The sequence below is a fragment of the Podarcis muralis genome, chromosome 10, assembly GCF_964188315.1.
Source record: "Podarcis muralis chromosome 10, rPodMur119.hap1.1, whole genome shotgun sequence".
Classification (NCBI taxonomy): Eukaryota; Metazoa; Chordata; class Lepidosauria; order Squamata; family Lacertidae; genus Podarcis; species Podarcis muralis.
In genome coordinates, this window is record NC_135664.1 from 21,913,351 (window position 1) to 21,985,439 (window position 72,089).

Below are 72,089 nucleotides of genomic sequence, written 5' to 3' on the forward strand. Positions count from 1 at the left end.
CCACTGTTTGCTTTTAAACAAAACGATAATATAAACAAATAGCAGCTTTATATATTCGGTACATAAAGGCCAGCAGTTCACAGTTGGAAGCAACAAAATACCAAGGATGTATTTGCAAATCACCTTCAAAAAAGTCTACCATTCACCTCTATGTGGAAATATAATCAGACACTGAAATAGCTAATAATACTAATAATACTTCTATGTATTATTGCCTAGATAATTACTTTTGCCTGGTTACTAACTGCAAAAAATGTAGTGATGATTCATAAACTGCAATACTAATTAAACAAAAAAGTTTTGATTTTGCTTTTTTACTTTATCCATACTTTACTAAAATCTCCATTATTGATTTATTTACCAGATCTCTGGCATTACAAATTAGCATAGATTCGACCCACACTGAATTATCAATAAAAAGTGGCAAACAGTAGCTGCAGCTATCTCAAGCTGGACTACAGCTAAACAAGATTGTTTCTGATCTACTTTAAAGTTGGTCCAAGCTTTTATTCTAACATCTCACTTAACTCCTTGAAAAAGGCTGAAGTATTGTGCAATATGTTCCAATGAACATATTGTGACTTACTTCTGAGTAAACATGCATAGAATTGTATTATTAGACTGTTTTTGGAGACTAAAATATGACAATATTTAACATGTGGAGTGCTCTATAAAAAATAAAATGTAATATGTTGCATTTTTAGAAGATTGGTAAATTGTCTAGCAATCACAAAGAAATATGGCTTTGCTCCCAGCATTATGACTTTTCCTTGACTAAGTTGCCATTCCATATCCTTGCTATTTCAGAAAAGCCCATATTCATTTTCTACAATGTACAAATTTTAGCTGTTTACTTACCATAAACCTTCATGTGGTTTTATAGCATTCAAGAGAAGTTACTAAGCAAAGTGTAGTTCATTTCACTTTGTCCATAATTAAAACATTCTTTTATACAAACAGATCTTAATGTCCTTAAATAGGCTTTAAGCCAGCCATGTAAACTGAAGATAATTTTGTCTAATGGAGAACTGCAGAATTTAACACTGAGTTTTAGAAGTGAGTAATATATAACAACCTTGAGTTTGCTTTCTCCTGCTTCTACTTTTCCTTCTTTCGGCCTTGTCCCAAATGAAAATATCATTTGTGGGGTGCAGGGATTACTCTTGAGATTACTGTTTCACTATAATTTCACTATAATTGCAAAGAACTGATATGAAAAGATAAACTGAATCAGTCAATCTGTTGATGTGTATAGTAATGAACCACAAAAAAGTTACACAGTGCCTTTTTGTCAACACCCCTTCAAGCCAAGTTTAACATTAATACATATTATTGGTACTAGTAATACTCCTTCTCTCTAAGAGCATTAAGAATATCCATAGAGGTGGTCCTAAAAGGGAAAGGGGGTATCATACAAAAGTAGGAAAGCTGCTTTATAAAGTATCACACAGTGGGACAATGGATATTTTGTCATAAGACACAACGTGGTCTAACTAGTGTTTAAGGAGCTAAGAAGCAGAACAATTCTATTTATCTGCATATCAGACTACCTACTTTCCAAAGTGTCTGGTGCCATCATCCCACTAAATAATAACAACAACATGGGGAAAATTCAAAGGCAAGGCGATGCAACAAAAGACAAGTGCCTCTTCAGCACCATGGACAGGAACAAGCAGATACTACCATCAATGCAGTCATAAACATGTCCTGCACGTAATGTGAGTCACAGCAACTACTGACCAGACTTTCTCTTCTTCTTCTTCTTCTTCTTCAGATATTGTGGCAGATATTGCATCAACATTGTTTCTTCAAGTGTTATGGCAAATATTAGATCAACACTGTGTACCACTTATTAACTAGACATTTCGTTAGACACTTTAATATATAGGCATGACCCAGATATGCCTCAATCCCATCAAAAACAGAGGATGAGAGTCTATGTTTATGAGCAAAAAGAGTGAGCAGGTGGGAGGTACTGAGGCTTCCCTTGTCTCTCTGTTTTCCTCCCACAGTCAGTCAGTCCCACCTCCCAAACACTTTTCTCTCCAATGCTCCAGAACTAGGTTTGCCTGTCTGGGAGAAAAGTGACGGAATGGAAGAGTTGAGGAGAAATAAACTGTTGAGTGGAAGAGGATTCAGTACTCCCAACAAATACAACCCTTTTGCTTTAAAATCAGCTCCCTGCCCCCGTTTGTTCATGACTGGTTCCTTTTTAAAGACATTATCATTACTAATTTCAACCTAATTTGTATGCACAATCAAGCCAGAGTTAAGCACTTTTACACAGCACTGATTTCAATGGGAGAGTTAAGTACATGCTTAAATCTCTTCTATTGAAAGTAATGGAGCTTAATTGACTGTATTTTGCCCTATGCATGAAACAACATTAAAATGGATAATAATAATAATAATAATAATAATAATAATAATAATAATAATAATGAAGTAACATATAGAGAGGGACTACCAATTTCCTGTATAACTAGATCACTATCCATTACTGAAATGCCAAGTCCTCTGCAAGAACAATATTTTCGGTGTTCAGGATTTACCTCCATAATAATTTTCCTTATCAGCCAATACCATTGTTGAATAGAAAATGATAGCAGTATACTTATGCACATTTTTAATGCTTTGCAAATTGTTTTCTATATAAAACATAATCTGTGAGTTCATTAATTCTGATACAGAGAGAGTTTATCTTCAGCAAATAAGTTTATATGGATGTTAGAACACAGTTGCAGCAATGAAAATTTTGAAATGAGATAAATACTGTTACATTTTTTAAGCCATACATTTCACTAATGTTTTGCAAAGATTTGGGAATACAATGACTATGGTGTCCCTAGAATTGACTTACCTCCTCAGGTCAAATCCAGCACTTGTACTACTGATTTTAATGTTGTATCATATTCCATCTTAAGCAAATATATTTACACAACATGTTTTTAGAAATACAATACTACAGCAGTTATTAATGTCCTTGGTAAATTTGCTGCAGTTTCAGAAGAGTTTGACTTCCCACAAAAAGTTCACTATATTATTATGGGTTTGAAATTTTCATTGTTATATTTTCAAAGTTAGCAGGACTTCGATTTTACACATATTAAGTACAGTACTGTAGTTAAAAACATCATAATATATCATTCTGATATACCAGCATTGGCATAAATGCATGTAAATTGGTAGGTATCATCCCATTTCTGATTCCGTTGGAGAATAATATTGACTTTCCTGAGGTTAGACTAAAGTTTGTAAAAATATACTTACTCTTTCTTGGACAGATACATTCACCTTTAAAATATTTTAAAAGAATTTACAATTTTGGTCCAACACTAACATGAGAGCAAGATCACCAAATTTTAAATTGGATTTCAAGCATGTAACTCATCACCTGTTGTTCCCTAACATTCAAACGGAGGTAGGTGAATGGAAATTTAAACACTGGGATCTCAATATGCAAGAGGAAAAATATTAAAATTAAAGCGATCTTACAATTGCAAGGACCTCTCATTATTGTGCTCAATTAGAGATGGAGAACTCCCATACTTCTGCACATCACCACAGACAGTTAGATCAGAGGCACTTCCTTGATCAAAAGACAGGTGTACATTGTCACTTTCCTCACGCAATTTTGAAACACAAAATCGGAAAAGCAATCATGGCAACATGGCTTTTTTTATATTCTGCTCAGGTAGCTACCAAAACCAATATGCACTTACCCAAGGGTGGTCATAGTGACAATGGTATACCAGAAAGCTGCAGGGATGCTGGTGAATTTGGTGGACGTTGAGCCTTTCTCAGCATAGAACATGACCGTAGCAAAGATTATGATGGCCATAGTGAGAGAAAAGAGGAGAAAGCCAAGCTCTGATGCACAGCTTTTCAGAGTGTAGCCCAGGATGCGCAAACCCTGCGAGTGGCGGGAAAACTTAAAGATCCGGAAGACACGGAAGACACGCAGTGTTACAAAGGCCCCACTGACATCCTCATTGTTGGTCATCACAAGACCAATGTAATAGGGCATAATGGCCACTACATCAATGATGCTCATGACACTACGCACAAACTTGTAACGGCTCGGGGCGGCCACTAGACGCAACAGATACTCAACTGTGAAGATCATGACACAGGCCGTATCCAGGCAGAAGAAAGCCACATCATAGCGCTCTCCACAGGACAGCTCCTTGATGGTACCAGGACTTAGCCCACAGGGTACTGTCTCCACTACATTGGCAAGGACGGAGACGGCAATGAAGAAGCCCGTAACATAGTAAAATACCAGGGCCAGCGTGCTGGTGTGTGGATTCTCAAAGGCCCGCCACATCCTCTCCCGCGCTGTCATGGAGGGCAGATTGCATTCATCGGCATTATCCTGATCAGCATCATCCTGAAGACGTTCGGCATTTTCCCGCCGCCGGTCCTTATATTCCTCATAGCAACAGTCACCAATGATCTCGGGGATTATACCAAAGAAGGCCAACTCCTCATCATAGGCTGAGATGCACTCTTGACGCGGGTAGTGTAGCTTCCCTGTTCGGTAGAAATTGAGGATGTGTCGGAAGATGTCAGGGTCCCGGTCGAAAAAGTATTGCTGCGTCTCAGGATGGTAGAAGAAATCCCTTTCTGAGCTGCCCAGCAGCGTGTCAGGGTAGCGTTCCAGGGTATCCAGCCAGGTCTGGAACTGGGTGCCACTGACATTCAGCACAATCAGAGAGTCCTGGCTACGCTTCCTCTCTTGGCGAGGGGCAGTCGGCATGGGGTTTGTGGCCACCGGCATCCATCCTATAGCAGCTGCCCGAGCAAAAGGCAGCCATGCTGCTACTCCTGCTGCCATGGTGTAAGTTGCTACTGGTTTGCCCAGGGGTTCTTTTTAGAAATAATCCAGTCTACATAAAATAAAACAAAATGTACCAAGAAATTAGGATGCCTGCTATTTCCAAAGAATATAAATTTCTATGTTTATGTCTGTTGCTTTGAGGTTTATTTTATCATTCTATTATTTTATATGTTTAGTCTACCAATGTGTTACTTGGTGTTCTACTGTTGGGATCATCTCATAGAGTGAAGAGCAGTATCAACATACTCTGAGTACATAATGAAAACCTTAGCCATTTCTCCCCTCTTACTCTATGTCACCTTCTCTCATTTGCCACCATTCCATCATTATTCAAGTCAGACTAAGAAATCGGATTTTGTATATTAACTATTGATGGTAGCTGGATAGATGTCATGTAGTACTATAATCCCCAAACTGGCACCTCCTGTCTCTGCCACTTGGTTCCTGATAAGGAAATCTCCACATGCAGAAAAATACAGCAATAGGGCAGCAGCTGCAAGAGGTAATCAGTCAGCCAGCCTGCCAGGTCCAATAAGCAGCAGTTAGATAATATTCCAGGCCAAAGGCGCAATCTACTAGCTAGGAACAATTCCTGTACTGTCCTGATTCCTGGAGATGCACTCCAAGCCCAAATCCCTTCCCACCTACTCCTACATTAGCCATCAGCTGCAAATATCTGGCTTGGAAATGAAGAGAGAGAGCAGATGATTATGCTATGTTCCCTTTGGTAAATCCTTAAGCTATGCTGCTGAAGGAACACTTGCTAATTTTTCCACATCCATTTATTAGGAAACAGCAGGTTTAGGAAGAAAATGTCCACTCTGAATTCACAGCTGATTCCACAACATGTCAACCCATCACTCACCTTCTCCAGACTCCTCCTGTTCTGGGGAAACAGGGCAGAGGGATAAAGGCAAACCAGTAACTTAAAAGTTAGGGAAAGACAAGCATTCTTTTAAGAAAACTTGTGGAGGGACGGTTTGACTTCTGAGGAACAGGTGATTGAAGGAACAGGTGTTTAGAAGAAAATGGGACCTGGATTCTGCAAGCTGTCTTAGGGAAGGTGAAGAGGAAAAAAGAAATAGAGTACCTTAGTAAGCAAGGTGGGCATATTGAACAATTGGGGAAAGTCAAAATGTGAGTTTCTCACATTTTGAAGAAGGACCAGTTGTGGGTGCAGGAATAAAAGTAGGAAACTCTGAGGGAGAGGTTCTTATGAAGGGGGGGGGCATATTTTATTAAATGGAGAGAGAAAAGGCAGGAGCTTCAGGTCAGGGAGGGGGGAAATGAAGGAGAAGTTGGAGGGGAAGAGAGGGAGGGAGGGAGAGGTGTTGGGAGTTTGTTCCTGAGAGGATAAGGATGGAACTTGGAGGGTGCTGGTGTGGGTAGAGGGGAACCCAACTGATTTGAGTTTGCAGATGCAGTCAAGTTAGGCTAGACTAGAGTATTCATAGTTCAGGAAGAGGAAGGGAGGGTCAGTGGGTGTCTGGGGAGCAGGAGGGAAATCTCCTGCCTGACCATCTTCAGGAAAGGTTGAAGACACCTTGGGGTCCTATGAGCAAGTGTGGGTGTTTATGGGTGCCTTGGGGCATGGGCATAGGCAGGACTTTGTTAGAGGGCGGGACTTTGGTTAGGGGGGGCAGAACTGACGTGAGAGGTCAATTAGTTCTTTCTATTGTTTTACTTGATCTAGGGGGGACATCTGCCCCCTGCCCCCGCCGTGCCTTAGGGAGTACAGGGATGTCAGAAAATAAGTAAGCTTGGGGAGTCCGAAGATACTAGGAGGGAGAGGGGGAAATACAGCTCACGCAAAAGAAAACAGTTCCAGCAACAGTTCCACAAAAAAGAGATTTATGGGCAATATGAAACCGAGGACACGCGGGGGGGGCGCAGGAGGACATAGGCAGGAAGTTCATTTTGTAGTCTCTGGGAGGAAATGGGGCTGGTGGGGTGGGTGTGATTTTTCCCCCCCTGGGGACCCCCCCCCCAACAATCTAATGAAAGAGATTAGAAAGCAAATAAACTGCCTCCGTTGTCTGGGGAGCCCAGAGTGCTCTCGGTTCCCCACCCCACCCGCTTCCTGCAACACCCCCCCCCCTTCGCCCGAATTCGCCTCGCCCGCCCAAAAAAAAAAAAAAAAAGAGCGAAAAAGGCGCGCGCCTTCCCTCAGCGCCGCCTCGCCTGGCCGCCTCTCGAGCCCTCGCAAACTCGCCCCGCCACTTGATGCTGCCGAGCAGGTGGCGCGGCGCCCAAAACCTCTGGCGGCGGCAGCGGAGAGAGAGGGAATTAAACATTAAAAAAACCCAACAACCCCGTTGCTGACCCGTGTGTGTGTGCGCGGCTTCCTAATAATATGGAGTAGGGGCGTGTGACCGGTGTGTGGAGGCGAGGAGGTGAGGGGGGGTGTCTCTTTCCTGAGGTGGGCTCCGTCTCTCCCTCCCTCCCTCCCTCGCAGTATCTCCTCACCTGGCGAAGTCGCCTCGTGGCCGGGGCGCCCCGTTTGGCATGGAGGTGGCGGGCGCGCGTGCGTCTCTCCCCCCCCCCTCTCTCCGCGAGAGGCTTCTCCTCCTCCGCCCGCCCCTTCTTCCCGCCGCTTCCCCTCAGCAACAAGTTCGACGGCGGGCGGGCGGCGGGGCGGCCGGTGGGCGTGTGGCGAGAGCGACGCAATCCCGCCTGCTGGCGGCTCAATGCAGACCCGCTTCTTCTTCTTCCTCTCCTCCTCCTCCTCCTCCTCTCAGGAACCAGCCCTGCTCGGCGGCGGCGGCGGCGGTTCCAGTCAGGCAGTCGGAGGGCTGCTGCTGCTGCCGCCGTCCATGCCGCGGGCTGCTGCTGCTGGCGGAGGGCAGGGCTGGGGGCGAAGACCGGCTTCCTCCTCGCTGCTGCTGCTGCTGCCTTTCCAGTGGGTGGCCCATGCCTGGCAGAGCCGGGCGAGGGGGGGGCGCTTCTTGCTTGCCGCCGCCGCCGCCGAGGATGCTGCTGCCGCTCCTGTCGCCGCTCGGGGCTGGCGGGGCTGCGGAGAAGGAAGCGGGGAAGACGGCAGCAGCAGGAGGCGGAGGAGGGGAGAGAAGCCCACCCTGCTGCTGCTGCCGCCGCCGCTGCTGCAGGTTATGATTTCACACAGGCGCCTCTTTCGCCTCCTCCCACCCGGCAAATGTCACTGGGGCGGCGCGGGGGGGGGGGGGGCGGGAAGGCGGAGGGAGTCCCGGTGCGGAGGAGGAGGAGGAGGAGGGCATCGATCCGGAGAGGAACAAAGAGAATTGCAAATCGGTGCACACTCCGGCTTGGCAACACAGGCGAAGGGGCAGCGGGTGTGTGTGTGTGTGTGTGTGTCGCTCTGCCCCCATCGGAATCACGCAGGCGACACCTTGGTTGTCCGTCTGCCCCACCACACACGTTTTCTGAATGAGTCTTTGCAGAAGGTGGTTTCTCTCTCTCCCTCTCTCCCCCCCCCCCCCCCCCGTTTTCTAATATTTCTGAAACTTTGTGGGATTCCCAAGAATGGCCATTTGCAAATGACAAGCAAGTAAGCTGAGGTTATGCAATGTTTCGCTGTGTTTTGCAGCCGCTGGCCAAATCGCCTTGAACCAGCTTTCGAAAATGATCGTCATTCCTGGGAGGTTTCTCTCTCTCTCTCTCTCTCTCTCTCTCTCTCTCTCTCTCTCTCTCTCTCTCTCTCTCTCTCTCTCTCGTTTTCCAAATCATCTTCGCTTATCGCCGTCCGCTTTGGAAAACCAGAATCCTTTTCTTTTTGACCGCTAGATGGCGCGTAGAGGACGAGTAAGTCTCCGCTGCACCTTCATGGCTCCAACTTCAGAAATGGTTGATACCTGTTGTCTGAGCTGGACCACTTCAGCCTGGGGTGATGTTACAGGACTGAAATGCTTCTTGGTCCAAAAATTATATCTGCATAAGAACTGGATGTCGGGGAAAGGCATCCTCTCCTCTCTTTTTCTTCCCAAGAATATATGAACCAGGAATTTAATTGTATATAGAGGAACCAGAAGCGACCCACCCCATTATGCCGCCTGAGGCAAATCAGGAATGTGTGGCCTGTGGTGTACAGCTTAGATGCGTGTAATCGAATCATATCATACATGCATCTAAGCTGTACACCACATGCCACACAGTCAAACTTTGAACACATGGTGCTCTTCCTACTGATATTCATTCTGCCGCAATGTGGGGTGGCCCATCCTTTCCTGCCAACCTAGCAGTTTGAAAGCACGTCAAAATGCAAGTAGATAAATAGGTACCGCTCTGGCGGGAAGGTAAATGGCGTTTCCGTGCGCTGCTCTGGTTCGCCACATGACCCGGAAGCTGTACACCGGCTCCCTCGGCCAATAAAGTGAGATGAGCACCGCAACCCCAGAGTCGGTCACTAGTGGACCTGATGGTCAGGGGTCCCTTTACCTTTAAGGCAAAACAGGAAGGTCCTGCCCTGTGTGTGCACTGTGCAGCACCCACCTCACTAAAGCCTTGCTTACTGGGGTCACAGCTGAGAGGTTTGGTGGAATATAGTTCTGGAATCTAGTATATCTTTCAGTTCTTAGAATCATAGAGTTGGAAGGGACCCTGAGGATCATCTAGTCCAACTCCTGCAATGCAGGAATATGCGGCTGTCCCATACGGGGATCGAACCTGCAACCTTGGCATTATCAGTACCACGTGCTAAGCAACTGAGCTATTGCTCAAAATTGGATTATAAATCCTAGGTTAAGATGATGATGTGCTGAATGATGAGAAAGCAGTGGTGGTGGTAAATCACTATTGTATAAATGTAAAGAAGACAATGTGCAGTAGAACCACAAAAAGAATTAATAGGGCAATTTTAGCTACAGATCTTAACTGAAGCCAATAACTAGTGGAAACTTAATGAAGACAATGGAAGCAATGTTTCCTTTCTCATCATCTTATTTGAAGGCACTTTCTCCCCCCCCCCCAAAAAAAGCCTCTCCAGAAGATCAGGGGACCCTCCTAGAGAAAGTGGGAATTGCACAAGAGTGTGCTTAAATCTAAGATAACCTAAGGAAATTACAGTAATTGGAAAGAAATGTTTCTGTCTCCTCCCCTTCTCCATCTAACATTTGTTAACGGGGTTCCCCAACACTCCAAGAAGCTTCTACAGATCCAAATAGCTGTAGGAGGGAGAAGCAGACAAGAGACCATTCTTCCATGAACTTCTTTAAGTTAATCTATCATAGATTCCAAGCTAATAATAACAGTAACATTGACTACAATACTTGTAAAACTATGCTGATCATGAAACGAGGTGAACCCTTGACTTGCGCTGCCCAAAACATCAGACTTGTCTGCTGGGTCCCAAAGGCAATTAAAGAGGAAATGTAAAATAACCAGCTGAAATCACTGCTATAAACAGCTAAAGCATAATAGGCGTCACCCCTGCCTTGCCTGGACCCAGATCCCTGTGGCTTTAATTTTGAGCTAGAGCATCATGGTTCTAGATCATTTTGTGGAAATTCCAGGTTAGCTCTGAATTCTATGAATAAAGAACAGAGGATGCAGCTAAGGCATAAGCACAGACCCCTATTTTCCATGGACATCCCTGAGTCAGAGAAGCTGTTCCGATTTCTAATTTGATCCTGGAATGTCCCACTTTTCCTTAGGATGTCCCTATTTTCATTGGAGAACTGTTGTAGGGTATGAAGTTATCCTACCCCTGAGCCGTCTGAAGGCAATCCTGTATAGGGAAGTATTTTTTTTTACTGTTTAATATTTTATTATGTTTTTATATATGTTGGAAGCTGCCCAGAATAGCTGGGGCAACCCAGTAAGACGTGTGGGGTATAAATAGTAAAATTATAATTATGGACTGGGATGTCCCTATTTTCATCAGAGAAATGTTGGAGGGTATGTAAGCATGTGTGGAGCATGTTTCTTGCACATTGCACAACCACAACCAGTCTTCAGGCAGGAGTTAGGGCAAGAAGCATTTCTGGTCAGGCTTGCATCCCAGTACATGTGAGAAGTTAAAATCCTCACCTACCAGCAGCTTAATGACTGCCGCTGAAACCTAGCCCAGAATTAGAGAAGGGGTTCTGTCTGAGCAATGTTTTAAAATGACGTGCGCTATGAATGCACTACCAGGCACCTTCACGGTAATTATTAAAGGTACGCATATGTACTGTACAGCAGTTAGAGGAGTGATTTATGACGGTAAATGAATGAAGTCATTGTTGATGGTGCAATGTTGCATTACATTTACATAATGTTTCAATAAAATGTGCTTGGTAGACAAAGACGAGCTCTTCATTTTAAACAACATATGGTTTACTCTCGCATTTAAAAAATAAAATTAACTGGATCTTGCAACACAGGGTCTATTTTTTAAAACTATTTCAGTGGTGGGGCCTGCAACATATTGGTTGTGTTTGGGGGAACTGGTTGCAATGTTGCCCCCTCCCCACACTGTACAGAACAGGGGCTGCACAACAGAGAAGGATGTGTACTAAGATCAGAGGCGGTGACTAATCTTTTTTTGGCCAATCCTCTAAGGACCACTTGCCAGTAGTGGGTGATCACCCTTCCTTCCTTCCTTCCTTCCTTCCTTCCTTCCTTCCTTCCTTCCTTCCTTCCTTCCTTCCTTCCTTCCTTCTCTCTCACCCCACCACCTCTCTTTCTCTCACACACACTCCTCATCTGATCCTTGCAGGTCAGCTAAGAAAGGCTCCCTTCTTCACTGATCAAGTGATGGATCTGATGACTAGAGAAGGGACACTTTGAATCCTTATGAGGACCCTGGGCTCTGTCCTACTTTATTTTCTTTCTTTCTTTGCTACTGTCACCAAAATTAGTGGAGTCTTAGGGGGCAGAATAACTTTTTGGGGAGACTAGGTCTTAGCCACCCTGAATTATAAGTGAAAACAGTTGGACAAAACTTTCATTAGGGTGTAGCAGGAGTGATGCTTTAAATAGACTGACCTTGAAAAGCTGTGTTATATTGAGCTTTGTGCAGACAAGAGCTTTAACACCCCAGATATTGCAAAAAAAAAAATAAAAAAAAAATGTCGTAATTGTATTATTAAAAAGCCCTGCTCTTCAATTTCCTGTAAGCTAGTCAGGACATGTAGAATAAATGTCAGTGATGCCATTTTCAAATTCTAAGTGAAAGGGCAGGGCCTCTGATCTAATAATGTTGGAAGATAATGTTTTGACTGCTATCAAAGCAGCTGATTGATGTCTTCACTTCAGTAGGACAGCAATGAGCCATTGTGTACTACCAAAATGTGTTTAAAGTATGTTTTCCTGCTGACCAGTCTCCCACAATATACCCTTATTAAAACCTTTCTTTAAATTCTGCAAACTTTTAAAGAATTGCAGCAATACTTTGCTCAGAAGTTACCTTATGGACCCACTCCATAGGAAGTACATTTAGGATTGCAAGACTCCAGTTGTAAATTGAAACTTGTTGATGTTTAGGATCAAGAGCAGCCTATAGTTAAACATTTCTGATGCCCCTGTGATATTTTCTGTAAGTCTTAAAGGGGGAAAAATCCTTTCTTTAAACTGCATTAAGTTGGATAACTTGTTTGTCAAAAATATTCAGATTTGTACATTTAATGTGACATTTTTGTGTGTGTCTAAATCATAAGAATTGGATTGTCATTGCAAACAAATAGTTGAAAGTTGTTTCAGAAAACTTTGGTCAGAAATGTGCTGGCTAAATTTTTATTGGTAAATTCATTTGTATTGTCTCTCTGCAGAGGTTAGATGTATAATGGATTATTCCCACAGCTTCATTCGTTGGTCAATAAACCTCATATAGACTTACAAGAAAAGTTCAACAATTCAACAAGAACTTCAGCCTGGAAAAAAAATTTCCCTCTGATGTTTGCTCAAATCTAACCAGTTATTTCTAAGTGAATCATCTCTCAGAGACAACTGCTAATCAATTTCCATTTTGAGACTTGAAATTAGTCCAGCAAACGATTCATATTTCTGAATACAAAGTACAAAAGACTGTAAAAATCTAAACCTGCTATATATTTTGGGAAGTAGTTTGTATCTCTGTCTATTCTCTCTGTGTACAGGCACCTATTGAAATATTGTAACCCAATTTGGCCTGACTGTTCCCGAGATTAAATTGTGGGTTTGGGGCAATGTTTGGATAGTGGTGCATACTGATTTGAGTCCAAATTGTGAACTGAACCATTCCAAACCGCACAGATTGGGATGCCTCTGAAGATGTTCCTATCCTATTCCATGAGTGGGATTTGGTCTATGTGGTGAGTGGGGCCAGAGGCAAAAGTGGGTGGAACAACGAATATAAAATTTACCTTTGCTCACTAGGCTTGTTTTTACAGACACACCATCTCAGGAGCAAAATTGTTAGGGGGTGCAAAATGTCAACACTCAGTGCTGCCTCAATACAGAGGTACCTCAGGTTACATGCGCTTCAGGTTACATACGCTTCAGGTTACAGACTCCGCTAACCAAGAAATATTACCTCGGGTTAAGAACTTTGCTTCAGGATGAGAACAGAAATCGTGCTCTGGTGGCGCAGCCGTAGCAGGAGGCCCCATTAGCTAAAATGGTGCTTCAGGTTAAGAACAGTTTCAGGTTAAGAACGGACCTCTGGAACAAATTAAGTATTTAACCCGAGGTACCACTGTACAGATGCATCTCTGGTCTCTGTTGAAAATGGCTTCTCCATGCGAACCAGGAAGTGACCCCTTCAGACAATGGAACAGCTCTTCTTTTTTATCACTGTGGCTGCAATCTCTTGGGTGGCATGGACACTGCTTGGCAGTTAAATGTGCATGTGTACTTCATTTGTTTCTCCCCTCCATGCAGCCCTGGGCACTGGCAACCCACGCTTTGCCACTGAGGCAAGCTGAATCATTATAGCAGTTCAAGAACACAATCCAGCCAAGCCAAAATGTTCAAAGAAGGTGTGTGACCAGGCCATTGAGGGTTGTGAAGAGATTGGATGTGTCTGGGGAGATGGTGAGCTGATGGGAGTCCTCACAGCCGGACAAAAATGCCTGGAGGGCTTCATTTGAGCCCTGGGCTTGGGGTTTCCCACCCCTGTTATGTGCAGCAATGCTTGCCATTCAAGAAAACACTCTGACCACAGTTCTTCACTTTATGTAACATTCTGTATGCTGTTGCCATGCCACTGTTGCACTGGCGTTTCTCACAGCAAATATACAATACAGGTCCCCAACTCACTACCTGTGAGTTGGGGTGACCATACCTCCTTTGTGTTTTTATGAATAAAGTGCAAGGCTGGAGGGGGTGATGGAACTGACTGGTATAATGAGGCTTTAAGTGCCAAGTCAAGGGCGAGGAAGTGTGAATGCAACTATTTCAGGCACAAGTGCCCTGTGCCATTCCCTGCTCCCAAAACTGATGGGATTGTGATTTTGCCTGTTTTGCCTTGTGATTGTGCCTGTTTTGCACTGTCAAAGTCTATTGTTGGTTCACTTTAAATTGACCTGCTCAGGGTTAATTGGGCCCCGAAACTGATGTCACAAGGAGCAGGTTGGATTTGGGTTGGATTGGGAAAGAGTAAGGAGTATGTTGAAGCATCAAACTGGTAAAGGGGGACTTACTGAAAATAAAAGCTTGTAGACCAGCTGTTTAATAATGCCATGGCTTTAGTCTAATCTAACAATGTTGCCTCATGTTTTTATTCTGGGAGTGGGACAATATGAACAAACGATACTTGTCCTTAAAGTTTTCTAAGGAAATGCACCTGCTATTTGCACTTTATACGTTTGCTTTGGGGGGTTGTCTCTGTAACAGTGACAGACACTGTATAAAGTGTGTGTGTGCACACTCAGAGGATGACCTCCAAACCACCCTAAATATATTCGCGGAAGCTTACGAAAAGCTTGGCCTATCGCTCAACATCCAAAAAAAGACAAAGTGCTGCACCAACAAGCACAAAACAACCCCTCTGCTGTGCCACATATCCAACTCAATGGTGTAACGTTGGAAAATGTTGGTCACTTCTGCTACCTGGGCAGTTATCTTTCCACAAGGGCAAACATTGATGCCAAAATCCAGCATCACCTGAGCTCTGTGAGTGCAGCTTTCTCCTGATTGAGGTGTAGAGTGTTTGAGGACCGGGACATTCGCAGGGAAACCAAAATGCTTGTTTACAAAGCTATTGTACTACCAACCTTACTGTATGCTTGTGAAACATGGACCACTTACAAACACCATTTCCAACCCCTCAAAAGATTCCATCAATGGTGTCTCCAAAAATTTTTATACATCACTTGGGAAGATAGGCGAACTAATGCCAGTGTACTGGAAGAAGCGAAGATCACCAGTGTTGAAACAATGATTCTTCAACATCAACTTTGTTGGATTGGTCATGTTGTGCGGATGCCTGATTATCGTCTTCCAAAGCAACTACTCTATTCTGAACTTAAAAATGAAAGCGTAATGTTGGTGGTCAACAAAAGAGGTTCAAAGACTCTCTCAAGGCAAATCTAAAAAAAATGTATAAACACTGACAACTGGGAAACACTGGCCTGCAAGCGCTCCAGTTGGTGAACAGCCTTTACCAAAGGTGTCATGGGCTTTGAAGACGCTCAAACTCAGGACTAAAGGGAGAAATGCGCTAAGAGGAAGGCATGCTTGGAAAACCCTCACCATGATCAACTCCTGCCCAGAAACCTATGTCCCCACTGTGGAAGGACGTGTGGATCCAGGATTGGCCTCCACAGTCACTTACGGACTCACTGTTAAGACCGTGTTCATGGAAGACAATTGAACTCGGCTATGAGTGATCGCCAAAGAAAATGCTGAAAATGTGGAGCAGAGTACTATTCATCAGGAACTAGGCAGCCATGCTATACTCTTTCACTGTGCCACAAAATCCATTTCATACACAGCTGAGATTCACCCCCACAAAAGTTGAATTGGGAGGAGTACTTCCTTGTGTGTGTTTTTATTATCTGGGTATAGGTTCTCTTTGTCTTTGGGGTTGTTGCAGTAGCACTCCATAAAAACGTAAGTTAGAAAGCCTAATTTCATATAAATTAAAACTGCTTCATAATCAATTAATCCCTTAAAGTCATAATCCTCTTTCTGTGACATCACAGTCATTCACCAGGAAATTGCCGTGATGTGATAAAAAGGATTATGACTTCAAGTAAGAATTAAACAGCAGGATCTGTAAAGAAGGGGGTGGAATCCTGTTTTCATGTGAATAATCCCAGACAAATGCAATGATGGAAGCCAAAATATTATCAAATATAATGGCAAAGAAGAAGAAGATTGCTTAAGAGTTTTATGGAGATGCATTACACTAAATTATTAAATAAATAAAGTTGCTTGTTGCTGACCTGGAATTCAGTTTAGATGTCAGAGGCTGGTTTGGAAAATAATGGCCCTTAATGGCTATCATAATGGTGGTAGCCATTTTGTTTGTACTTTCTAAATCATCTTGGAGTTGTTAGGCATTGGACATTGCATTGCTTTCCCAATAATTATTTTCAGACTGAAAAAGCACTGGATAATGGATAACAGAATGACCCACGCCCCTGATCCAATGGATTGGGGAAGATTTGGATGTAGTAGAGGTGTCCCCCAGCATTATGATGGGGGCTCCAGCAGCTTGAAGGTGCAAGCAGTCAAAAGCCACCGCTGACAGTATCCCCACCAGTTGCAGCCAGTGTAAGCACTGAAATGGGCTGTTTGGAGGTCAGGGAGGGAGTTCAGAAGGACTGGGAAGATGGCAGAGCTGAGCCAGCCAAAGATCTCCCATACCCATGCAGTTGTGGGCCAAATCAACCCTTGAGGCTTGCAGAGCAAAAACAAAACAGGGCTGCATATATGTGTGGGTGTCCCCAATTTTCTGCTTTGGCCAGTGGCGAGCAGCACTCCCTTCCTAAAGGGCAGCAGAGCATATTGGTTTGTCTTTATTTTACCACTAATTGACAGCCTGAAACAGGACCTGTCAATGCATCAAGGCTCTATATTGTAAATATGAAACCTAGTACCCGTATTTTTCGCTCTATAAGACGCTCCAGATCACAAGACACACCTAGAGGAGGAAAACAAGAAAAAAAAATATTCTGAATCCCAGAAGCCAGAACTGCAAGAGGGATCGCCGCGCAGTGAAAGCAGGCGTTCTGGCTTCTGGGATAGCTGCACAGCCTGCATTCGTTCCATAAGACGCACACACATTTCCCCTTACTTTTTAGGGGGGGAAAAGTGATTCTTATAGAGCAAAAAATACGGTATTTTGGTTAAGGCATTTTCAGAAGAAGTTACTGAAGCATGTTGCTTCTTCTCAGTGGTGTAGCCTGGGGGGCACAGGGGTGATTGCCCCTGGTGCAAAATGCAATATCATATTGCCATGAGATGTCAGGGAAATGGCAGCTCAGTTGGATTGTGGGTACCATGCTTTCTGAAGGCTGAGTGGTGATGGACACATCTGACTTCACTTCTGGGATGTCCACTCTCATTCACACCACTGCCCATGTGGGAATGTTCAGGGAGGCAGGAGAGGATATATTCTTTATTAATATCCTTCCAAACTTGCACTAGCAAGTTCCTTTACTTAGCAGAGTTTCACATTCCCCCTTTTAAATGCACAGTGGGTAGCTGATTGCAGGCTTGTGTAAGCCTCTCACTATTAGGTTACTGGCAAGTTCTCTTATATACCTCTTAAAAGAATAAATACACCACAGTCTTATGTAAATTATATAAAAGTAGTTTACTCACATTCAGTTCACAGCTGGATCCCTGAAGGCAGACTTAGTTACAAAGTATATACATGTGGAGCCATCCCATATGGGGATAATCCCAGTGTCCTCTGTTGGCTGAGAGCCAACAGAGCATCTCTAGCTAAAAAGCTGCTCCAACGACAGAGGAAGTCAAAAAGAGAGAGTGCTGCATACCTAGTCCTTTTTGTTACCTGGACAGGTAAGGTCACGCCCACCTCTAGTCACATGCAAAAGAAGTATGTCCCAGCTAGGAGGAAACAGGAAGTTTTTGACTGGCTGGACCAAACATTCCATGTGCACGTCCACTCTAGGAAATATGGAATGTTGTACTTGATTGCTATTTATGTATCATCCCACAGCCCAGACTGTCTCCACCCCTCCCACACACCTCAAGACCCTCTTCTTCCTTTGACAACTGCCAATTTTGCACCACTCCAATTGGTGCCACTGGACCCATGACTTCATATGCAAGAGAGTTACATTATGAAGGAACTTAAAGCATGAGAAGAATATCAGCTCTGGAAAATCAGAGGCACATCAAAAGGTGTAAGAACATTGGTAGGTTTTCCTGGACACACTTTCATTTCAAAAGCATACAACTGAGGATCTTTGCTTTCGATTGTGAATTTTATTGACACAGTTTGGGTTTGATCCGAAAAAGCACAAGTGGAAGGAAAATAGTCACTAGTGCTGTTCCACAGATCTTTACACAAGATATTGTGCAATACCTTCAGGCAGTTTTTAAAAATAGGTATGTTCTATAGTAGTTCTCATGTCTCCACTTATGTCCCACATTGCTCAAGTTTTTTCACAAGTGGATGGAGAACTTCCGATTTAGTTTCATTTTTCTTATGCAATTTTCTAGTGTGAAAGGATTTTTTAAAAAGACTTTCTGTAAAGGAAAGATGCCTCCCACAAGTACAAGGGCCCCTTGATCCAACCTATTAAGTTGAACAATAAATTATTGATACATGCCTAAATGGTAAACAGGTAAAGGTTAAGTCCAGTTAAAGGAAACTATGAGGTGCGGCACTCATCTCACTTCAGGCCGAGGGAGCCAGTGTTTGTCCACAGACAGCTTTCCTGGCCATGTGGCCAGCATGACTAAACCGCTTCTGGTGCAACGGAACACAGTGACGGAAACCAGAGCACACGGAAACACTGTTTACCTTCCCACTGCAGCAGTACCTATTTATCTACTTGCACATGTGTGCTTTCGAACTGCTAGGTTGGCAGGAGCTGGGGCAGAGCAATGGGAGCTCATCCTGTCACAGGGATTTGAACCACCGACCTTCTGATCCGCAAGCCCAAGAGGCTCAGTGGTTTAGACCACATAAGAGCAGTCTTTTGTTTTAGAAATTAAAAATGCCGATAAAAGTTAAGCTACTTTAAAAGTTCCCTTGATTTCAATAGAGAAGTTGGAAGCACATGCTGAACTGTCCTTAAAAGTCCTCATTTTTGGTTGAGCCATGCCCTAGGTGTTTCTTTTTGCACTGATTTTAATGGGAACCTATTTAACTTTTTACAGAAGTCTGCTATTTCTGGAAGATGGAGCCTGTTAAATTGCACAAGATATACAATATAGAACAGCCAAAAGCGACTTCACCTACTTTTATGCTTACAGCAACATATATATATTTTAAGCCCCTCCAAAATGTTACTCTTATCAGCTATTTGAACTCTGGGGTAAAATATATATGAGAATGAATTTTTTTTTTAAGGCTCACAGAGGCCAAATGGAATTTATATGTATTAAAGTAGACAAGCAACACCTGTAGAATCCTTAATGTACCATTTTTAGCCCAATCAATGTACATTCCTTTATTCTTTTTTCATCTCCTGGTGCGACTGAAGGCATTAGTGTTCTGAGGGTTTACAACTATCTTCCTGCTCTCCTAACAAGAATGAGATGTGGGAAACCAATTTGTTTTAATTAAGGACTTTTATGCTAGGCGACATAGCACAAGATAATATCAGCAGGGAATTATGAAATCAAAGGATCTGTAAATGAGACAATGAACTGGGCACAAGAATGATGGCAGGTAAAAACAAGTGTTGTCGCGGGGAATGTGGGTGGATGGGTGGGTGGGGGTTGCTTATCAAATTGTTGTGCTATTAAAAACCATCATGGGATGAGGTTCAGAAAAAGGCAAAATGAGTATCTGGCTTGACCAAAGAACAGGAGTGCACCAGCAAGAGGACTTTATTGGTGCATGATAAAATTTAGCAGCATGGTCACTTGTGTCTACCTCAGTGACAAGGAATATATATGCCTTATATTTCTAATCCTTATATTTCTAATTTTTAAGGGATGTGGGTGGTGCTGAGGGTTAAACAACAGAGCCTAGGACCTGCCGATCAGAAGGTTGGCGGTTCAAATCCCTGTGACAGGGTGAGCTCCTGTTGCTCGGTCCCTGCTCCTGCCAACCTAGCAGTTTGAAAGCATGTCAAAGTGCAAGTAGATAAATAGGTACTGCTCTGGCGGGAAGGTAAACGGCGTTTAGGTGTGCTGCTCTGGTTCGCCAGAAGCAGCTTAGTCATGCTGGCCACATGACCCGGAAGCTGTATGCCGGCTCCCTCAGCCAGTAAAGCGAGATGAGCTCCGCAACCCCGGAGTCCGCCACAACTGGACCTAATGGTCAGGGGTCCCTTTACCTTTTATATTTCTAATCAGGGAGGGGAGGGAGGGAGGATGGTCAAATTATCACATTTCAGAGGATTCTACAGATGATTAGCTTACTAAGTGATGGTGTGCACATGTAATAAATAGATGATTGTCTGCATTCATTTATGATCAGACACAGAAGTGTGCTAGCTACTGGTTTACTCTGAGGTTACATATACACCTTGGTAAGTTACCACATCAAAATGGTTATTTGTATCACCCATGGAACTGAGGAACTCCAATCTCATCAAACCGATTCTCCGAGTCAACCTGTGCTAGAAATCTTACTATGTTCCTCAAAGACCTGTCTGTTAAGCAGAACAACAGCTGATTCCCCATTTGCTAGGACAAAGTCCAAGACTCTTCCATTCCTACTGTTGACTTAATGGAACAGATTTAATACACAAGTAATAACTGGTCTAAAATTATGGCTATATTTTACACAAATGGGTAATTTATGTAATATCTCAGGAAGAAGAGGAATTATATAGCAATTTGTACTGACACAGATTCACAGTATATATTATTTTTTCATAGAAGATGGATGGTGTCATGGGGTGGCATTCCTTGAGACCCAGTGTAAAATGGAAGATCTGTATGTGGAGAGCTCTCAGTGTCATGTAAATTGAGGCTTTTTAAGAAGCCATTCATTCTGAGAATTGGACTTACTCAGAGCAAATTGCAGATATTTCCTTTAACTATGCCTACTTGCATACAGGGGGGAAAAACTTTACCGAACAAAGCCACTCATGCAAGGGTAGCAAGGAGAACTTTTAGGTGTCGCTTCTATTTGTGTGGCTGTAGGGGCTACTGAAGTCTGAGATAAAAAGAAAAAAATGAATCGAATGACTTACCAGTCTGGATATTCCCTTCCAGAGGGGTAGCTGTGTAGTCTAAACATAAAAACCAATAAAAACCCATACTTTTAAAAAACTATTATTATGGCATATGCTCCATCAGTTGCATCCTTAGTTGTTAGTATGTATATACGCCATTTTCTCTATAGTCTCTATTGATTCCCAAATGCATAGAATTGAACTTTTGTATATTGGTGTGTTCTACACCTGAAAGAGAACATGAGAAGAGCACAGTTGGATCAGATTATGCTAATATCACAGAAGAAAGAATCAGGATTCAGTATGGCCTTAACAGATTGGAGAGCTGGCCAAAACTAACAAAGACTCTCCTCCCTGAAAGAGAGGGGAGTGGTTGTGGACGGGAGCCCGAACACCGCTACTAGCAGGGGGCGTTGCCCCCTGCCTCCAGCTCACCTGGCTGGCACTCACGCTCCCCCCCCCGGCGGCCGTCCAACCAGGTGCCATGGGGGGGGCGTGTCCAGCAGCCTTTATGCTGCAGTGCCAGCCTCTCCTCCGGCCTCATTTCTCTTCGTCGTCCTGTGCGAGTCAACAGGTCTAACCTCCTTGCTGTCTGCAGAAACCAGGGAAGTATTTCGCAAGGCTTAGACTGGGGGGGGGGGGGCTGTTTATTGCTAGTGGAGCTAATTCCTTGTGATTGGAGTACTGGGAGAGTTTGGATCTTTACTTGGATGCAAATTACTTCAGCTTACTTTCGTTGAGCTAACTTCCCTATTTCCCTCACTTCTGGTGTTTGGTTTAATTTCAGGGTTGTTAAGCAGGGGGTTCCTAATTTTCTAAATCCAAATCTGCTAGTCTGCTGTCTTTCCCCACTCCTAGTGCATGGTTACACACACACGCACAAAAGTATCCTTTTGCTGTAACCCTCCGTTTACCTTAGCCCACGTGGCCCCTACAGCTACGTTTAAGCCTCCTGCCAAACAGCTGATGGGAACAATTTATACAGCTGTTTTGGCAGTAATTCTCCAGAGTTGCTGTAGACAGCGGGACTTCTGTTGGGGCTCCCCAGGGGGTCCCCCCCCAGCTGCGGCCTGCAGCGTGCGCGGCTCACGCCGTTGCTTTCTTACAACGAAAAACCTCTGTTAAATTACAGTTCTTCAAACCCCCCCATTCTGTCTGTCTTAGTGGTTTTATACTCTCAGTACTGAAGCTGTATTCAGCTCTTGCCTCATCTGTGGATGAGGATAAGTGCGATTCAGAGCGCAGCGACTTTCCACCAGCCTCTCCTTTTTGCTTTTAAATGGTATTCTGTTGAAGGGCTTCGCCTTGCCAGGCTGCTTCTGCTCCTTGGAGCTTCTTTAACTAAAAATAATTAAATGAATAAATACATAAGAATATCCCCCCCATGTGCTCTGAGTTTCAATCCCCCCCCCTTGCTTTGAGTAAAAGGTCAGCATTTAATTCCTGTTTTCCAGAGAAGCGCTGTTGTTGCTGCCCACCAGCAGGAAACTTAGTAGCTAACAAGCGATAGTTAAGGGCATTGTTCTTCAGTCTTCCCATTTGTAAAGAGGCAGCCTTCCCTGCAGATGCATTCTCAGGGTTACCCTTTGTCTCTGATGGCGTAAGTGATAGCTAGATAACTGAAAGGCAGACTGAAACGCTCTGCCTAAGGGGTATTGGAAAAGAGAGATGGAGCTTTGTCCTGTGTGTGTGATGAAGACTTCACCGGCTCCTTATCTCTAGTTCGTTACTGAGAGCCACTGGGCTACTGCCTAGAACATATATCTAAGGCTGGTGGCACGTTTGAACAGACAGGGCTAGCGTGCGTGATTCCCCAAGTGTGTAGAGTGAGCATGTTTCCTCTTCAATCCGCTCCCTCCTCTTACATTTTGAGTGCCAACTGGGGCTCTAGTGTGCGTGATTCCCTATGCATGTGTGGCTACTGTGTGGTACAATTTGTGCCCTTACGCACAGCTGAAGACTGCGCTCTTTATAAGTCCCTGCTTGCCATTCTTTGTGCCTGTAGCTGCCTCTTTTAAAAGTCCCTGCCTTTCGTTTCTTCTGTTCTGCTGTTTCTTGGCGTGTAGCTGCTGCTTTTTTGTTTCTGCTCCTCCCCCAATCGACTAATCAGCGTTAGTGTTCGGGAGAAAGCTTCAAGTCCCAACAAGTTTTTTTGTTGTTGTTGTTATTGTTTCCAACTTGTTTCAATAATCCAGGGGCTTGCTTTGGGGGATAGAAGCATACGAGCAGATCTTTGTGAATCTCGCTAAAGCAGGTAGCCCTAGGAGTTACGCCTGAGCCTTCTGCGGCCAGCAGACTACATCCCATATTGTTTTACATAAGAATGCCACCCCCTTTTGAGTCGCGCTAAAGCATGAGCCTTTCCATGCCGGTTTTGACTCAACATGTGGGCTACGTTTAGTGAGTTATAACGGGCAGCCGGTCTAGTAGCTATCTCCTTGTTAGCCTGCCTTTTACCTTATATTAAGCTCTGCTCTGCGCAATTCATACGGATTCTCTTTTAGGTTTCCCCTTCGTGTAGTCCCTTACTTTTACATTTCGCTTGATCTAACCCGTCCCCCTCCCCTCAGCCTGCAGAAGAGTTTTATTTCCTTCTTTCAGTCTGACTCATTCTGCTGCCTAGCTTAAGAAATCCCTTCACAATTGTCCCGGCTTCCAGGCAAGGATACGTTGTCGCTTAAATACAGGCAGTTCGTGCTACATTGTTAATTCAGGTACCTGGCGGATGGCCAATCAAGGATACATTGTCTTTGGCAGCATTTTCCTTCTGCTGGGGCCTCCAGCATAATCTTTTGTTTTTCAAACTGTTAGTTAAAGGGACATTTCCCAGAGAGCGATTTTCTTTGATTCCATTTGATTGCAGTGTGGGGGCCGCCTATTGTTCCATCCCTATATGCTTGTGAGTTATTTAGCTGTGTCTATCTGCCTGACCCTTTGCTTGGTGGTAAATAAATAAATTTATAGGCAAATACAAACCAAACAGTCAAGTGAAGAATAATTATTTCATATCATCATTAGTTATGGTAGACAATTGATAGCATCATCAATTAATTCTACTTACAGTGGTAATTAATTGAACAAATAATACTGGAATAGATTGTAATAAATAACAATAACAATAAATAATAGAATAATAACAACATCAAATAAATAAATAAATAAATAAATAAAAATAGATAAATAATAGAATAAAATACTACTAATAATAAATACAATAAGTGGATGTAATTTTTTTTTTAAAATAAATATTATAATAAATGAATAAATAATGATAAATATACATTAATAATAATAAAAGAGAATAAGTGGAATGATGTCACATACCAAGATTAAATTGATTAATTAATTAAACAAATCCATAGATAAATATATAAATAAACATATAACATAAAAAATAAAATAAAATTCATTAATAATAAATAATTTACATATATTGCGGAACCCTCAGTTGGTTAGAGCGTGGTGACAATAACCCCAAGGTTGCAGGTTTGATCCCTGTATGAAACAATTATATATTCCTGCTTTGCAAGGGGTTGGACTAAATGACCCTCGGGGTCCCACACAATTCTAGAGAGCCTGGATAGCTCAACTGGTTAGAGCATGGGGCCGATTATGCTAAGGTTGCTGGTTTGATCCCTGTATGGGTCCCCGGTATATTCTGCATCGCAGGGGATTGAATGAGATATTATAATATGAAGTAGGAAGCATCTTATTTTTAAGATAAATAAATAAATAAATAATATTTTTTATTAAAAAAAAAGAATAAATAATAATAATAAATATTAATATATAGAGAGAGAGTAATAAATAACACACGCAAGCACATACTAATGGGATAAACAATTAAACATTTAACTGAATGCTTGAGAATCATTGTTTATTATAAGTAAAGCAATCGTTAATTAGTATATTTGTTTCAGAATCAATAACACGTCCCTGTACAACCGCTTGTAAGCGGTGGCACGTGTTTGTGGCAGTAGCTTTAGCATGTTATCCATGGCGCCTAAGAGGAAGCGCTCTGCAACGGAATCAGCTCGCACCTCAGGCTGCATGGGTGCCAATAGCCGTAATTCATCGGGGGTGCCACATGGACGGGATAATAACCCCAAACCTATTTCACACTGCCTAAATCCATTTAGATCGTTCATTGATGATTATGAGCAGCGTTTTTTCCGATCAATCCCCTATAATGAATAATTATTTCATATCATCGTCAGTTACGGTAGACAATTGATAGTATCAGTAATTAATTCTACTTACAGTGGTAAGTGATTGAACAAATAATACTGGATTAGATTTTAATAAATAACAATAATAATAAATAATAATAACAATAAATAGATAAATAAATAATAGATAAATAATAATAGAATGATAACAACAACAATAAGAGGGTATAGCTCAGTGGTAGAGCATTTGGCTGCACATCAAGAGGTCCCTGGTTCATATCCGGGTGCCCCCTCCACCAGCTCCCTCCTCTCCGCATTCTTCGAGGAATTCTTCGATCGGGCACTAAGACCTATCCGGAATTTTGGTTACGAGGCACTCTTGGCAAAATGTGACATAGAGTCAGCCTTCTGTCTATTGCCAGTTCATCTCAATGACTCTCATTTGCTGGGATTCAAATTTCAAGGGAAATATTACATTGTCAAGGCTATGCCGATGGGTTGCTCTGCAGCCGGCTTGGCCTTTGAGACATTTAGCACTTGTTGGGACTGGGCACTTGCGCTACAGAACCAACTCACCTGGGGCGACTCATTACCTCAGTGACTTTCTACTCATTGGGAAGCCCAATACTGGCGTATGTGCCTCCCTTCTGGAGGCCTTTTCAGCTTTGGCCCAGGAGCTGGGAGTTCCCCTCACAGCAGATAAGGCCAACCCTCAATGCATCTTACTTGCCTGGGTATAGAGCTTGACACAGCAGCTCAATCCGCCCGCCTGCCAGTGGGAAAAATAGTTGCCCTTAAGGAAACAATTCGTCAAACCCTTCCCGAATAATAATAATAATAATAATAATAATAATAATATTAAAGTCGCTCTTAGACAGGTCCAGTCCTTGCTGGATCATTTCTACTTCGCATGTAGAATAGTTTCACCAGGCCGCTCATTTCGCTCCCGCTTAGCCAGGTTGTCAGCGGGCCTCAAGCATCCGCACCATAGAGTAAGACTTATCAAGTCGGTCAAGGCGGATTTTGAGATGGGGATCAGATTTCTGGAACACTACAACGGAGTCTCCCTATGGCTGTAAATCCTTAATTTGGCCTCTGATTTCCAGGTCCACTCCAATGCGCGTGCCCGCCTAGCCAGGCTGTCAGTTGGTCTTAGACACCCGCACAACAGGGTTCGCCTCCCCAGGTCGGTTAAAGCAGATCTGGAGGTGTGGACGACTTGTCTGGAGATCTACAATGGGGTATCTCTATGGCAGGATGTCTCGAATCTGTCATCCGACTTCCAGGTCCAATCGGACTCGGCTGGGTCCTTAGGCTTTGGCTTGTACTTCACGGGGCGCTGGTGTGCACTACGATGGCCGACGGCATGGCAAGGTCAGGCCATCACACGGGATCTCACCTTTCTTGAGTTCTTTCCAATAGTGGTGGCCGTTCACATCTGGATGGAAGATTTTCGAGATCACCGCGTGTGCTTCAGGACCGACAACCTGGTGGTCGTGAACATTCTAGCCAGGCAGTCATCTCGGTCTGAGAGGATCTCCTCCCTTCTGCGGGCGTTCGTCCTCCGGTGCCTTGAGTACAACATAATATTTTCAGCCAAATTCGTACCCAGAGCCAATAATGACATAGCCGATGCCTTGTCTCGATTTCAGATACCTCGCTTCCGGTTGCTTGCACCTGGAGCACAACTGTTGCCCGAACCCTTTCCGAAGCACCTCTAGAACGTGGGAGATGCAAAGTGATACAGGGAGTATTGGCATTCGTGGCACCCTCCACTCTCAGGTCCTACAAGAAGGCCTGGTGTGATTTCCTTGGTTTCAGGTCTGGGTTATCTGGGCTCTCACATGACGTACCTCCTACCACTGACGATGTCTTGCAGTACCTTTCCCATCTCGATGATCTGGGACGTGCTCCTAAAACCTTAAAGATTCACGCAGCCGCCATCAGCTTCTTTTCAAAAGCTACATTTGCTCATGGCCCGGGTAGCGACTTCTTGATCTGTAGAGCCATTGAGGGTTGGGGCAGGTTACAACCTCACAGGGCCGAGGGCCGTAAGCCGATTTCTTACGGGTTGGTATCACAGATACGCATAAAAATCAGGTCAATTTGCTGGTCCAGGTTCGAAGCACGTCTCTTTTCCGCAGCATACGCTATCGCCTTTTGGCGCGCTTAGAGTTGGTGAGGTGGTGTTTGAAGTTAGTGCATGAGGTTCAACACGCGGCCTCCTGTGCGAGGACGTGCAGTGTCCGATTGTAACGTGACAGTGCGTATACGTCAGTCCAAGACTGATCAGGCTGGTAAGGGTGTCCCAGTTAAGCTCACGGCGTCGGCACAGCAGGGCCCATGCCCGGTAGAGGACTCCAGGCGGTACCTCTACCTCAGACCGCCCGGCCCGGGTCCGTTTCTGGTCCATGAAGATGGGTCACCCTTGTTGAGGCTCCAATTCACCAGAGTACTTCGCAAGGCTATTGAGGCTTGTGGTCTATCCTCCCAGGAGTACGCTGCGTACTCATTTAGGATTGGCACCGCAACCACGGCCGCGCACCTGGGGCTACCGGCGGACAGGATCAAAGAAATGGGCCGGTGGAAATCCAATGCTTATAAGTCTAATATGCGACCTGCAGCTTTACCCTACTTATATGCCTTTTCTTTTCTGTCTTTTAACCCCAGCTATGCTCAGGAGAAGCGTGTGGATTTGCGGCCACAGTATAGTTCATTGGGCCCGTGTACGAGCGGTGAGCTGCGGCCTTGCACACAATCTTGGCCTTCCACATGGTGTTCGAGTTTCCTGGTTTTTGAGAAGAGGCATGTGTTGGGAGGAGCTTATGCCATTGCTGTGGGAGATAGTAGCCAAGTTTGGCCCTCCCGACATCCTTGTATTTCATTTGGGGGAGAATGACCTCGCTAACAGAAGGAGTGTGGACTTGTTGTGGAGCATAAAAAGAGACTTGAATGCATTTGCAGCCTTGTGTCCCAGAACGACGGTGTTCTGGTCCTCCTTCCTGAAAAGAACTGTTTGGTGCGGTGCGCAAAGCTGTATGGCCATTGAAAGGACCAGGAAACTCGTAAATCGGGCGGTAGCCCGTTGGGTGCGCTTTATGTATGGCCGAGTCATTTATCATGACCGTATCCGGATCGGCGACCAAGCTTTATACCGGAATGACGGCGTCCACTTATCAGATCTGGGGAACAACATTTGGTTAGCTAGTGTCAGCAAAAGCATCTGGGATTGGTTGCAGCTTTGAAGGTATTGGCGGCGAGCCTTTAGCTCGGGTGGCGGTTAGGCATTGGAATAATGTGTTGTGGTGTGTCGAAGTGCTAGGTGTGGCCATCGCCTATGCCTTCAATTTATAGGGGTATTCCGTTAAAGGAATCTGGCGGTCGTGTATTCCGTCCGAAGCCTGCTTGGCGGGAGGCCATGGCACGACCCTCGGTGACATCGGGGTGAGCCTATAGTTGGATTAGCATCAACAGGTGATGAACCCCTGGTGAATAAACCCACTTGTTTCGCGATCCAATGCCTAAGCCAATACCTTTTCATTGCTGTAATCAATAAAGTTGTGGCCTTTTTCTAGCCCATTAACCTTATATCACGTGTCCCTGTGTCTTCATTTTACTTCGCGGGGGTCGGGTCCTCGAACCACAAAGACTCTCCTCCCTGAAAGAGAGGGGAGTGGTTGTGGACGGGAGCCCGAACACCGCTACTAGCAGGGGGCGTTGCCCCCTGCCTCCAGCTCACCTGGCTGGCACTCACGCTCCCCCCCCCGGCGGCCGTCCAACCAGGTGCCATGGGGGGGGCGTGTCCAGCAGCCTTTATGCTGCAGTGCCAGCCTCTCCTCCGGCCTCATTTCTCTTCGTCGTCCTGTGCGAGTCACCCACCCTCCACTCCCTTTGAGTTAGGGCTTAGGGCATTGGCCTTGCTATGGACCTTAGGTTGGTCGCCCCGGTTGCCCGGGGGGCCTGGTAGGAGTTTTTCCATTTGGCATTAGGCTTTTTGGTTTTTTCGCCTACCTCGTAGCAATCGTCACAACTTTTTGGTGGTATTGGTGGGTAGGTTAGGCATTGGAATAATGTGTTGTGGTGTGTCGAAGTGCTAGGTGTGGCCATCGCCTATGCCTTCAATTTATAGGGGTATTCCGTTAAAGGAATCTGGCGGTCGTGTATTCCGTCCGAAGCCTGCTTGGCGGGAGGCCATGGCACGACCCTCGGTGACATCGGGGTGAGCCTATAGTTGGATTAGCATCAACAGGTGATGAACCCCTGGTGAATAAACCCACTTGTTTCGCGATCCAATGCCTAAGCCAATACCTTTTCATTGCTGTAATCAATAAAGTTGTGGCCTTTTTCTAGCCCATTAACCTTATATCACGTGTCCCTGTGTCTTCATTTTACTTCGCGGGGGTCGGGTCCTCGAACCACAAAATGAATTTCATTAGGTAGAAATGTAAGGTTCTCCAGTTAGGCAGAAATAACCAGAAGTACAGATATGAGATGGATTGCCAGTAGTACATGCAAAAAGGATATAAGGGTCTTAGTAGACCACAAGCTTAACATGAGTCCACAGTGTGATGCAGCAGCAAAAGACGTTAATGCTATTCTAGGCTACATCAACAGAAGTATAATCCACCTTATTCAAGGGAAGTAACAGTACCGTGCTATTCTGCCTTCGTCAGACCTCACTTGGAGTACTGTGTCCAGTTCTGGGCACCACAATCTAAGAAGGATATTGACAAGCTGGAGTATGTGTGCAGAAGAGGGCAACCAATATGATCAAGAGTCTGGAAACCAAGCCTTATGAGGAACAGTTGAAGGAGCTGGGAATGTTTAGCCTTGAAAAGAGAAGACTGAGAGGAGATATGGTAGCCATCTTCAAATATCTTAAGGGCTGTCACATGGAAGATGAAGCAAACCTGTTTTCTCCTGCTCTGGAGGGAAGGACTTGAAGCAATGGATTCAAGTTACAAGGAAGAAGGAAGAACATCAGGAAGAACTTTTTGACAGAAATAGCTGTTGACAGTGGAATGGATTCTCACTGAAGCCTGTGGACTTCCCATCGTTTTGTTTTATGTGCAAATATCAATGCCTGTGCTGTGAAAGAGCGACCACATGTTCTCTAGCTGAGAAGGCTCTCCAGGGGAGACAACTACCCTGCTTGCAGATGAGTAATGAGATAAGGGGCTGCTCTGCATGTCACTAGATGACCAGCAAAAGGGCATAACCTCCTTGAAGACAAGGCAATTATAATGAAAAACTCCTTTTATGCTATGACGTGCTCCTGTCTTATATGTTTGTAAAATGAGGGTCACAGAGAAAAAATAAATTTCATTATTATGCCTTATCATTGAATTGAAACACCAGCTTGAAATATTTCCTAGGAACAATTAATTACCCAGAGTGCAATTTTCTGCAAATAGTGTCAAAGCGTGCTGAATGATCGTAGGATAGGACCACCCACAGGCCAGAAGAAAATTAATGCTAATGTAGTTAAAAGTAATAAAGGTTTAATAAAGGCAAATTCACTTCATAGACAGATTACGCTATTTGTTTATCAATTAAAAGAGCTTTTCCTGAGGCAATGTTGTCCATAAAGCAAAATGTCAGGGCAGATATCTTGCTGAATTATTATTTTATTAGCGAAAACAATCATGGTGTCAAGTATGCTGCTTCTCTTCTAATATGTGTTTTCAGTTAAGACTTTCCTTTGGAAGAGAAGTACTCGACAGAATACCAAACAGCCTTTAGATGACATACACTAAATGGTCTAGAAATCTTGCACCCACCAATCAAATCTGAGGCGCATTTCTTGTGTAGAATTTCTTGTGCTTTGCAGTGATGGGATATAGGAATTATATGGAAGCTATGCAAATAGAAGAAACTTGGTTCAAACATGACTTTCTCCTAGAATTGCCATACGCCTGGAATTTTCCATACATAGCTGGCAATCGGCCATCAGAAAAAGTTTCTGGGCAGAAATCGCTTAAACAACCGGGGAAATCTGGACATATGGCAGCCCATGTTGGCAGTGCCGTTTTGGGTGACTTCTCTTAAAAATAGCTCAGAAACTTCAAACTTTGGGCAAAACTAAAAAAAAAACCTCTTTGCCAATTTTTTTTTGAAATATGGCACCCATCCCTTCCCCTGCATTTGCCAACCAAATAACATTTGATCATAACAGATGATTCTTGAGTCTCCAATGGTTTGTACACCCTATCCAATATTCTATCAACATTATATTTGTGTGCTAATTCACAAAGGTCCTAAATAATTCACAAAGGTCCTATCCAATATTCTATCAACATTATATTTGTGTGCTAATTCACAAAGGTACTAAATAATTTGGGTCCATATTACCTTTTGGACTCCCTGGTTCCTTATGATATATTCAGAAATATTCTGATGGGACACATTTGGTGGTCCCTGAGGTTTCATTGACCTTCACTAGGAACCGAGCTTCTAGTGTGACAGGCCCTGCCCTGGGGGACTCCTTGCCAATAGAAGACCAGCAGAAGTTTTCTCTGCTTTCCTTTAGACATCTGTTTGTTTGTTTTTTAAAAATATTTTAAAAATATTTTAATGAATAAATAAGACTACCAATTGCTCCAACTCTTCAGAAATACTGTTCAGAGACTGAATCTGGTCTAAAGGTTATTCTGTTGTTCTTGAGTTTCTTAACCCAGCCAGCCAGCTTGTTTCTGCACAGCTTATCCTACCTCCCATCTGGACTGAATGACCACCCTCTTCTTCCACATCCTATAGTTATAATATCTTAGCGCAGTCCTGCCACATACGGTTGAGCTATTCTTGTTAGCTTTTGGCATCACGAAGTCTTGAGACATCCTGGATGTTTAGTACATAGCTAAATGCTGCCCTCCTCCCGCTGTGTTTATGGATCCCAATATAACACAGGTAGAACGGTCAATGACACACATTTTTCTCCATTCAGAGGGAAAACATAGCTGTTTTGGGATAACAGATGTGAAGGGATTAAAATGACATCTGGAACTCCTCTACAGCAATTGGGCGTATTCCAACACAGTTAACTCCCTTGTGTCTGCCAGTAGTAAAAGCAAAAAAGAAAAACCAGGGCGGAAGTACGATAGATGTTGGGGAGAAAAAACGCTTCTACAGACATCCCTTCCAGCTCAGAGACAAACATCAGATCTATATTTCACAGCTTTCACTAGATCTATATAGGTATATTAGCAGCCTTGTCCCAAGGCTGTAACACAGGTTCTGTTATTCTCTATCAGTCCAATGACAGTATTGCAGGTCAGATCAGGTGACAAAAGAAGCTCCGAGGTCCCTATTTTCCAGGGATGTCCCTGATTTAGAGAAGCTGTCCCTGTTTCTGATTTGATCCTGGAATGTTCCACTTTTCCTGAGGATACCCCTATTTTCATTGGAAAAATGTTTGAGGGTATGGAGTTATCTGGCAACTGAGCTGTCTGAAGGCAATATTGTACAGGGAAGGTTTTTTTTTAAAAAAAAAGTTACGATACGATAATCTTTATTGTCATTGTCCCATATAGAACAACGAAATTGAAAAAATCTACATCAGGCATTCAAAAAAAACCCCCAGCCTGCTATCCCAGCTATCCCAGCCTGGTTAACCCCCTAAAAACTCTGATAAAGGTAAAGGTAAAGGTACCCCTGGGACGCGGGTGGCGCTGTGGGTAAAACCTCAGCACCTAGGACTTGCCGATCGTCAGGTCGGCGTTTCGAATCCCCGCGGCGGGGTGCGCTCCCGTTGCTCAGTCCCAGCGCCTGCCAACCTAGCAGTTCGAAAGCACCCCCGGGTGCAAGTAGATAAATAGGGACCGCTTACTAGCGGGAAGGTAAACAGCGTTTCCGTGTGCTGCGCTGGCTCGCCAGATGCAGCTTGTCACGCTGGCCACGTGACCCGGAAGTGTCTGCGGACAGCGCTGGCCCACGGCCTCTTAAGTGAGATGGGCGCACAACCCTAGAGTCGGACACGACTGGCCTTCGGGCAGGGGTACCTTTACCTTTAAAGGGCGCCACCCTTGGTTGGTTGCCTTAGTGAACCCTTTCTGTCTGGACAGCCACGTGCCCGTGGCTGTCTCAGTCGCTGGCAGAATTCGTTAGTGGGCGTTTCTTGAACTTCTTCCAGCATAAAAGCTCTTTGACGCCTAGTCTCCGCCTACTTTCCCTGCGCGGAAGCCTTCTGCGCAGGGAGGGTGTGGGCATCGGAGGACCTGTGCTCTCCCCACTGGTCCCTGGCGAGGAGTCTTGGAGCCACCTCGCCGATTCCCCCATCTGCCCCCCCTCTCCACTGGTGCTATGCTGATTTCCTTCCCCAGAAGACGTGCTGCTTCTCTCCCTCCCGGGACGCTCTCCGGCATCCCTCTGGAGCCATCCCTCTCCCTCTGGCTCCGATGGCAGTTCCCTGACAATTATCTTAGCATATTTAGCTAAATAGTCTTTAAATTTCTTCCATTCCTACTGGTAAGGAACTTTGCTTCAGGATGAGAACAGAAATCACGCAGCGGCGGGAGGCCCCATTAGCTAAAGTGGTACCTCAGGTTAAGAACCGTTTCAGGTTAAGAACGGACCTCCAGAACAAATTACTGTAAGTTCTTAACCCGAGGTACCACTGTACTGCTCCTCACTACCACCATTGCCTGTGCCAGAGCGAATGGCAAAATAAGTGAAAGAATCAAGTTGATTGCAATGATGAAGAGGCAGAAGCAGGTTCAACCTTTGGTGGGTGAGAACTTTTGTCAGATGCCTGACCATGCTGTTGATGCTGGCCCTGAGTCAGCTTGAGCCACCATGGTACAAACATTGCCTTCTACTAATTTATTGCATTTTGATGTTGTTGTTTAGTCGTTTAGTCGTGTCCAACTCTTCGTGACCCCATGGACCAGAGCACGCCAGGCACTCCTGTCTTCTACTGCCTCCCGCAGTTTGGTCAAACTCATGCTGGTAGCTTCGAGAACACTGTCCAACCATCTCGTCCTCTGCCGCCCCCTTCTCCTTGTGCCCTCCATCTTTCCCAACATCAGGGTCTTTTCCAGGGAGTCTTCTCTTCTCATGAGGTGGCCAAAGTATTGGAGTCTCAGCTTCAGGATCTGTCCTTCCAGTGAGCACTCAGGGCTGATTTCCTTCAGAATGGAGAGGTTTGATCTTCTTGCAGTCCATGGGACTCTCAAGAGTCTCCTCCAGCACCATAATTCAAAAGCATCAATTCTTCAGCGATCAGCCTTCTTTATGGTCCAGCTTTCACTTCCATACATCACTACTGGGAAAACCATAGCTTTTACTATACGGACCTTTGTTGGCAAGGTGATGATGTAATTAACATGGAAAACATGCTCAAGGGGTTATCCTAGTTTGAACCTTACATCAACCCTGTGAAGTAGGTCAGTCTAAGGGAGAATGATTGACCCTAGGTCACTAAGTAGGCTTCATGGCTGAGCAGGTATTTGGAACCAGTTCTCCTGAGACCAACACTCTTTACTGGGGCTGTTACACAAGCATCAATTACTTTGGAATTGGATCAGACACCTCCTGTTCTTCCCTGAATAACATATTATACCCATATTACCTTCTCAGGGAAATATCTACATGGACACACAGAGTAGGAGGAAACTAAATCACTAAGTGTAGCAGATCATGAAATCAGCCTTCTGAACGATACGCAGGCTGATTGTTCCCAGCATGTGGCTTTGCGACATAAAACAATTTTATAAATCCGTGGATATTGGTACATTTTCATTGCGCCGAGCACTCCGAAACGAAATCGGGCATGCTCAGAACTCAGGTGCAAGAGCTCTTCGTGGAATTGCTAATGCATCATCAAAACTGAATCTTGCATAGCTATAGCTATGGCAAACAATGAACTCTCCACAAGCAATAGGGAAGCACATGCCGATCGCTGAGGCGGCCACTCATCCCATTTGTTTGTTTCTTTGTGAAAGCTCCAAAATAGCATGTATAATAAAATAAATTAGGCATCCTCAGAAATCAGATAAACAAACAAACAAACAAACAAACATATATATGGGAAGAATCCGAGCTTTCCCCCAAGAATTGAGAAAACGTGAGAAACCTGAGCTGATACCAGAGTTCTGCTGGATGAAGCCAAAAGCCCGTCTAGTCCAATTCTCACTGTGGTTAGTCAAGTGCCTGTGAGACAAGTGGAACTTGAGTGCAATAGCTTTCTCCCTGTTTATAATCCCCAGCCTCTGATATTCAGAGGCATGTCATATTGGCACCTAGACAGCATCTTAAAAAGCAGAGACATCACCTTGCCAGCAAAGGTCCGCACAGTGGTGCCCCGCAAGACGAAATTAATTCGTTCCGCAATTTTTGTCGTCTAGCGAATTTTTCGTCTTGCGAAGCACGAAATCCCATAGGAATGCATTGAAAATCAATTAATGCGTTCCTATGGTCAAAAAAAGTCCAAACAAAGCCAAATTTGGTACAACAACAGTTTATTAACTGCTCTTTAAAGTCACACATACTGTAAAGAGCAGTTCAAAAATTGAAGGGAAAATAAATTAACTTTATAAACAAAACATGTCTTTGTTTTTAGACAAAGAAAACAAAGTCGCGAGACGTTTTCGTCTTGCGAAGCAAGCCCATAGGGGAAATTCGTCTTGCGAGGCAAATCGAAAACGGAAAAACCTTTCGTCTAGCGAGTTTTTTGTCTTGCGAGGCATTCGTCTTGCGAGGTACCACTGTATAGTTAAAGCTATGGTTTTCCCAGTAGTGATGTATGGAAGTGAGAGCTGGACCATAAAGAAGGCTGATTGCCGAAGAATTGATGCTTTTGAATTATGGTGCTGGAGGAGACCATTGACACAGGCAAATTAAAATAGAATAAATTAATAAGTATGTTCTCAAAAAAAATCTATTAGTGTCAACACCATTGAAGTGGTATCCTGAACAATCAATGTGAATGATGATTTTTCTAATGTATTTTTATCAACTCTTGGAAACATTGATGATTTATTAATGATTATTTGGGTGGAAAACAGTTTCTCTCATTAAAGCGAAGCCTTTGTTTTTGTTGTATACAATTTATCTCTTTCTGTTGATGTTTGATTTGAAGGAAGATGTTTAACCAATTGAATGCTCACAACTTATGACTCAAGCTGAACTCAGCCAGCCAGCCAGCCATCTTGGGTGACCCATCAAGGCTGAACAGAGCTTCAGATTTTGCTGCCCACTTGAAGCAGTAAATACAGGAGGAGCATCAAGCTACATGTGACTGCGGGGCTGCATTTAGCCTGTTGAGTCGCAAGTGGTACATGCCTAATTTAATTAGCAGTGTTCATTTATTTGAACCTTCTATCTGCATAGCCTTCTAATCAGAACATGGGTTTTATGTGCCCTGCTAATATCTTCCTGCCTCTTTAAAGTACCTGCTTTTCTCTGGGCATCTGGTGAAAAATATATACCCCCAAACCTGTGTTGTAGCACTATATTTCCACCACCCACAAAACAAGCAAGCAAAAACATAAATGAAGATTTCAGATGTTATCCTTTAATAATTTTTGAAACACTCTTTTGTACTGGAAACCAATATAATGTTTTGGGCTGCCAGTCAGAGGAGAAAACGAGCACAGGAAAATAAAGGGGAGGGAGAGAAGAAGAAAGGATTCATGCTGCTTTTTCCTTAAACATCGTGATTTCAGATCAAAAGTACATTTTTCTTTGTTAAAATCCCCCCTATAATCTCACACTGTTTGTTCTCTTATGTGTGAAAGTGTTGTATTAGTTGGAATTCATGAAGGGGCACTCAAGTAATTCAGACAATGCAAAAGTTTATCCTTAGATGATATCACTGGCATATAGTATTGCTTTTTTTCCTGGCTTTCTAATCCTTTGGGAAGTGGGTGGCGCTGTGGTCTAAACCACTGAGCCTAGGGCTTGCCGATCAGAAGGTCGGCAGTTCGAATCCCCACGACGGGGTGAGCTCCTGTTGCTCAGTCCCTGCTCCTGCCAACCTAGCAGTGCGAAAGTACATCAAAGTGCAAGTAGATAAATAGGTACCGCTCCAGCGGGAAAGTAAACAGCATTTCTGTGCGCTGCCCTGGTTCGCCAGAAGCGGCTTCGTCATGCTGGCCATATCACCCAGAAGCTGTACACCGGCTCCCTCCGCCAGTAAAGCGAGATGAGTGCCGCAACCCCAGAGTCATCCGTGATTGGACCTAACGGTCAGGAGTCCCTTTACCTTTACCTTTAATCCTTTCCTGCGGGTGTTAAAAGAGACTGGTTGGCACTGTCCTTGAAGCTGTATCTAGGCAGGTACAGAGACTTGCGACCTCATCAGGGCTGGCTCCAAAGGTTGGCTAAGTTTTTGTCAGATTAGCCAGATTAGCAGAGAGCCACTGTCCCAGCAACATTGCCATTTCCAGTTTGCAGAGATTATCCAAGAGCATCAGATGCAGCCTGCCATTTTGTGTGTCCCACCTCTCACAAGTCAAGGGGGCCCATTGAGGACCCCATGTTTGAGTAATCCCCCATTTTCCCAAACCTACTTCCTTCATCATCAGAAGGCAGAACCACTGAAGGCAGTCTGTCTGGAGTACCTAGACAAGAGATATTTCCAGGGAGATCTATCCTCTTTCTAGGTGCACTGATTCTCTGAAGTTTCACCGACCAATATTGCGGTGGCTTTGCTGCTGTGTGTTTTGACCCAATCACATAAAGGTCTCATTTTTTCAGCTGTAAACCAAAGGGATTATACCAATAGGTTCAACCCACAGTGGCTATTATCAATAGTTTTGCTGGAAGCAGAGCAGAATCAGAGACCTTGCACAAAAAGATAAAAATGTGGCAGTTAATTTGTGTCACTAATTCTCTTGATTAAATGGAACCAAACCTCGCATTTCCATTTTTAGATTGCCATCCTACCTTTCAGTCCTAAAAAGTGACCGTTTTTTCTTTACAAATCACACAGCAAAGTCAACGCTGTAACTGAACCAAATGGTTCACAGTGAAGCCCACATCCATCAAATTTAGTGGCTTCAATTTGTTTAATTCTGGATAAAGTACTTCAGTGAATTTACAAAGTAGGTAAGTCTTATTCTTGTAGGTGTTTAACGTATGGTATGGCTGACCACACAATGGCTCGGCATCCAAGGAAACGCATGAATGACCACACCAAGAGCAGACTTGAAAGAAGACTTTAGAATGAAATAAACTTTCAGATCGACACGATCACCTTTGCTTGTAACCCAATTCCAGATTTCACAGAATCTTCAGATGTCCTTCTTAAACTCCAACAAGAAGAATGAAAAGACCACTGCTGTATGAAACCTCAGTACTGGAGCTTCACAACTTTGTTAAATCATGGGTTTGTATGGAGGTGCATTTGATTTCTTTTCTGTTCACATTTCCTGAACATTCTGGTGAGCAGCTGACTGACAGGTGGCTGATAAAAATGCCTTTTTTTGAATATCGACTGCTTTTTATGGTAGGATATATAAGGGATTTAAACAAGCGTGCTTTCTGTTAAGCTGGCTTAATCTCTCTCTTTTGGCTTCAGAATTGCTATGCTAATCTTAAGTGAAAGTTTGCTGGCATAATTCATGTATGGATCACAGTCTTCGTTCTTAAGTATGCTGATAACATAATTGGAAGTGTTATATTCTCCCAGGCATTTATTTCCAGTCAAAAATGTCAAGATTAATTATTAATCAACAGGTGTAGAATATCATTCATGGCACAATCCTACACTTTCGTGCTAGCAGCACCTTGCAGTACAGCCATCAGATACCAGTGGAGAGCAAAAGTCTATGTTGCTCATTTAACCCACCTCACTGCAGTGAATTACACACAGCACAATCCTAAAGAAGGGATCATAGGAACACAGCAAGTTGCCTTATTCTGAGTCAACCTATTGGTCCATCCAGTTCAATCTTGTCAACACAGACTAGCAGTGGGACTCGCTCCCTAATGTGTGCAGTTAGGACCGCAGTCTTGAGGATGATTGATTTCCCCCAAGATTGCACCCTAGTTAATATTCTCAGAAATATTATTTACTTTGCACACACTGAATGTGCATAACGTTGAGATTGTGATGGCATGCCACTATTAAACTGATCTGACCATATTTTTTAAAATATTGTTAACTTCCCCCTTTATGTTTAAAATATTGTGGCCTTTCATAGTAATTTAGCATATTAAGTTCATAAGATTGATCTGAGTAGTAAAGTTAGAATTCTAGGCCATAATACACTGGAATCAGGACCCTGCAGATTTTTATGGTTATGGCTAGCTCTTCAAATCTACAGATGCAAAATTATCCATCAGCTCAGGACAAGGTACCATATATTTGTTTTAAAACACTTAAATCCTGCTTTTTAATCCAAACATCCAAGGAGACTAATAAAAGTGTAAGTGTCTCTCTGTCTTTCCATCTATCCATTACAGTAATGAAAAAAGACAACAAATCAATGACTTAAAAACAGCAACAGAATAAATAAAACTAGCAACAAGATGAATGACTATATAGGTTCAGGTTGCAGCCTCCTTAATTTCATCTTTGTTCTGCCTCTGCTTCTGCATAGGACAGGAATACTGAAGTACTGTATGTGTCATCAGAAGGATTACTGAGACAATGTATGTGAAGTAATGTGATTACTTTTGTTGATGATGAAGCAGAGGTGGGTAACTTGCGGCTCTTTGAATGATATTAGACTCCAGCTCCCATTAGCCCCAGCCAACATTGTCGATGGTCAGTGATGATGGAAATGTTTTTCATAGGATTCTGTTATTAATGGCATGATGATCTGGGGTTGCCATATTTCAAAAAGTAAAAACCAGGATACCCCAAAAGTTGCATGGGAAAATCCAGAAGCGTGACAGCCCACTGATGAATTTAAAGTACTTCCTAGTGATGTACAAACTGTAGAGTAGGTGACGTAATGTACTTTATTCTTAGCAATACAAAAGGAGCAGGGAGAAAATGCTAGTCCTTACCTTACAGGGCTAGTCGCCTAGAAAGGAGCATAATTTCAGATACAGCATCTTGACAGCTCATATCCGTTAGCTTTAACTATTACACTACTATGTGGCATTCCATAAATCATTTCGGCAAGGTCCTATAATTCTAAGACACAATGGTTATGAAAGGTATTTAGCTTGTTCTTGCTTTAGATCATGTATTATATCTCAAGGAGTATTATCATTGGTAAAGTATTAAAAGGTCACCTTGTAGTGAGAACCATATTCTCCTCTCACTGCAGGTCTAGATAAAATAATTCAGAGCAACTTCACGCTCGTGGGCTATTTTTGAAGAAGGGACCCATTCAATTCAAGCCTGTCCCTTAATTGAATTACATGATCTGAATCAACACTGTGCTGCTTTGTCTATTTTTCAACTGAAATTAGGGTCCTCAGTCTGAGAATCTGTGCTCCTGGAAAGCTTGACTGCCTTATTACTTCTTTATCATCAGTCTAATACAATATAAACCAACACATGCAATTTTGTGTGACCTTTATTGTATAACATTGTTATCGCCGATAATATATGAGGGCCTAATTGGTTCTGGCACTCACCCATGCAAGAAATGAGGATCACACTTTACTGATCTTTGATGGTATGCATGATGGTGTCTCATTCTAACATCTTATCATTAATTTTCTTTACATTAATATGAGTTTTAAGAGCAGTTAAATATTCCCAATACAGAAGCTCATAATTTTTTAAAATGGACTTCCTTAGAGGTTAATAATATTAGATAATACTGCTGTATAATACTCAGCGTGCAAATAGCAAGGACATGTATGGGGGGAAATCAAAGGACTGGTTGCCATGAGAGTTTCTGGTGGCAGAAACTGGACCATGAGTGATTTGTGCTTTGTAGTCTTGTATTTAGGGAGAACATATACCTGACTCATATCATGGGCCAGGAGTCAGCTTCACCTGCTGAACAGTAGCTTGAAGGGGGAGAAGGCAGAGTGACTCCACCTGCAACTGATCAGCCTTCAAGGAGACAGAGGAGAAGGCAATGATGAGAACCAGCTGGCTTCAGGGTTCTTAAGCAGAGTTTCCAGCAGCAGCTGAAAACACCACTTGTAGTTCCTGGCTTTACTTTGCTGCTTCCTGCTCATCTTGACCCTTTGGCCATCAGATTTCCTGACCCCTGGACCATCTGACCATGTGAATTGCTGTTTGCCCAACCCTAGGATTGGACTTGACTTTGGATACTGACTTGCCTGCAGGTGAGTACACCTCAGAGGTTGGGTGGCCTCCCACTCCACTGAGCTCTGTTCATTGTTGCTCAGACTACGACAACCCATGGGCAACCTGTGGTCCTTCAGGTGTAGTAGTAGTAGGAATAATAATAATAATAATTTATTATTTATACCCCGCCCATCTGGCTGGGTTTCCCCAGCCACTCTGGGCGGCTTCGAACAAACACTAAAATACAATAATCTATTAAACATTAAAAGCTTTTGTAAACAGGGCTGCCTTCAGATGTCTTCTAAAAGTCTGGTAGTTGTTTTTCTCTTTGACATCTGGTGGGAGGGTGTTCCAGAGGGCAGGTGCCCCTACCGAGAAGGCCCTTTGCCTGGTTCCCTGTAACTTGGCTTCTCACAGTGAGGGAACCGCCAGAAGGCCCTCGGCACTGGACCTCAGTGTCCAGGCAGAACGATGGAGGTGGGGCAGAACAATGGACTACACCTCCCATCTTTCCTGATTATTGGCTATGCTGGCTGGGTCTGAGGGTGCTTTGAGTCAAAAAACAACTGGGATGCCTCAGGTCCCAGTACATAATCCTTTTGGGGAAGATGACTATCCCCATCAACGTTGACTTTAGCTCTATATTCCTGGCCCTAGTGTTGCAACTGGCAAAACCTCCAAGGAGGTGGTAGCTATCTTGGCCAGATTCCTTTGAATAGATCCAAGGTGATGCCTGATCCACATGCAGTAGGATGAAGTAGGAACGAGGTGGTAGAGTGCTGAAGGGGAAAAACAGACTAGTGCTTTAGGTGCACACTTTCTGACGTTCCTTTACATAAGCATTTGTCTAGATCTACAAAACAACTAGCAGTGAAAAGAGTGGTTTTGGGCTTTTCTGCTCAATTCGCTGAGTTTTGTTAAAAAACTTGAGATAGAATTTGGAACAAATACTCTCCACCTGCCCTATAATAACATCAGCATCTCAAGAGTCCATGTTATTCTTCTACTCAACGTGTGTAGACCAAAGTTCATGCTGTTCTCTGATGAACACATCCCATTAACGATGGTGACAAAAGCACATTGTTACTCTTGGTTGTATGGGGATGCTCGCATGAGCTTTCTGACCTTGAACTTAGGCCACCTCACTATATCTGTAGTGTATTGGGGAAAGTATGTGATGCCAAACATCCGTTGAATTGTCCTCCAAGATGTCTCTAATGAGAATTCAAGATAGCTTGTTAGGAAGTGACTTTTCTAGTCTCCCCATATGCTGCTTAATATGGTGGCTGTGTCCAGGAAATGCCATGAAGAGCTGTGTTGAAAGTGTCATCTTTTGCAAAAAACAGTTCTGTTTTCTGCCTCTTTCGCAGGTTGATGGATGCAGGGTTTTGAACTTGCCTTATCGTGAGGTGGCTAAGGAGGCTGTATGTGTTTGGCTGCCTGTGTTTCCTTATGTGAAAAAGACCCTGGACTTTATTTGAAGCATGACCATCTTGGATGCTGAAGAGATGATTTGTAGAATGGAAGAATAGACACTTGCAAACAGCCCTAGGCAATTTATTTTCTTATTAATTGATGGAGAATGGCAAAGGGAGAAATACAGGATAAATGTTCAACATAGCACTACTGTCATCCCTTTTCTTACTGATTAAACTTCAAATATGCAGTAGTTGTTTTTTAAGTGAGGCAGCAATTTCCTTTAACATGTCTGTCTCCAATGCTCAAGTGGTTGACAAGTTTAATTTTAGGTTGCTATTCAATGAGATGAGATTAGTGCTTCTTTCTTTTTTTCTTTTATTTTTAAAGAACGGTTTTACTTACCATTAAAGTGCACTACATTGGCACCTACGGAGAATATTACACTTTCATTGTGTGAGAGGACATGAAAAATTACCTATGACAGAAAATTCACACACTCCCAAAATGTGTTATTTAATTTTGTCAGAAATATGTGAACTACCGCGTGGGTCTAATGAAGTTCAATGGATTTATAAGCACACCTTCTGCTTGCAATCTACTGGCAATCCACTGTGCCATTTTGCACAAATACTATTTGTCGGAAATGAAAGGATAAGACTTGAATTACAAGAGAAAAGAATCTCAAACTTACTTACCAAAGCATTAGCAAAGGTTGGGAAGTATATCCATTGGGAGTAAGGAAGACCATGCATGTTCAAAATCCATCCATTGAATTTGATGTTTGTAATTTTTTTTTGGTTTTGAAATATATATATTTTTTAAAAAAGAACACCATGCATGAACCTTGATTAACTGTGTGCTATTAGATAGACATTTCCATCCAAGAGACTTTGTAGATAGCATGAGGTTGTGCACATCCTTCTAGGAATTCTAGGATTAGATGAGGAACGTCTGGCCTTCCAGATGTTGTTGGACTATAACTCGCATCAGGGCTTTTTTTAAAGTTCTTTTTAGTGGAGTTTCAGCTGAAAGAAAGCCCTGACTCCCATAATCCTTGATAATCAGTCATGCTGTCTTGACTTGCTGGGTGCCGAAGTCCAACAACATCTGCAGGGCCACGGCTCCCTCACCCCTGTGCTAGAGCATAAGAATATCATTTTTAAATTTCACACCTGATATTACATGTTCTATTCCAAAGCTGTGGGGCTATATTTACTTTATGATGAATCTCACAGAGTTATGTGCTCCATCTGTGTAATTATGAGCATCATATATCACATCTTCTGTTCTAGTTTTAGTCTGTCTTTGGCTATGACTTTTCTACAGCAAACAGCAATGCTTTAGCATATTGTTAACACAGGCAACTATAGTTCTCATCCTCAAACACAGGAGCCAACTCCTAGGGGTCAAGGTCCTTTCAGACCCCCCCCAATAAAATATTTGAGGGGACTGCCCTCCCAATGTTGATGGGCATTGCCATTTAAATGGTGCGCATGCACCACATCATGTGATTGATTCTGTGGGGTGGGGCTTACCTGGGCTCCTAATATTTTATTCATTGGCATCCCTGTCCTCAAAACAATCTCAGCAAGAGTCCTTTTTTGAGAGATGGTAAAGTGAAGGTGGGATTTGAAGGTGGGACGCATGGCTAAGTCCAAGATATTGTCCATTGGGTCACATATCTCGTGAACAGAAAGCAAAACGCTGAAAAAGAATACTGGAGAACACAGGGCGGAATTAGTATGTATCTTGGTATTTACTTACATTGGTGAATGAAAGGCAAACTGTACATATCTTCTTTCTTCTTCTTTGGCGATCACTTGTAGCCAAGTAAGATTGTCTTTCATAAACTTTGCTCGTGTGCTCAAGACATTGATTCTATAAAACATATTTTTGCTGCACTGTGCGAAATATGAGCAAGCCAGGGCTGAACTGATATTACCCTTGTTGGTACCTTTCCCAGGAAAATCAGAGGCTCACTATGTCAGGTTCCTATTGGAAGACCGGACAAATGCTAGAACATTAGCAGTGGTGAAGTTTTTATCGGTGGTTTCAAGAACCAATGATCCCTATCTTTAAGTCTGAACAAAATGCTTGTTTAACCTGGATATAGGGTGTCTCAATTGTGCATTGCTTTGTAACGACTTGTTGGGTCACTGGACCGTTAAGACTAAAGATTGATTGATTGATTGATTGATTGATTGATCTATCTTTCATAAACACAGTTTTAACAGTGAGTCTGTGACTGTGAAGGTCAATTCTGGATCCACACGTCCTTCCACAGTGGGGACGGTTTCCAGGCAGGCGTTGATAACGGTGAGGGTTTGCCAAGTGTGCCTTCCTCTTAGTATGTTTCTCCCTTTCGTCCTGAGTTCGAGTGTCTTCAAAGCCCATGACACCTTTGGTAAAGGCTGTTCTCCAATTGGAGCGCTCGCAGACCAGTGTTTCCCAGTTGTCGGTGTTTATACTACATATACTGAGACCCTGGAGGCTTAAGTCTTGGTTCATCCCTACATTTATCTGTTAACAGAGTGCAGGCATATACTTAAGAAACGCTATTTCTCTTACGTTTGCACAGATGCATGCAATTTTTTTGTCCTATTATTGCAGATGGTACATAATAAAAGAATCTTTCTGAGTGCAAGGCAGTGCGAGGGGAGGGGGACCCTGCTCCCTGCAAGACTCCCCCCCAAACTGGTTTGTCAGTCCCCTCCAAAGTCCCACCCACTCTCCTCAGCCTCTCCACCCATTTCCTAAATTCTCCACTGCTTCCCACAAATCAGCTCATCAGTGGCCAAAGGAAAGAGATTGTGGAGTGGGGTGGTTTCAGCCTCTCTTTCATGCAATCTTCTCATCCCTGCTGTTTAGCTAACTGAGAGAAACAGCTGAGAGGAGGGGAATGGGATGCGTGGCTGCTGAGTCTTTGCAGAGCTGCTGATGGAGGAACAAAGCAAACCGCCTAAAATAGCTGCGAAATCTCCTTTAATCAGAGGCATCATTTGAGCCCACTCATTGCTCCATATTTTGCTCAGTGCAGGCCAACTCCACCTCTGTCCTCCTCTTCTGCCGCAAACAGCTTCTGCTAGCTTACAACCGCTCCACCCACCTTCACTGCCTCCCGCAAGCATCCTGGGGATGACTTTAGAGAGAGTTGGGAAAAGGAGGTTCCAGCATGCTAGCATGTCTGAGGCAGAAATGAGGGAGATAAAAGACTTTTGGGGTGGCAGGTCGACTGTAACAGCATCTGTCAAGCGCCAAGGGGGAATATGGTGTGAGAGAGGCTTTTAAACATTAGTAATCACAATCACAGTCTTTAAGGGATCCTTTTAAATGCAGAAGATCAAGCCGAGGAACACGTGGAGCTCCTGTGATCCAATGCAGCTCTTGGTGTTCAAACAATTGGTTAGTTTTCCAACTTTGCTCAAAATAAAATTGTCGTGTGCTTTGCTCCTTCTTTAAAGGCATTCCCAACTTCTCTTTCTATATAGTTAAGACAATTGGGAAGGGCAGTGTTTAGTTTTCTTCAAATAAATCATCTCTCTCTCCCCCCCCCCATCTGATTTAAGGACTTGGGGAGAAAAAGGGGTGTGGGGTGTTTTTTTTTTGTGTATGCCAGATTTCATTTCTCTCTTTCTCTCTCTGTGTAACACAGTAAAGTCAGAAAGGAATTGGTTTCATATGCTTTCTAGAAAATTAGTTGTGCCTGCTACCAAAATCATCATCATCATCATCATCATCATCTACATAATATCTTATATGCAGTGGGGCTCAATTAATAATAATAATAATAATAATAATAATAATAATAATAATAATAATAAATTTTAATTATACCCCGCCCTCCCCTGCCAAGGCCGGGCTCAGGGCGGCTAACAAGCAATAATAAAAACAAGTTGAATGAATACAACTTAAACACAAGATTAAAATGCAACATTAAAATAATGAAACATTAAAATATTAAAATGCAGCCTCATCACAGGATGAGAAAGGAAAAAGGAAAAAGAAAAAAAGAAAGATGGGGAGGGAATCAAATTGGCTCCAAGCCAAAGGCCAGGTGGAACAACTCTGTCTTACAGGTCCTGTGGAAAGAAATCAGATCCTGCAGGGCCCTGGTCTCATGAGACAGAGCGTTCCACCAGACCGGAGCCAGTGTTGAAAAGGCCCTGGCTCTGGTTGAAGCTAATCTAACTTCCTTAGGGCCCAGGACCACTAGGGTGTTGCTATTTATGGACCTTGAGGCTCTCCGTGGGGCATATCGGGAGAGGCGGTCCTGTTGGTACGAGGGGTGTTGTACAGCAAAGACTGGTAGGCACAGTGAAAATTGAAGCAGGATGTTCTTTCTTCTAGATAATTTAAGCCAGAACACTTTTCTGCTCTGGCCTGGCCCATTGGGGGGGGGTACTGGCCCTACCTACTATGCTCTCTGGCTCTGCCCATTATCGACATGGGGCCCCCAGAAGTGTATCCACATCGGCATGTGGTCCTGGAGGTGGAAAAGGTTCCCCACCTCTTGTGTTGAGAAATATTGTTAGTACTGAAATGCAGAGACTGATGTCATAAACCCCTGTGCTAGAAGAGGAACATAGGCAGAACTCACTGTAGAGGTGTTTCCTTAATTGATACCAACACATAAAGAATCCACTAAAAATTGCCATGGAGAGCAAGTCAAACTCTGAAAGTAGGGGGAGGGAGGGAGGGAGAGATAATGAACAAGTGTATTTAGATATATACAAAGAATCCAAATACCTACAGCAAATTACTTTCATTAACTGGGTTTTAAACAGCCTGTACTTTCAGGAACATTAAATACACTTAATCTGTAGCGTCAGAGTTAAGCCTTAATCTGTCCTCAGAGATGACCGCCAAGTACCATCATTTCTTAAATAAACCAGATCACTTTTAATATCATGCTGACTTGGTGCACCGAGGGAGAGGAGGAGAGGCGAGAAATGGCAAAGAAACGAGCCTTTCAAAAGTAAAATTGTAGGCCTGAATAATTGTAGTGAGCAAGGGACTTGGGGTCATGATAACCCTTCCTTATGTGCCAGACAGATGAAATGTCAGAATAAAATTGCAGACTAGCTTTAGTTTTGGCATCTTAAATTAAGTGAGGTAAAATCCTTTGAAGTGTGCTGTGTAATATGCTTTTAATTTGTGACTCTTTCTACCATGTCAAAGCTTGTGAAAACTTTCCACTCATTGTGAGTATTACCTGCTATGTGATCTGCCTTCATATCAGGACCTTCTCAGGTTCTGAGGAAACTAGCACAATGTTTTGATTAGTTAGCGAACAATTGCTGACTGACACTAAAGCTATTAATTTCTTTAACGTTTAATTGTTTGAAAATACTACTAGGAGGGCTTAATAAGCCACACGCTTATCTTTGAATGCAGTCATCTGAAAGGTAATTTCTCTTCAGAAGTTTACAAAATTGTACTTAATTGCCGAAATTACTCTTCAGCCAGCCACCTCCACGTTGCAATCATATGTGCAGCAATGTTTTGACCATAATTTTCATCAGAAAGAAAATAAACAAATATAGCCCTGCTGTGATATAAAATGTGTTCCACCAAGGCAATTATTTTTATATTAGCAATGTTCTAATGTTTTTCTTAATAGATGGGATGCTGTAATTAGAAAAGTCTGATGGATTAGGGTTTGCTTTACCATATATCACCAAGTATTGAAGTATGGCACATTTGCATATTTATTGTTTTATTCTAGCATATTAGACTGGCATATTTTATGGCATGCACGTTCATTAGGGAAGTAAAATATACCAAGCTACTTGGAAAGCTGTCATCTGTGAAATATTTTTTTTTAAAAAACTCTGCCTTTTCAGGATGATTGAAATGTAACTTATTAATTTACTATCAGTGTCACAATAATCTTCATAATGTGTAAAAGCCATATAGAGTAAATTTTTGGCAACTTTTTATGTTTGCTTCCTGATGAGCATTCAGCCTGATTTGTTTTGCATGGAGACTTTTGTGGAAACTCACCTGGGATGCATACACACCATACATTTAAAACACCTTTGAAAAAAAGACTCCAGGGATCTGTAGTTTGTTGAAAGTGTTGGGAATTGTAGATCTGATAATTAAACTACAGTATCCAAGAGTCGAAGGGACGCGGGTGGCACTGTGGGTTAAACCACAGAGCCTAGGACTTGCTGATCAGAAGGTTGGAGGTTCGAATCCCCGCGATGGGGTGAGCGTCCGTTGCCTGGTCCCTGCTCCTGCCAACCTAGCAGTTCAAAAGCACACCAGTGCAAGTAGATAAATAGGTACCGCTCTGGCAGGAAGGTAACCAACGTTTCTGTGCGCTGCTCTGGTTCGCCAGAAGCGGCTTAGTCATGCTGGCCACATGACCCAGAAGCTGTATGCCGGCTCTCTCGGCCAATAAAGCGAGATGAGTGCCGCAACCCCAGAGTCGGTCATGACTGGACCTAATGGTCAGGGGTCCCTTTACCTTTACCTTTTATCCAAGAGTCGAGGGGGGGGGTGTTACTTAAAGTGTATGGTATGAATGCAGCCCAGATGTGTTCCCATCAATCATTTCCCCACACTTTGAAGTGTGTTTTCCCATCATTTTCCTTATCACAGAAAATCCATTCCTTTAAAGTGGGTTTGTTGCACCCTGTTGCCTGTATGCCATACCCTTCTGCAAAATAGTGACTGTCTGGAAGCTAACCTAAACTTTTCCAGTGGCTTTGCACTATCTTTAACCACCTTGCATCCTCTTTCATTCTTATTAAGGGTTGTTTGTTATGAAGAGCTCAAACTGTTTCTGTGTCTGTAGGGATCTAGCTACATTAGTAAAAAATAAGTGTTTTGAATGCATTATAAACATGCAACACCAGATGGCGCTGTAGAGCACAAAATTTTCTGTGAGGTTTTACATAGCGTTTTTTTCTGTTGTTCTAGCAATTTAATTTATGACTTATTTGCAGCTCCCCCCCCCCCCCGTGTGTGGATCCATCCTAGGTCTGATCTGCATGAAAGTGTGGGGGGAGGGCAAGATGAAAGACACTAAGACCCAAGTATTTTAGAAGCCGTGGAAAGTTAAGTTGCAGACATCCATAGGAGCCAACTCTGAGGGGTCTTCAGTCTCCCCAAGAAAATATTTGAGGAGGCCCCTGTTGTGTGCTTTGTCTAGATTGAAAGTGAAAAGTATCATGAAGAGAAGGCCACAAAGACACAGAAACAACTTTAATGTAAAATAGGGTTTTGGATGGAACAAGCAATGAAACAAGTTGCTGCTTGTATTGCAGAATTGTAGTGAAACAGCACACCTCCTAAGAGCTGACTCAGCAGTTCCTGGTATGGCAAGCCAGGAAGGTCAATACACTACAGAAAGAGCATGAAGAGAGGCACATTCATGGGTTCTCTCGCAACTGTGAAATTATCCTTATAGAAGGTTGAGTTCAGCATCTTTCATGAGTGCTGTATGTTTCACACACACTTCTGCTTTTGGTGGAAGGGATTCATAAGGCTTTGGAATGGAAATTTCAGGACTCGACTTGGTTTTTTAATTTCAAAAACAGATACTTTTGGATTACTGCTCTCTGCACTGATTCTCTGCAAGGGATGGATGAATAACTCTACCTTGAGTGAATGTCATTTTGTCACGCGTTCATAAATCTGTTCCATCGCATCGTCACCTTAATTTGCAATAAAATAATAATCCATAGGAAGATTCATCTTGAAAGACATAATTCTGAATGCATTTTCTTAGAAAATACACATCTGATGAACATATTTTATCTCAAAGTATCGTGGAAGCCAACAAAGTGTGAAATCCATTCTGCATTTTAATTCCGGAAGTTTAGCTCAGGTCTGTTTGCATCAGAGAAAATCCCATTTCTGAAGCATCCCTCTCTCTGACATGGGGCAGGTGAAATGCTTAGATGGAAATATTTAGAAGCAGACAACTTATTCTGCCCATCATAATTCCCCTCCCACAAAAATATTTCTCCCCACCATTGTCTGTGTGCTATGGATTATGCCTTCCTTTGGCTAGCTACCCTGGCCAGGGTCCAATGAATGCAGGGGCTGGAAACAGAATTCTTATTAAAAGTGGATTAAACCAATTCATGGAGGATAAGTCTTATCAATGGCCTTTAGTCATGATGGCCATATGGAATCCCTGTGTTTAGAGGCAAGATGCCACTGAACGCTGTTCTCACGGCAGCAGAAGTGGGAAAGGGCTGTTGACTTCAAGCTCTGCTTGGGGGCTTCTGGGCAGAAGCTTGTTGGTTAGGACTAGAGTAGACTAGACAGCAGTCACAAAATTAAAAGATGCCTGGGAGAAAAGCAATGACAAAGCTAGACAGCATCTTAAAAAGCAGAGACATCACCTTGCCAACAAAGGTTAAAGCTATGGTTTTCCCAGTAGTGATGTATGGAAGTGAGAGCTGGACCATAAAGAAGGCTGATCGCCAAAGAATTGATGCTTTTGAATTATGGTCTGGAGGAGACTCTTGAGAGTCCCATGGACTGCAAGAAGATCAAACCTATCCATTCTGAAGGAAATCAGCCCTGTGCTCATTGGAAGGACAGATCATGAAGCTGAGGCTCCAATACTTTGGCCACCTCATGAGAAGAGAAGACTCCCTGGAAAAGACCCTGATGCTGGGAAAGATGGAGGGCACAAGGAGAAGGGGATGACAGAGGATGAGATGGTTGGACAGTGTTCTCGAAGCTACCAGCATGAGTTTGACCAAACTGCGGGAGGCAGTGGAAGACAAGAGTGCCTGGCCTGCTCTGGTCCATGGGGTCATGAAGAGTCGGACATGACTAAATGACTAAACAACAACAAAAGACTAGACAAATCTGTCATTCAATCCAGCAGGACTCTTCTGATGATGAGGGTTCCCAATCAATGCTTCCATTTGATTGCTAAGAGTCAATAGGATATGCGCTTCAATTCCCTATAGTTTGAAGGCACCGTTTGAACAATGTGGTCCACATGCAGACAGAGACTTGTACACCAAGCCAGAGTTTGACTTGCGATGTCTATCCCAAATGTCTTCCACTGATGAAGAACCTTCAGTTTAAAAAGTCGCTTGCCTTTTCGAACTGCTTTGGCAGAAAGAGCAGGTGAAGCTCTGGCTGTGTGTTGTCTTCCTTCTCTCAACCCTTTGCAGCCTTGGAGAAAAGCAAAGGTGGCTGTTGCGAAAGCCCTTGATCCGTACAAAGAGTTGGCTCATTCATTTAAAAGTGACAAACATAAAGTTAAGGACCCCCCAAAAGAAAACACACAAATCCATTATTGGGTTTATTTTTTTTTTCCTAAACAGATGCTGCATCTGTTAATTTCTTGTTTGTCAGATTGTTCATACAAACCCTTCCTTCCTTCCAATGCCATGGAGTTCATGCCTCATTTGTAAAAGTGCTGCATCTCTGATTCCTCTTGGGTGCTCTCTTAACAGCCCAATCCACAAGCCAGTTAAGTCAAAGTACTGAAAGTCAATGGGACTAAATCTACATAAATCTTAATACTGCAGCTTAACTGGATTATATATCAGGCTGATTATGTGCTGGCATTAACAGATGTCCACTGAGGTCAATGTTTCTTAGTTCCTACCCGTCATTTATGCTTACTAGACTAAGGGTGAACAACATTACATAATCTGCGTGACTGCAAAACCAGAGTTTTGCAGATGTTGTCATACTGGCCTAGAGGGCAGAAAAATCAAGTGGAGAGATGTGCATTAGAGGGCAAATATTGTTGTGTCAGAAAAGTCATGATTCAAACAATGGGTGGTAGTCATCCAGGTTTTCCTCAGAATATATGTATTGGAATGAATGAAAATTATGTCCATTAATTTCAGTAGGTTTACTCTGAGCAAAACTTACTTGACTAACACCTGTTGCCTGGGGGATATTCTCTGTTGGCTGTTTCGTTAGAAACTGGGTTGGATAATGTTCAGCATAGTGGTGTATATTAAGCAAGCCCTTCAATGCCGACATTATATTTCATACTTTTACATTTTCACCTGGGAACTTGATTATTTATCCTCTTCACAGATGCTTACCTTTGCTGTGTCCATTCTCCATGTTTGACTCATTCATTCAATGCTGAAATCCCTCTTCATCATGTGTGAACCCAGAGCATTTTACCAACCAAAGGGCGTATATATAAAAACTATAAAATGCAATGTAGCTGTTTAAAACCAGACTGAAACCCACCGTGTCATACAGGAAATGGGCACCCATGAAATTGCTGTTGGCTTTGAGAAAACCAACCCCCCCGCCCCGTGGTGTTGGGGAAGGGGTACATCTTTAACCGGTTATGGAAACCGAATAATGATGGGACTTGCTGTACAACTGAGAGAAGGGGATTCTATAGCTGGGGAGCCACCACAGAGAAGTCCCTGACCTGAGTCACCACATCTGGCTTACACTCAGCAGGGGAACCTCCAAAATGGCCACCTCTGAAGATCTTGGGGACCAGGCAGGCTGATATATGGGGAAGTGCTATATTTAAAACCTGAGGGCAAGGCTGCTGCTCATTGTACAGTATCCAGCAACTTTCAGTGTTTTGTAACTATAAATCAATGTTTTATTCTAAATAGTTCCAACCAGTGTTGTTGTTTTTTCTAAAAAAATGTTTAGGGGTACTCTCATTTTGATTCAAGAAAATCACCATTTTATAGTTCAGATCGGGGAAAATAAATACAGTAAATGGACAAAAGTAGAACGATTCACAAAATGTTTAGGGGTATGTGTCCCCCTGTGTCCCCCCCCCCCGGAAAAGAAATTCCCTGGTTCCAGCTGATGACTGGTGTACAGCACATATTACACAATCTTCCTTAAGATTCTCTGTGTGTGTGTGTGTGTGTGTGTGTGTGTGTGTGTGTTCACTATATTTCAGAACATAGCTGCTCAATTTATCTATTGCTAATAAGCACCCCGTGTCTGCAGTACAATGTTTTAAATGTAAGTCCCTTGAAATCATGTAGCATGTGTCTCAATATTAATAAAGACCTTGGCAGATACTTAGAATGCATGCTGTACACAGTGCGCAAATCAAAATGCGTAGCTTTGGTGCCCACGTGGAAATCCTCATGTAATTTTCATTTTAGTGCAATGACTATAATAGAAAAATACAATCTTGCTGCGAGAAGGTGCCAGCATTGTGCAAGGATGCATAGACGGAAAGCACGGCGCTTTCAGAATTCTTACAGCTATGTTGCCTTTCTAAAGGAAAGCAAAGAAAGAAAGAAAGTCCAAAGAACCTGGATAAATGCCATTGGTTTGTTTCACATCGGCACTGGTTGTCCACTTTATTTGAAATATCAATGCCCCATACCATTTGTTTCACTCAAGCAGAGGCAAGCTGCATCAGCTGGAAGAAAAGCTGGGACTCGTTTCCTTTCTCTTTTATGTTTCTCCAAATTGATGTTGCTCTTTGTGCAGAAAAATATTTTTTAAAACCATCTTTTAAAAATAATATCAACTAGCAATTGAACACCTTGAAATGTGAAAATGGAAGGAAGTAGATTTCCTTTTGTTGTCAGAGGAGAAAGCTCATATTATCGCTAAATATAGCCATAAAGGAAACCTGAATCTACAGCACACACATACACAGCTGCAGTGTCCTTTCCCATCTCTGTGATACAAAAAAATAAATTTATCCTCATATATACACAGTGAGACACATAATGGTGTTTTTTACCTCTCAAGTCTCTGGAGGAGCAGCCTTAGTTCACTGGGAAAAGCACATGCGGTCTTTGCGTGAGATCTAGCCCTACTTCCCTGACTGGCAGCTCCAAAGATTTCAGGTCATGGGTTTTGGCAAAGATTTCTACCTTAGCCCATGGACTGCTCCCTGCATGAATCAGCAGTTCTGAGCTAATGGTCCAAGCAATTTCCTGTGCCCATATCCCTGATACCCTTACCTTCTGAAGCTGGAGGTGCAGAGGGGACATGATGGAGGTGTACAAGACTATCTGTGGTGCTGAGGAAGCGGATAGGGAAAAGGTTTCCTCCCTCTCTCAGAACCCTAGAATTTGAGTCAATGGGTCTTAATAGGGAAATGTTCCTGCACCCCTTGGTCCTCTATACTCAAAGGAGCGTCTCCATCCTCATCCTTCAGCCTGGGTGCTGAGATCTAGTTCTGAGGACCTCCTGGCGGTTCCATCACTACAAGAAGGGAAGTTACAGGACACCAGGGCCATCTCAGTAGTGGCACCCACCCTGTGGAACACCCTTCCATCAAATGTCAAGGAGATAAATAACTATACAACTTTTAGAAGACATCTGAAGGCAGCCCCTTATAGGGAGGTTTTTAATGTCTGATGTTTTATTATGCTTTTGTATTTGTTGGAAGCTAACTAGTGTTTTATTATGCTTTTATATTTGTTGGAAACTGCCTAGAGTGGCCAGTCAGATGGGTGGGGTACAAATTATTATTATTATTATTATTATTATTATTATTATTATTATTATTATTTTATTAAAAACAACTTTTTCTGCCCCTGAAACCTGTATTTGGACTTCATCACATAATTTAGCACAATTTATCTGTGGAATTTTTCTACTATAAAGTTTGATGTGGAATTTTGGCTTATACAGCTTGGAAATGGTAGTAAATTCTGAAAACAGGGTGCTGGATTTCCTGAATTCCTGGTCTGATGCAGCATGGCACTTCTGATTCTTCTGAGCATTTGGCTGGGGCTTGTTGCAAAATCCCTCAACATATTTATGGTTCACATGTTGCAGACGTTTGTGCAGGTATTTTAATTTATAATTTTAATGCACTTGTGGCATTAACCATCGGCACATCAATTAACATTTGTATGAACACATTAGGACATAATTTTCTCCAGCGCATAGGATGGGTTTTGCTTATATACTCCAATTAATATTTTTTTTTAAAAAAACAAAACTTCAGTATAGGAGAAGAGGTACGACACTAAAAACATTCTCCTGTGCCACAGGTATTTGTTGTTTAGTCGTTTAGTCATGTCCGACTCTTCATGACCCCATGGACCAGAGCACACCAGGCACTCCTGTCTTCCACTGCCTCCCACAGTTTGGTCAAACTCATGCTGGTAGCTTCGAGAACACTGTCCAACCATCTCGTCCTCTGTCGTCCCCTTCTCCTTGTGCCCTCCATCTTTCCCAACATCAGGGTCTTTTCCAGGGAGTCTTCTCTTCTCATGAGGTGGCCAAAGTATTGGAGCCTCAGCTTCACGATCTGTCTTTCCAGTGAGCACTCAGGACTGATTTCCTTAAGAATGGAGAGGGTATACAGAGAACATTTGGCCCTAGATGTCGCTGAACTACAACTCCCATCAGTCCCAGCAAGCAAGCATCTGCTAGATAACATTGCATTTCCAAGACCAGCTGACAAAGGTAAATGGACTGCAGCCCATCACCATTATTGGGGCAGAAGCTGGACCTGCCAATTAGAGCAGTAGTTTTCTCCACACCATGAAGAGCACTAAAAGTCCTTCCAGAGATAGAGCGACATACAGCAATCCTAAGAGTTAGAAACAGGGGTTGGATTTCAATGTCCTTGCACAGGGCTTCCACTGATGAGGCATTAGGAGAATCTCACCTAGAATTAATTAATAAATCCATTCAATTTGACAGGTTGTCTAGAAGTATTAAATAGTTAGATAATAGGTCGTCCATTCCTTTGGAGACTTTGGTTGTTGTTGTTTTTTTCCAAGAGAGGCAGTGCGAGATCCCATAATACTCCAAATTGTGTTGTAGTTAAACAGTAGGCCTTCTGACATCAGTTTCCATGGCAACTGCCAGACCGCAGAAACTAGTTTCTCTCAGTGCTGTGTGTGAAATAGCGGGCTGATGTACTCTTACCGGCAGGATAGTAAAGCAACAATAACTTTCAGCGGTTTAAAATATTTATTATCCTAATGCTGAAACCAAGAGACTATTTCTAGGAAGAGATGTGTAGCGTAAAATAAAGAAGCGTGGATGAGGAGACTTATATATTGCCTGGTGAGATGTACTGTAATCTTTCTGGCAATACCTTTTTAAAAGACTGACAGGGTACTTTTGCCTGGAGGCTTTGGGCGTTCAGGTTTGTTTAAGAAAAACATAGTACTTAGATTGCTGAACTTTTCACCAAGGGTGTAGACTGGAGGAAGCTAGTCTTCCCTGTGGTCCACAACTCATCCCTGCCCCCAGAAGCTGTCCAAGGATGCTTGATTGGTTCCTGGGGCTGTCATCTCAGAGAGTTAGCTTGTTCCTTCCTTCCCTGCCATGCTAAGAGCACTATCCGGCTTGCCTTAGAGAGGCAGCGAACCACGATTTTGCTAAATATTTCAAAGAGTTCTGCTAATAATTCAGAAACCAAAGACAATTCAAGCATGAAGCCATGTGGGGAAGAGTTTTAAAGAATTAAAATATCCTCTGCTTTCCTCTCCGAAACAATTCTTGTTATCAGCCAGTGCTCACCCAAATATGCCTTTGGCTGAATTATATTGATGATTCATTCTGAAAGATGCGAGGTTGCAAGAGTATGCTAAGATAATAATCACCCCCTGCCATTAGATTCATTATAGACAAAGATTCTGCAGGGGGAAATGTGTAGGTTTTTCGATATTAATAATCCTTTCATCCTCATTTCAAAACGACGGCTTCTTTTTCTATTATTATTTTTTTAAATAAAAGGGGAAAGCGATGTTCTGAAAAAGTGAATATTGTGATTTCCGCAAGCACAAAGAAAATTATAGGGGCTTACTACCCTTCTCTAATTTCATCTTATTTATTCTGGAAGAAAAGCTTCGGTGAAATAACATGCATTAAAGCGTTCATGCATATGCATGGCAGAGAATGCGGCTAAGATTCACACCTTGAGACTGTAGCATCAACTCTAGCTTTCAGAAGCGTAGCTGTCTGCATTATGATGTCGCTTCATAGAGGAGTGGTTTAGAAAGTTTTAACGTACTGCAGTCAATTATTATTGGGTTAAGAAAGAAAAGGGTGGGGTAGGGATTCACACTTCTCATTTTATAAAAATCAAGGGACTTCAAAACTGCCAAAGTTTGAGAGTGGAAAGGAATATTAACTGAAAACTCAAATTGTTCCCCTAGGGAGTTAGAGCTTTGCCAGCTTCAGAGAGATCTGATGCAACACTGTAGAGTTACAGATTTCTGAAATTTAAGGGGGGAAATATATGACAACAGTTAAGCTACGGCTGCCACACGCCCAGATTTTCCTGGACATCACCAGGATTTCAAAGGCGGAATTGACGTTTGGAGGGATGTTCTGGAACTTAGACAAGTCAGTTGAAAAATCATGTTTGATGAAATACGGCAACCCTAGTTAAGCCAACAAATGATTGCAGAAATTTATTCATAAAAATATCCCATGGTCTTCATTTTCATGGCCCAGCTGTAACTTATTGCCACTACGAATAGAGTTCTTTCCCCATTGACGATCTTGGCCTTTTCTAGCTGTCCTTTGGCGCAACCAGTTTTGCTTGAAAAGGAGATAGGAAGGATGTTGGAAGCGTTAAATCTGACGCATCCCCAAGGCCACTTTGCCAAACCAAAATTGTGAAGTGATGTTACCATGCTGAAAAATAATGGTGGGAATCGTTAGGCAGGAACGCACCACAAATGTACTCCAAAACTGTTCTATATATTCCAGTAAGACGGTTGAAGAGTCAAAGCAGAATGAGCTGTGAGCTTTAAGAAGGCTGCCATAGGCAATACTTGCCTATGGCAGCCTTCTTAAAAAGCAGAGACATCACCTTGCCAACAAAGGTCCGTATAGTTAAAGCTATGGTTTTCCCAGTAGTGGTGTATGGAAGTGAGAGCTGGACCATCAAGAAGGCTGATCGCCGAAGAATTGATGCTTTTGAATTATGGTGCTGGAGGAGACTCTTGAGAGTCCCATGGACTGCAAGAAGATCAAACCCATCCATTCTTAAGGAAATCAGCCCTGAGTTCTCACTGGAAGGACAGATCGTGAAGCTGAGGCTCCAATACTTTGGCCACCTCATGAGAAGAGAAGACTCCCTGAAAAAGACCCTGATGTTGGGAAAGATGGAGGGCACAAGGAGAAGGGGACGACAGAGGACGAGATGGTTGGACAGTGTTCTCGAAGCTACCAGCATGAGTTTGACCAAATTGCAGGAGGCAGTGGAAGACACTCCTGCCTGGCATGCTCTGGTCCATGGGGTCACGAAGAGTCGGACACGACTAAACGACTAAACAACAACAACAACAATGGCAGCCTTCAGCAATGCAGTGCCCTCTGGACGTTTTAGACAACAGTTCTAAACTGGGGCTGGTGGGAGTTGGAGTCCAAGCAGGGGCGGAGGAAGTCATCCGCCCCGGGTGTCATCACTGAGGGGAGTGACATTTGGCATGCCGCCCGGCCACGACTCCCAAGCCTACCCCGAGCCGTCGGAGGAAGGGGTGGAGCTGCACCGCTTTGCCAGCGCCCTTTCCCCTTCCCCCTTCATTTTGACAGCTCAGGGGAGGCTTGGGAGTCACAGGTGGGTGGTGTGCCATTGCCCCCCGCTCCTAGACTGCTTCTGGGGGGGGAAGCCTCCCCATAGCTGTCAAAAGGAAGTTGGAATGGAGGAAGGCTGCTGGCAAAGCGGCTTGGCTCCCCACCTCACTCCCAGGAAGCAGTCCGCCATGGGCAGCTCATTCCACCAACCATGGGTGACTCACTCCGCCCCGATCGGTGGCTCGACCTCTGTGACACTTGCCTCGGCACCCTCCTGGGACTCTTGCCCCCCCCGGGTGCCAGAGCAGCTAGCTCCGCCTCTGAGTCCAAGACATTTGAGGACACTATATTGGTGGAGGCCAATATAGTTGAGCTTTTTTTGCAAGATCTCCAAAAGAAAAAAGAAGTTTTTGAGCTATTTTTAAGAAAATTCGTCGAAAAAAATCAACCCTTCCAACATCATACACCCAGGTTTTCCTGGAAATTTTCACTGATTTTCGGAAATTCCGCCTGGACGCTATTCCCAACAGATGAATCCTGGATATGTCGTGGAAATTCCAGGTCTATGTCATCCCTAGCATATCAATGCTGTTCAAAGATCTGAATGGCTTCCAACAAAAATTGTGCTGTGGACAAGGAGTGGGAAAGATTGTCATAATCTTGTTTATTATGTATTAAGAACATTTATAGCCCAGGGGCAGATGGGGCTCATCAATCTGGGAAGGTAGCCCATCTAGGAGTAGCAGATAGAAACATCTAGGACTGGGAAGTGGACATTTCACATTAACTTCCAGTGCCTTTATCAATCACCACTTAAAATAAATAATCTTCCTATATGTATGGTATGTTAATTTCCCCTTTTTTTGTCAGCTACCTTGGCACCCTGTTCTCAAAGGAAAGGAAAGGAAAACTCTTGACATCAGCAACAGAAAAAAAATAAACAGAAGGAATGGTAAGGGAAAAATCTGTAGGATAAATAAAGAAATTCTGCCTATGAAATAGTTAGCTTCAGAGTGAGCAGAGACTCATGGGGAAACCGCAAGAAGACAAGGTGAATGAAGAAAAGGACGTGCTGTAGGTATAAAAGAGTAACTGAATTGTAAGCATATATATGATAATAGCAAATTTCTGAATAAGAGGAACGAAAGGACGTAGATACTGATAAATAAAAAAGCAGAGAGTCTAAAATAAAATCTTGAGGAAATCTTGATGGATTTTGGAAAAGAGGAGAAATTATGACTGGGTCTCCATTAAGGGACATAAACATGATAAAAGCAAAATGGAGTCAGAGCAGAACCCTGAAAGTCAAGAACATACAAAGGAGAACAGAATGATAAATAGTATTGAAACATAGTGTATGTCAGGGAGAGGCAAACGGGAAAAGATGAAAGGACAGAAACCAGCAGTTATAGAGAGCCTAAAGAGATTATCAGTAGCTTCTCGTCTGAGAGTGGGTCTGACATAGAGGGGGAGGAGGGGGAGCCTGGAACAAGTCATTCTGGGCACAGAGGAAGTAAGGGGAGGAGTTTTCGCAGACTTGCATGCTGGGTGCGGAAAAGGAGGAAGAAAGATTAGAGGGAGCAACTGCGCACAAGGGGAAGGACGCTAATGGAAACGCTGGAGATGTACGTTTGAACTTTGTCAAATAAATCAATTGTTTGGAACTGGCTGGGAGCCCGGAGTCTTATCTATGGCCAGCTGGACAGCACTAAGCCTCTGACAGTGTAGATGAAGGAAAATACTGGTGCTGCTCTCTTGGTAGATTAGAAAAAAAGTTAAGAAAGGTAAATAGCTTCTGTTGAATGGTAAACCCAGAAGCCAGAATGGCAAATATCAAAAAGAAAATTACATTTTTGAAAACACTAAGAGAAAATAACACGTAAGAAATACACGAGGTGGGAAGAAGAATGGAAGAAGCAAAGAAGGTTCAGGAAGAAGTCATAAATAAACCAAGATTGGTCAACAACAGTAGAGGAATGAATAGCAGCTGGGGAGGGGGAATTGACCCAAAAATTAGTTTTGCATTATCCAAAATATGATGCAATCAATCAAGTTTTTATTCTAATTATATTTATAGTTCCTTCTCTCATTTCTATTGTTAATGCAAAATTTTAATACAAATTATTGGTGATGGGGAATGAGCCCCTTGATGAGTTAGAGATGAGGGAAGAGAATAAACTGTGGACAAGAGATGGCAAGGAGAAGAGGAGCGAAAAGAATCCATTTTGAGAAATAAGATCGTTTCACAAACAGAAGCAGAAGAGGAATCAAACGTAAATGTATATTGAAGAAAAGTAACGCATGCTTGGGACCTGTGCCATGAACGTCCACTAGCCCAAGTACTTGAATGAAGTTTGTGGCTGCTTACCCAGTCCTGGGATGGGTAGTGGTTGCAGCCCAGCGCAGTAGGCCAAAATCCCTGGAGAGCAACACTAGACATGGTGGCTGGCATTTTGGGATTCCCCTGGCTGGCCCCTTTGGTTAGCGAATTTTCCCACCTGGCCAGTTTTTCAATTTTGGCCAATCTGGCCAGACTGGGTGGGCATTGTTTGGGCGTGGAGCAGGCTTCACTTGGGTCTAGCTAAAGGTAAAGGGACCCCTGACCATTAGGTCCAGTCGTGACTGACTCTGGGGTTGCGGTGCTCATCTCGCTTTATTGGCCAAGGGAGCGGCATACAGCTTCTGGGTCATGTGGCCAGCATGACTAAGCCACTTCTGGCGAACCAGAGCAGCACACAGAAACGCCGTTTACCTTCCCGCCGAAGTGGTTCCTATTTATCTACTTGCACTTTGAAGTGCTTTCAAACTGCTAGGTTGACAGGAGCAGGGACCGAGCAACGGGAGCTCACCCTGTCGCGGGGATTTGAACCGCCAACCTTCTGATCGGCAAGTCCTAGGCTCTGTGGTTTAACCCACAGTGCCACCTGCATCCCATTTTCACTCAGGTCTAGCCCCAGCCAATAAGAGCCAGCTGCGCCTGACCTCAGAACCACAGTTGGCCGAAGAACACCCTCCCTGCTCACTTCTTATTTAGTCATATTGTGGTTTTGTATGCTATACCTTCCTTCCTTCCTTGGGCACTGTGTTTATCAACTTTGCGTTGGTTCTATAATGGTTGCCGTGTTCAGAGCTGGGAAGGATTTTGCCCGCAAACAGTTTGCCCCATTTGTGGATGTTGCCTTCACCATAGCAATGGTCATGACTTTGGCAGATAAGGCAAATCTTTTAGTCTAACATCAGGTGGGGGCCTGAAGTGGTACATTAGCCCAACCTCAGAAGAGGTGTATCCTGTTTGAAGGGTCTACATGGAAGTCTCTGTCCAAAAGCCAGGGCATTCAGTTGATGGGACATAGAGCTGTCTTCAGCTGCCCGAGATGGCCATCTGTGTAGATCTTTGTCTGGTAGATGACCCATTAATCCTAGGCTCAACCCTGTCATGCCTCAGCCCTCCTCCAAGAGGCTGAGAAGGATATATACCCAATGCCTAAGCCAAAGACTGCCTACATCACTGCACACTGCAATCAATAAAGTTGTGGCCAGTTTTGAAACCCCAGAATGTTGTCTTGTCCAGTTCATTCGCCTTTCTTAGGTTAGGCCTTGCTCCCTAGGGAGGGGTCACTGCAAGTGGGTCCACAGTGCAGTGAAAGAAATAAGCCAAGGGTGATGGAGAAAAACAATGAGAACGGAACGAGGATTGAGAGAATCAATTGTTGTAGAACGAGCAAGCAGTGAAGCAGAACAAATAGGAGAAAACAGTGAAGTTAACTGAGAAAGAAAGAAAACAGGAGCCGTGTCAAGTAGATCAAGAATGCACGAAACAAGAGAAGCAAGGAAGAGATCTACGTGGAATGGCAACCACTTGCGAGAAGCGGAATCGCCTGCTGTTTAGAAATGGAAGCCAGCAAAGTACAGTGTTGTCTTTGGGATGTTTCTTACATTTTAAAATCCAGGCCATTTGTCTCTCAGGAAGAGAGAGGGCCTAGGGCACTCAATGAAGGCCAGGAAGAACACAGCACTCATCCTGCCGATTTAAAGTCTGCAAATGCACTGTAAAGGTGGGCCTTATAGATAGAGCACATAATCACCTTTTTCTGGTTTGAGAAGAACCCCAGTATCTTAGCTCTTCATCACATTCTCTATTGTAGGATTTAGAAGAGATTTAAGAGCATTTCTGGCTTGGCTTCTCCAGCAGCAGGAAAAATGAGGAAAAGAAATTGCGAAGGAAGAGCTTCCTGTGTTTTGATAACTGGCAGCAGTGGGTTTGCCTTTCCGCATTTCTGCAGTACGGGATGGCTGAACCTTCTTTTCATGTCAGAATATTATGGCATGCATACATTCAGGGCCGTCTTAAGCATACAGTGGTACCTCGAGTTACATACGTTTCAGGTTACATACGCTTCAGGTTACAGACTCTGCTAACCCAGAAATATTACCTCGGGTTAAGAACTTTGCTTCAGGATAAGAACAGAAATTGTGCTCCGGTGGCGCAGCGGCAGCAGGAGGCCCCATTAGCTAAAGTGGTGCTTCAGATTAAGAACAGTTTCAGGTTAAGTATGGGCCTCCGGAATGAATGAAGTACTTAACCTGAGGTACCACTGTATCTGGCGCCGTGGTGCAAAGCTCCCTCTGGTGCCGCCCCCCCCCGTTTCCCAGAGTTTATTTTAGGGAGGACGGCGCTGCCAGTGGGGCTGGAGGAGGCGGGCAGCGACTGGAGGGCGCCTCCTCCGGTGGGGAAGAGGTGGAGGCTGGAGGCGGTGCCTCCTGGCTCAGCTGGCCACTTCATGCAGAGGTGGCCACGGCAGACGGAGGCTCCAGGTGCGGCGCTGCTTCAGCGGGGCATGGCGGAGGCGAGCAAGGGCGACGAGCTGATACTGGAAGGTGCTGTGTCCAGCCTCTGTCTCTTCCCTGGCGCCCTCCAGAACTTGGTGCCCTCGCGCCCCGTGCCACTAGCCTCTATGGGTAAGACGTCCCTGCATACATTGGTATGTGAGCAACTGTGCTGTAGAAGAAGAGGAGGAGGAGGAGGAGTTTGGATTTTATATCCTACCTTTCACTCCCCTTAAGGAGTCTCAAAGCGGCTAACAATCTCCTTTCCCTTCCTCCCCCACAACAAACACTCTGTGAGGTGAGTGGGGCTGAGAGACTTCAGAGAAGTGTGACTAGCCCAAGGTCACCAGCAGCTGCATGTGGAGGAGCGGAGACGCGAACCCGGTTCCCCAGATTACGAGTCCACCGCTCTTAACCACTACTCCACACTGGCTGTACTAAGGCAATGGCCCATAAAGTAGGCCTTCGTCTTTCACAATGTCAGACCCTATTTTCCAGGGATCGTCCCGGATTTACAGAAGCTAATCCAGTTTCTGATTTGATCTTGAAATGTCTTGCTTTTCCTTAGGAGGTCCCTATTTCTATTGGAGAAATGTTGGAACATATGCAACTCTCTGGTCGTATTGATCAGCACTCTGCCTCATCCCCTGGTTGCAATGAGGTAAGAAATAATTTCTAAGCCACACTCCTAACGCTCTCCCCTCCCTGCTTCCTGAAAACCACCAGTGGAGCAAGTTAGGAAGGGCTGTGGTCCGTCAAGGAGGCTGCTGATTAACTTCTGGACTAAATAACATATCAATTAAGAGGCACATTTTTGGAGTAGATATACTCAGAAATACATATCTCAACAGAATGAAGGGAATTGTGGATGAGCTTCCAAGTTCTTGTTGAATTTTCTTGAACTAAGAAGCAGTTACAAGGGGAAGTGGGGAGCCTGCTGTCTGCCATGGAAGAGCTCGTTTCAGAGCTTGACTTATTCAGAACCAATTTAAAACATTTCAGACCAGGGGTGCCAACTTGAATAAAATATTGAGGAGTGGGGAACAAGTAAGCACCTCCCCACATAATCCATTGCAAGTCTCGGCACACACGCACCATTTGAATGGCAATACCCATCAATTTGGGGGTGGTGATCCTCTCAAATATTTTATTGTGGGTGGGCAAAGAGACCTTGGCCCCTAGGAGTCGGCTCCTATAATTCAGACCTTATCATGCCCATGATTAGAGAAAGTACAGGGTCCAGCCCCTGTGAGCTTCTGAGCTCCTCACACAACAATCCTATTTCTTTACCCCCTTCCACATGCTTTCAAGTGTCCAAGTCTCCAACCTGAAGAAATCTCTCACGTTGGAAAGTCTCTCACTTCCTACTTTGATGTGTGCCTCAGAAATAAAAGTATTATTGCATTCATTTGCATTGTTCATTGTACTGTCCTATATATTAAAATATCTATGCTCCTCTTCCGTCTTGTTTCAAATATCTCTTGATGTAACCTGACTAGGTGGAAAGATGGGATATAAATAAAATTAGGATGATTCATTTCATTTAATGCGCTTCATTAAAATCCCAAAGCACTTGACTTTTTAAAACATTTTTTTTTCAACATTGCGGGGAGCATGCAGCATAGGTCTCCCTATAGCACAGCCCCTGTGGTACAGCCCAAAGCTCATTAGCAGTACTTGGAAGTAAATCCCATGTTTAATGGACCTCATTCCCAGATGATTGCAGGCAAACAAACAAAAACTGAATGAACACACCATGCGCTAATGTTTTCTAATTGGGGCTCTTCACATTTACCTCATGTGCGGCTTTGGCAGGTTCTAGGATACCACTGAGACACAACCAGATCATTCTCATGCAAAGGCATCCCTTGTATGAGCAGATACCTCCACACTACTATGATTTGTGCTATTGCAGTGACCTGAAAAATGGAGGTCACATCTTAGAAATGGCAACGGCCATATTTGCAGCTCCCACCAGGAGGCTCCCATATATAAGATCAAGGTTCTCATGCAAATGTTACACTGGGTCTTGATTTCAAACAAAAACTAATCGGAATACAAAATGAAAGCCCACAGCTGTTTTGAATGTAATTAAACACATACCAGACACATGCTATATTGATACATGAGATTTCAGGATTTCTCTGTGTACAAGTGGCAGCTATAAAATAATTCAATTACTTTTCAAACAAGGGTTTAACTTTCATGTTTGCCTCCTTTAAGATGAGATGTCTTAATCCTGCAGAAGACGACCACAGAAGACGTAAGCAGAGGATATGCTTATCAGGAAGCTTAAGCCTAACAAACGTATTTGAGGATTTGTTCTAGTGATACTTAAATCTTGAAGTGCTCATATAAATTCTAATTTGTTATTATGGGTAATATTTCTCCAACGTTGTGTTAAATATATAGGGGTGGCATTCAACTAAGCTTCATCTAGAGTAGACCCACTGAAATGGATGAACATGACTCCGCTAAGTTTAATGTGTCTACTCTGAGTAAAACTTAGATGAACACCACCAAATGTGTTGCACCTCACATTTCTGAGGTAAACCAGCAAAGGAGAAAAGCAACTGAAACTGAGGTAAATTAATGGTCTTCATTTAGGGTTATAAACTTCTTGGGAGTACAGAGCATGATTGCTTATGGCAGGGGAGAAAAACCTGTGGCCCTCTCAATGTTTTTGGACTCCAGTTCCCATCAGCCCCAGCCAGCATGGTCAATAATCAGGGTGGATGGGAATTGTAGTCCAACAACATCTGAACACCTATATGATCTCCTCGCTTTCCTTATGGAAACTAAAAAGCTGTGTTTCTCTCTATGTGTAGAATCATAGAATCATAGAATCATAGAGTTGGAATAGACCACAAGGGCCATCGAGTCCAACCCCCTGCCAAGCAGGAAACACCATCAGAGCACTCCTGACATATGGTTGTCAAGCCTCTGCTTAAAGACCTCCAAAGAAGGAGACTCCACCACACTCCTTGGCAGCAAATTCCACTGTTGAACAGCTCTTACTGTCAGGAAGTTCTTCCTAATGTTTAGGTGGAATCTTCTTTCTTGTAGTTTGGATCCATTGCTCCGTGTCCGCTTCTCTGGAGCAGCAGAAAACAACCTTTCTCCCTCCTCTATATGACATCCTTTTATATATTTGAACATGGCTATCATATCACCCCTTAACCTCCTCTTCTCCAGACTAAACATGCCCAGCTCCCTTAGCCGTTCCTCATAAGGCATCGTTTCCAGGCCTTTGACCATTTTGGTTGCCCTCCTCTGGACACGTTCCAGTTTGTCAGTGTCCTTCTTGAACTGTGGTGCCCAGAACTGGACACAGTACTCCAGGTGAGGTCTGACCAGAGCAGAATACAGTGGCACTATTACTTCCCTTGATCTAGATGCTATACTCCTTTTTTTTAAAAAAAAAAAGATATTTATTAAGGTTTTTTAAAGATTTGTATAAAATAGAAAAAAAAACAAAAAACAGAAAAAAAACAAAAAAACAAAAAACAAAACAAAAAATACATACATACATACAAAATACATACTACAACAAGTATAATTTCAATCCCTTATATTCATAAAACCTATTTTCCCGACCTCCTCATACCTCCCCTTTCTGTATTCTGATCTCTAATTAATTCAAATCAGCAAATCCCTCCCCTAATTTCTATTTAATTTTTGACCTTTCTTTTCTTATTTACCTAATCATTACAGCTGAAAACCACTTAATTTCTAAATCAACATCGTTCTAACATTCCATAATTTTACAATATTTCTTAAGATAGTCCTTAAATTTCTTCCAATCTTCTTCCGCCGTCTCTTTCCCCTGGTCTCGGATTCTGCCGGTCATTTCTGCCAGTCCCATATAGTCTATAACCTTCATCTGCCATTCTTCCACGGTGGGTAGATCTTCTGTCTTCCAATACTTCGCGATGAGTATTCTTGCTGCTGTGGCAAGAATACATAAAAAAAGTTCTGTCTTTCTTTGACACCAACTGGCCGACCATGCCCAGGAGAAAGGCCTCTGGTTTCTTCAGGAAGGTATATTTAAATACCTTTTTCATTTCATTATAAATCATTTCCCAGAAAGCCTTAATCCTTGGGCACGTCCACCAGAGGTGAAAGAATGTACCCTCAGTCTCTTTACATTTCCAACACTTATTATCAGGCAAGTGGTAAATTTTTGCAAGCTTGACTGGAGTCATGTACCACCTGTAAATCATTTTCATAATATTTTCTTTTAAGGCATTACATGCCGTAAATTTAATACCGGTGGTCCACAACCGTTCCCAGTCCTCAAACATAATGTTATGACCAATATCTTGTGCCCACTTGATCATAGCTGATTTAACTAATTCATCCTGTGTATTCCATTACAGCAGCAAGTTATACATTTTAGACAAGTTCTTAGTTTTGGATTCTAACAATTCTATCTCCAATTTTGATTTTTCCACCTGGAAACCAATTTTCCTGTCTAACTTATAAGTCTCCATTACTTGATAATAATGAAGCCAGTCTCGGACTTTGTCTTTCAATTTCTCATAACTCTGCAATTTCAATTTATCCCCTTCTTGTTCCCAAATTTCCCAATATTTCGGCCATTTAGACTCCATATTGAGTTTTTTCACAGCCTTTGCCTCCATTGGGGACAACCACCTTGGAGTTTTATTTTCCAGCAAATCTTTATATCTAATCCAAACATTATACAATGCTTTCCTGACAATATGGTTTTTAAAAGTTTTATGCACTTTAACCTTGTCGTACCACAAATATGCATGCCACCCGAAAGTATTATTAAAACCTTCTAAGTCCAAAATGTCTGTATTCTCCAGAAGTAGCCAGTCCTTCAACCAGCAGAAAGCTGCTGATTCATAATATAATTTAAGGTCTGGCAGGGCAAATCCACCCCTTTCCTTTGCATCCGTTAATATCTTAAATTTTATTCTGGGCTTCTTGCCCTGCCAGACAAATCTAGAGATATCTTTCTGCCACTTCTTGAAACAGTCCATCTTGTCAACAATTTGCAATGTTTGCAACAAAAATAACATTCTAGGCAATACATTCATCTTTATAGCTGCAATTCGACCCAACAAGGAAAGCTTCAAATTTGACCAAATTTCTAAATCTTTTTTCACTTCTGTCCAACATTTCTCATAATTATCTTTAAACAAATTCACATTTTTAGCTGTCATATTAATCCCCAGATATGCTATACTCCTATTGATGCAGCCCAGAATTGCATTGGCTTTTTTAGCTGCCACGTCACACTGTTGGCTCATGTCAAGTTTGTGGTCAACCAAGACTCCTAGATCCTTTTCACATGTACTGCTCTCAAGCCAGGTGTCCCCCATCTTGTATTTGTGCCTCTCATTTTTTTTGCCCAAGTGCAATACTTTACATTTCTCCCTGTTAAAGTTCATCTTGTTTGTTTTGGCCCAGCTCTCTAATCTGTCAAGGTCGTTTTGAAGTGTGATCCTGTCCTCTGGGGTGTTAGCCACCCCTCCCAGTTTGGTGTCATCTGCAAATTTGATCAGGATGCCCTTGAGTCCATCATCCAAGTCGTTGATAAAGATGTTGAATAAGACCGGGCCCAAGACAGAACCCTGTGGCACCCCACTAGTCACTCTTCTCCAGGATGAAGAGGAACCATTGATGAGCACCCTTTGGGTTCGGTCAGTCAGCCAGTTACAAATCCACTGAGTGGTAGCATAGTCAAGACCGCATTTTACCAGCTTCTTTACAAGAATATCATGGGGCACCTTGTCAAATGCCTTGCTGAAATCAAGGTAGGCTACATCCACTGCGTTCCCTTCATCTACCAAGCTTGTAATTCTGTCAAAAAACGAGATCAGGTTAGTCTGACATGACTTATTTTTCAGAAATCCATGCTGACTATTGGTGATCACAGCATTCCTTTCTAGGTGCTCACAGACTGTTTGCTTAATGATCTGCTCCAGAATCTTCCCTGGTATTGATGTCAGACTGACTGGGCAATAATTATTTGGGTCCTCTCTTTTCCCCTTTTTGAAAATAGGGACAACATTTGCCCTCCTCCAGTCTGCCGGGACTTTTTTGTGTGTGTTTGCTTTTTTATTATTAAATAGTCACCTTCATGGTTATACTTTTTGGCCATTATTCTTAGACAAAATCAAGTAAAAAAGTTTACTTTTAACTACCTCATCTTTAAAAAATAAGGGATGCAGGTAACTAGAGCTGCACCTGAATTGGTACAGTTTGAAATTATGGGCAATATTCAGCTGAGTTTTACTCAGAGTTGAAATCAATGGCCCTTTTATGCTACAACAGCTGTTTGGATGTTTTTATCCCAGAGGTGGAAGGAAGAGACAACCCCGACCAAAGAAGAATGGCAAATCAAGATGATGGACTATGCTGAAATGGCAAAATTAGCTGGGAAGCTCAGGAATCGAGAAGACAAGAAATTTAAAAAAGCATGGGAAATATTTATTATGCATATTGTGATGGGATGATGAGCTGCTTGTGCGTAAAATCCTAGACCCTCAGAGTTTGGCCAAGTCCGCAAACCTCTGCCTACGACGGAGCCCATCAAGCATGGCTCCGTCAGTCGCTAGCAGAATCCGAAAGTGGGTGCTTACGGAATCTCTTCCAGCATAAAAGCTCCTTAACGGAAACACGTCTTCTGGACTCTCGGCGCGACAGTTTCCGGCGAAGAGTGGGTGTCCCTATAGGAGGTCCTGAAACCTCCCCACTGTTTTCGCTGGAAGTGTCTCTGAGCCATCCCTCCGACTCACTTTCCCTTGGAGCTCCTTCTCTCCCCCTGCTGGTTCCCTCTTCAGCTGCTAAGTCTCTCTCAACCTCAGTGAGCCCTTCCACCTCCTGTCCTTCCGATGGCAGTTCCCTGACATCCACCTCCCCTCCAGGGCCCCCTTCACCCCCTCCCGTCCCCTCCTCTATGGGCGGTGAGGAAGCAAAATCCCTGAAAGAACCTCCCTCATCTTCCGAAGTCTCGAACACTTCCCTCCACCGGTTGCTGTTCCTGGTCTCCAAGTACTCCTCCTCATCGGAGTCAATTCCTTCTTCCAACTCCGATTCCGTGAATCCTTCCAGTTCCTCCTCCTCGTCGGTGGTGCCGAAGTACTCCCTCCTGAACCTTGCTACAGGCTGAGGTTTCCTCGGGAACCTTTGGTGGAACGTTTCTATTAAGACCTCGTCATTGACATCCTCAGCAGTTACCCAGGTGTTCTCTGACTCCGGTTCCCCTTCCCACGCCACCAAATACTCCACCTGATTTCCCTTCCACCTGGAGTCGATGATTTCCGCTACATGGCTGCTGCATTCCCTTTCTTCTAAGGCTGGTCCCCTGGTGGACTCCCCTTCACGTCCCCCCCTATACGGTGACAGTAAAGACCTATGGAATACTGGGTGCAATTTCATGTGATTGGGTAACCGGAGTTTGAAAGCCACTGGGTTGACCTGCTGAATGACCTCAAATGGTCCTAATCTTTTGGGTCTCAATTTCTTACAACCCCCTTTGAACGGCAACCCTTGGGTTGACAGCCACACCTGATCCCCCACCCTTATGGTTTCACCTTCCCTTCTGTTCTTGTCTGCCTGCCTCTTATATTCTTCTTTGGCCCTTTCTAAGTTGAGCTGGAGCTGACGATGGATTGCTTCCATTTCTTCTACAAAATGTTCGGCCGCCGGGACACTCCATCTCTCCCCTCCTCCCCCTGGAAATGCCCTGGGGTGACACCCATAATTAGCCAAAAAGGGGCTCATCCCTGTAGACACATTCTCCGCATTATTGTAGGCAAATTCTGCCAGCGCCAACTTTTCGACCCAATCGTTCTCTCTGTCATTGACATAACACCTCAGGTATTGTTGGAGGATACCGTTTGCTCTTTCCGCCTGCCCGTTGGTTTCAGGGTGCCGGGCAGTCGAAAAATTGACCTCCACGTGCAGTAAGCTCATGAGCTTCCTCCAGAACCTGGGCATAAATTGTTTGCCTCTGTCTGAGACCACCCTCAAGGGGGCGCCATGCAACCGAAAAA

The 72,089-nt window shown here is 43.5% G+C and overlaps 1 protein-coding gene, 1 long non-coding RNA gene and 1 other non-coding gene across 3 annotated transcripts in view; 2 read left to right on the forward strand and 1 right to left on the reverse strand.

Moving 5' to 3' along the window:
- KCND2 (potassium voltage-gated channel subfamily D member 2) overlaps positions 1-7,951 on the reverse strand; it is a 284,185-nt gene extending 276,234 nt beyond the window's left edge. Inside the window, exons 1-2 of the mRNA XM_028746183.2 lie at positions 7,307-7,951; positions 3,723-4,889 (exon numbers count right to left, since the gene is read on the reverse strand). Of these exons, the coding sequence (XP_028602016.2) occupies positions 3,723-4,837 (1,115 nt within the window). The 5' untranslated portion in view covers positions 4,838-4,889; positions 7,307-7,951. The remainder of the gene's footprint in view (positions 1-3,722; positions 4,890-7,306) is intronic.
- A 13,437-nt stretch (positions 7,952-21,388) lies between these two features.
- On the forward strand, positions 21,389-29,577 carry LOC144329140 (uncharacterized). The gene is made up of 2 exons (XR_013394567.1): positions 21,389-26,769; positions 26,867-29,577. It is a non-coding gene; the product is annotated as an uncharacterized LOC144329140 (long non-coding RNA).
- On the forward strand, positions 25,436-25,507 carry TRNAC-GCA (transfer RNA cysteine (anticodon GCA)). The gene has a single exon. It is a non-coding gene; the product is annotated as a tRNA-Cys (tRNA).
- Positions 29,578-72,089: the final 42,512 nt, after the last annotated feature.